The 72,089-nt window shown below is 35.7% G+C and overlaps 1 protein-coding gene across 1 annotated transcript; it reads right to left on the bottom strand.

The window, feature by feature from the left end:
- Nucleotides 1–19,277: 19,277 nt before the first annotated feature.
- Nucleotides 19,278–67,358, bottom strand: LOC141561385 (uncharacterized). The gene is made up of 26 exons (XM_074300865.1): nt 67,237–67,358; nt 65,060–65,110; nt 63,333–63,446; nt 61,258–61,339; nt 60,047–60,084; nt 58,715–58,787; nt 57,491–57,528; nt 56,158–56,230; nt 54,933–54,970; nt 53,599–53,671; nt 52,374–52,411; nt 51,040–51,112; nt 49,815–49,852; nt 48,483–48,555; nt 47,259–47,296; nt 45,925–45,997; nt 44,700–44,737; nt 33,117–33,189; nt 31,893–31,930; nt 30,516–30,588; nt 29,292–29,329; nt 27,897–27,969; nt 24,849–24,907; nt 20,588–20,702; nt 19,986–20,042; nt 19,278–19,452 (listed from the first exon to the last, which is right to left on the bottom strand). Exons 3-26 carry the CDS (start codon nt 63,442–63,444, stop codon nt 19,368–19,370), a joined length of 1,509 nt encoding a protein of 502 aa, XP_074156966.1. The 5' UTR covers nt 63,445–63,446; nt 65,060–65,110; nt 67,237–67,358; the 3' UTR covers nt 19,278–19,367.
- Nucleotides 67,359–72,089: the final 4,731 nt, after the last annotated feature.

Below are 72,089 nucleotides of genomic sequence, written 5' to 3'. Positions count from 1 at the left end.
TTGATAATTTCTTGAAATTAAAACATCTAGGTTTTTTTTTTTCTGATCATGAGTTTCAGATGGAGTAATAATTTTTAAATTGTTTCTCATAGATCTATTTTCCAGTTTTTTTTTAATGAGATATTTCACATTTTCCCCCATTTTTCATAGAGAAATTTCATAGAGAACTTGGTATTTTTTTATTTTATCTTGCTTTCTCTTAAGGTCATTAGCTTCTATTTACTCAATTCTGATTTTTAAGGAATTATTTTCCCCATTAAGCTTTTGTAGCTCCCTTTACCATTTGGCTAATTTTTTTTTTTTAAGGTATTCTTCTCAGTAGCTTTTTGTATTTCTTTTTGCGTCACTTTCATTTATCTTCTGACTTTTTTCTCTTATCTCTCTTCCTCGATTTTCAAAATCCCGTTTGAGCTCTTCATGGGTTGAACCCAATTCTTACTTTTATTGAAAGCTTTAGAAATAGTAGCCTTGACTTTACCTTTTTCTGAGTGTTTATTTTGATCTTCCTTGTCACCATAGTAACTTTTTATCATCAGAATCTTTTTCTGTTGTTTGCTTATTTTCACAGGTTATTATTCAGTTTTTAACTCTTTGTTAAAGTAAGTCTGTGTATTTAAGCATCTTTGGGCTAAATTTGCTCACCCTCATTTGTAGTATCCCATCTCTTTCTGGACCATGAGGTTTTCCATTCTTTCACTTCCAATGACATCTGTGAGAGATTTCAAGTGAGAGTCAACAGTCCTCCTTTAGAATCAGAAATGTTTTTAGTCTCTGATGTAGGATTTATTGTATAATTGTTTGACAATGACAGTTCTATACACTTGATGTCTTGCTGTGTCATTTTAGAAATCATCCTATTAACAATTATTCCCTTAATTGTTTTGAGCTTAGGGGGAAAGTCAATATTAGGCAATTCCCTATATACAGAATGGTGGATATCTTAAACTTTCTGTGGCACCAGTTGTAAATAGCCAACATGCATAAGATACTATTACAAGTACAAGGGGGTGTTCTTTAATTGTATCATTTTGAAAACTTTTTGAATAACAGCCTTATGTCGGCAAGTATATCATAATGTAAAAATATGGTTGCATCCTCACTATTGCTCCATAGAAAATTTGTTATGAAACGCATACATAACCAAAAAAATTATTGAATTCATTATGTAAAATAATTTCACGATTAGCTTTACTCTATTTGTCGTCCTCTCCTTGGTTTTCCATCTCTTTCCTGGAATAGAAAATCCATTTATATGTTAAATCCTTTTATAATGACAAATGAATATTAAAGTTATTTGTTATAAGTGTTTTTCCCATAATTATGCTTACTCTACTATGCTAAGCCTCTAGTGGAAAACAATACTGCTAGTTTGGGGATAGTGAGAATATATGATAGTTTAGCTTTTTTTTTCTTCCTCATGTGCTGTTTCAGCTCACTCATTTTGGCACTTTGCTTGACTTGCCAAGTCTTTGTTCAGAAGACTGCTTCATCAGAACGTATAACTAGTTTTCACAGATTTTTTTTCAGTTTTTTTATTAAAGCTTTTTATTCACAAAGCATATATTCATGGGTAATTTTTCCAACATTAACCACTGAATAACCTAGAGCTGCAAAATTCCCCCTTCATCAGTAAAAACATACCAAATATGCCAAAACACATGCCAACTATGCCAAAATGCATTCCAGGTCCAATATGCATACACAGCGATCCAGTTGCACAAGAAAAAATCAGATCAAGAAGGAAGAAAAAGAAAAACTGAAAAAAAAGAAACAAATGCAAGCAAATAACAGAGAGTGAGAATGCTATGTTGTTTTCCACACACTGTTCCCATTTCACTCTCTAGGTGTAAATGGTTCTTTTCATTACTGCACAAGTGGAACTGGTTTGAATCATCAATTTTGAAGACAGCCACGTCCATCAGAATTGATCATTGTAGAGTTTTGCTGTTGTGTATAATGATCTCCTGGTTCTGCTCATTTCACTTTGAATCAGTTCATGTCAGCCTTTCCCAGCCCCTCTGAAATCACCCTGCTGGTCATTTCTCACAAAAAATAAGATTCCATAACATTCATATAGCATAATTCAGCCATTTTTCCAATTGATGAGCATATAGTTTCCAGTTTCTTGCCACTATGAAAGGGGCTTCCACACACATTTTTGCACGTGTGAGTTCCTTTATCTCTTCTAAGATCTATGGGATATAATCCTAATAGAAACAATGCTGGATCACAGGATATGCACAGTTTGGTAATTTTTTGAGCATAGTTCCAAACAGCTCTCCAGAATAGTTGGATCTCTTTACGGTTCCACCAGCAATGTATCAGTCTCCCAGTTTTCCCACATCCCCTCCAACATTCGTTATCTTTTCCTGTCATCTTAGCCAATCTGGCAGGTATGTAGTGATATCTTAGATTTGTCTTGATTAGCATTTCTCTGATCAATAGTGATTTGGAGCACTTGTTCATGTGGCTACAAATATATCATCCACAGTATATATATATATATATATATATATCCTCTCTTGGAGGACTATTTTACAAATGTGAAAGTAAAATTGGAATTTGTGTGTATGGATTTAGTTAAGTGGAGAGATTTGGAAATGCAAAGAAGTTGACCAAGTTGTGAGATGATTGGTTTCTTCTCTAAAACTAGGGTCCTAGAGAGTTCAGAAATAGACTCAAATTGTTCATTGATTGTAAGCATACAGTGGGGAATGGGAAATAGTAGGATAATTTAGTTAGGCAGATATTACATCTTTAGTACTGACTATGCTTGGAGTCGATGAAAGCAACATCACCTTGAGTGACATAAAAATTTGGAAGAGATCATGATGGTGAAGATAATTCTGAACAGGTTATTGTACTCCATGCTCTGACAATAGAGAATCCCTGTCAAGGATTGATTTTTAAACATTTAATTTCTTAAACAAAGATATAGCCAAAATATAATTAGATACATATATTTCCATTGAATGTGGATCCCTTCATAACTGTTTTAAAGCTGCGATATTTTTCACTAGGTTGAAATTTTATTCAAAGCCCTTTGTAATGAGATATCCCATGATGATTTTTATGTCTGTCAGCATGTTGTGTGTAGAGATGGCATCTCTCTGCTTATTTCAATGACAAATACACAACATTATTTCTTAAAAAAACATTTCTCATAATTATCTTTTCTCTACACTGAAAAGCACCTAGCAGAACACAATACAATTATTTTGAGAAAAGATCATATGATATTATTCATTCATTCTTTTTCTTCTGGATGGGTTGTTTCAAGGTCACTCATTTTGGCCCTTTTCTGACTCAGCCAAGTCCTTTCCCTTTCTAGGATGGCTGCTTCATCAGAACCTGGCAGCTTTTCTCAGAAGTCATTTCCAATTGAGACCTTCCTGGCTGTGAGAGGATAGGAAATTCCCCAGACATGCTTGAAAAAAATGATTGCCCCACCCCCTCTCCTTTGTTACACCTCCTGCTTTCTCCTGTGCTTTTCACACAGTTTTCCTGAGCTAGCTTGATGAATGGAGAGACCAAAGGAGTGAAATGGATTTAATGGTACACTGATCAACATCCCCAGGGCCTTGGTAGAGATGGAACCTCACTGCTCACCACTCTTCTTCAAGAGCATGTTTTTCTTTGTGTTATGCAATCACTGTTTTATTTGACCATTTTGAATAAGTATCAGCATAAGCTGTTTTAAATGATCCCATTTAATATGAATATTGGACCTCAACACAAAGTTAATTCTAATCTAAGAGATTCCAATAGAAACTCACCAACAAAAACTTTTCCGGAATCTTTTTTTTTTCAAATGGATTTCACCATTGTCTGAAATAGTCAAACGTTTGAAAGTGACTTAAATTAGTATTTAGAGAAAAAAATGAACCATCAGTCATTTTCCTAATGTGAAATTAATGTTTGACTTTTCCATAGTAGAAATTCCCCCCATCCTTGTCCCCTACCCAATAGATGACAACTCCCAACAGGAAAGAAAATAGAATACTTGGATTGCCTGAAAGTTATGTTTCAGTAGTGTTCCAATAACTATGTAATCTGTAAATGTTAATGTCATTTCAAAAAACTCACCACATTCAAATAAATACGATGTTTTTGATGCAATTTTCAAATGAGGCATTCCTTAAAATGAAAATAGATGTAAATAGATGAATATGAAAATAGAAATATTATATATATATGTATATATATATGTATATATATATATGCACACATATAAATACACATCTGTGAAATCATTTTATATATTCACATATGAAGAGACAGATAAAGGCAGAGACAGACTGAACTATTATTATGAAATTAGATAAGAAAAGGACTCATTTTATAATGATCTTGCATTACCTATTGAAAGGGCCTTGAAAAGTAATCAAATTCATACATTTTTTCCTGCAGTTTGTCACTTTCTCTGCCTATTGATAAGGGTTGAGGTTCCCTTTAAAATTCTCAACCCCCATGGATGAATATCTGGGCCCTGCCCCCAAGGGATCTGAGCTGGCTTGGGTTTTCTCAGCCCCCCCAGTCAGTTTCTTCCTTATCTGAAAAGGTCACCAAGAGTTTGGCACTGCCCACAATCTCCTTTTAGGTATGAAAGAGCCCAGCTGGAGCTCTCTCTTTGCAAGAGCCCTTCCACTCAACACATGGTTATCCTTCTGGCCAGGTAAGGGTTCCTGCCCGCCCAGCGGCCACCTTTGGCCCTGGCATCTTTCTAACTGAACTTTACTTCCAAATTTCTACAAAAACCTTTTATTTATCTTTTCTCTCAGCATTTTCTCCTATTTCTCTTTGATAGTTAGATGGGCCATTAGCTAAAGGCCCCAGTCTCCTGAATGTTACCCTCTCCACCCTGCTTGACACCCTACTTTTAATCTGTTCCCGAGATCTGTTTTCTCTAGGTTTCATACTTTGGAATCTCAGCTGCCCTTTAGCCTGGAGAACACTGACTGGAGGACAACTGACTGGGGACAACTGACCGGGACACCCCCTCGATGCCCTGCTGCCATCCCCTACACCTCACGCCTCACCTCCTGCCATGAAACCCCAAATCTGTATAATCCTTGTCAGCTCGAAGCAGTTAAGTGGAGATCGACGCCCCTTTTCTCACATGCATCTGGAGATGATGGTTTGAGGGAGGAACAAGATGAGGGGACCCCTCTACTCTGAAGATCTTTGGTGAAAATCTTCAGCCTTGCCTTAAATGAAGGACACTGCTCCTAATTTTTTTCTTAAATGAATTTAAGTCTCAATTGTTTAAGGGGGGAAATGATAAGGGTTGAGGTCCCTTTAAGATTCCCTTCTGATTTCCAAACCCCCATGTCTGAATATCCGGGTCCAGCCCCTACCAGATCTGAGCTGGCTTGGGTTTTCTCAGCCCCCAGCAACAATTTCTTCCTTATCTGAAAAACCCGCCAAGAACTTGGCACTGCCCACAATCTCCTTTTAGGTATAAAAGAGCCCAGTTGGAGCTCTCTCTTTTCAGGAGCCTTTCCCCCCAACACATGGTATCCTTCTGGCCAGGTAAGGGTTCCTGTCTGCCCAGCAGCCACCTTTGGCCCTGGCATCTTTCTAACTCAACTTTACTTCCAAATTTCTACAATAAATCTTTTATTTATCAATCTAGGCTTTTGGGCCTGTAAATTCATTTACAGGGGACACTGCGCCTCCTGGGATCTTTGTGCAGGCCAACGGGGTTCCCCCTTTCCTTTCTCTCATCACTATATCCTATGATCCTCTCTATTCTCTTGTTCTAGGTGCCCTTTATATTTGAGAAGTTAACTTTCTGTTTTCATATAGACAAATGTGTGTGAACATACCTGAATAAGAAATTAAAATTTCATATTAGAATTGTAAGCTCACTCAAATCTAACAGGCCCGAGCTTCTAAATTATGGGAATTTGACCATTCCATGAACTCTATATGTCCTTGACAATAGATACCAGGAACTAGCCATTCCTGGGAATGTTTATGCTTAAGGCGGGTGGCTCCCTCCCCCCCCAACCCCCCCGAACATATACTATTACTAAGGAAATACCTCAAGATGTAGACATATGGAATGAGTCAAAATACTAGATATTTGATACATATGTCAAGATGATATATGAAGTGAGTCAAAATACTAAATGGTCACACATGTCAGACTTCTTGGCTGAAAGCCCTCTTTGTTTAAGAGAGGTATATAAGACTGAGAGTCCTACCTCTGGAAAAATCTTTGCACAATTCAAGTTGATTGAGGCTGAAACAGGACTCCCAGCCATTTGAGTTTTTGAGGTTCCCTTGAATTGGTGATGGATTCTCTTCCTCTATCTGCTATAATTGTCATGTTGTTAATTGTTCTTATTTCTATTTGTTTGTTTGTGTAAATCTAAATTGTTTGTACCTTGTCTTGTTTGATTAAAACTTTTTATTTTTATTTTTCAATTGAGTTTGAGAGCTTCATTTATATGAGCGAATCCGAACTTTTCTTTAAAATCACAATACATAAATTGGCGTAGTCGGCAGGATTCGCTGTATAAATGCCTCTCTTTAAGAAAAATCGAGCTCTGTGTCTGTCTGTGTATGTTTGTCTGCTTTGAATTTTTTTGTTGTTGTTCTGTGTTAAAAGTTAGCAAGCTCATAAGATAAGAACAGCTTCTGTGTTACAGGCTTAGAAAAATATCAGGCTGAATTGGGGAATTTGGAATTCATTCAGAATAGTAATTCTTTCAGAGTGGTCTTAAATCATGGAATATCTAGGCATTCTCTGTGAAGGCAGAGAAATGCATTAAAATGGGCTTTGAACTTTAGAGAAACTCTGTTTGGATTCTGGGAGGGAAGAATGTTCAACGTGAAACAAACTTCTCTCTGGCAGTGAGGGTCTTAGGAAAAGCCTCTACTTTGTTTTGGTGATTTAAGAGCTTTGTTAAGTTTTAAAAACAATGATTAAGAAATTTGGGAATTGATTATTTTAATGTTACTTAATATAAAAATTGTTTGTGATTTTAAACTTTTTAATCTGTTGTACCAATTTGTAAGTAAAAGAAAAAAAAACTTGACTATTTTAAACTGGTGGGGAAGTTTTCTCTGAAAAGCAGATTTTCAAAGTCTGCTGAAGAAGAGTAATGGCAATACAATCTTATCCGCTTAATACCACCTGGGAAGCTTCTTACTAGTGGCCTTGAAGCACGCAGTCAGAAGAAAGAAAGAAAAAGAAAAACTATTTGGTTTGCTTCTGAAACATTGGGTAATTTGTTATCATTATGAGTTATGAATCTTCAAGTTTAACATTTAAAAGAAAAGGTGATTTAAAGAAGGATTGATAAGTGGGAGCAAAAGATTTCAAGAAGAAATCAGTGGGGAAAAGAAGGAACTGGTTGGAAAGGGGAGTCACAGAAAGATGACTGTGAGACAGGATGTGTTTTTGCAGGGGAGAGCAGCAGTAGGAAGCTGCAGCTGTTTTTGGTTGAAGAAAACAAACTGATAAAGGGTCAAGCTGCTCTTACAAGATGTTAATTTATTGAACATTTGTTTCCTTAGATACATAATGGTTTTTGTGTTTAAAGAATATGATCAGAAATGTGATATATAGTTTGAAAGGGTTATTAAAAAAAGTTTAATTGATATTTTTAAGAACTGTTCAGATACTTTTATGTGAAAATAGAAGTTTTAATTAATTGTATTGATTCCAATTATTTAAAGGGACTCAAAGTATAATAGTCCTTTTGAAAATGTTTTTGTTATGGCAATATGTAATTTGGGATTTTTCTGTGTATTGGGTATTTTAAAAACAAAATAATTGGTATAATGTTCAACTTATGAAACATCTACTTGGGTATATAAGAATTGTGTGAACATTCTGGGATAAATTTCTTATTGTTAAAAGTCTTACAAAATGTAGATGATCTTTTTGTGGCAGGAAGAAAAAGAATGGCCTTGTCCAAATCACTTATCAGTTTGTTAAATTACTTAGGAGCCCAGGGATTGAGAATTTCTTAAGACAAATTGCAATTTGTGAAACATGAGGTAAAATATTTAGGCCATTTTATAAGCTTAGGAAAAAAAAAAAGAAAGTAGATCCTGTATAGGTAGAGGGGATTCTTCAAATTACTAAGCCTAGAACGAAAAAGAGTCTGCAGAGATCTCTAGGATGGATGGACTATTGTATAACCTGGATTGATGAATATGCATTATTAACTAAGCCTTTATTAACTCATTTGTTGGAAGAGAAGCCTGATATAGTTCAATATATAAATACAGTAAATAATGTGGCTTTAGGAGTGTTATCACAATTAAAGTGAGGCCAGCCACAGCACTTCTGGTAGAAGAAAAGTGAGAAATTAACCTTTGGGGTAGTTTAATAGTGTGTCCTGCACCAGGTTCAATCAATTCTGAATTAAAGAGGCCAGGAGGTGGCTAATTGATTCAAGGATTTTAAAATATGAAACAATATTATTGGAAAGAGATGATTTGGCACTCTCACCAGACCATAACTTTTAATCCAGCCATGTTCTTATCTGCTTCTCCTGGGGAACATGTGTCCCTTGAACATGATTGTCCAAATGTGATTGATTACCAAACTAAGATTAGGGAAGAGTTGTAGGAAGTCCCTTTGTTGAAAGGCACTGAATAGTTCATAGATGGTTCCTCACAAATAGTTAAGGGAAAAAGAAAAAATGGTTATACTATTGTTAATGGGGAAGATTTGACTCTGGTTCAAGCTGGATTCTTGCCAAAAGAGTGGTCAGCTCAAAATTTGTGAATTATATGCAGTAAATCAAGCCCTAAAATTGCTTGAAGGACTGAATCAAAATATGCTTGGGGAATTGTTCATATATTCGGGAAATATGGGAAGAAAGGGGAATGGTAAACAGTAAAGGAAAGGGATTGGCACAGAAGGCATTGGTCACTGAAATTTTGACTAATCTTATGTTACCTAAGAATGCAGCAGTGATTCCTGTGCAAGGGCACCAAAGAGGAGATTCATTTGAGATAAGGAGAAACTACTTTGCAGATGAGGAGGCAAAGCAGCCTGGAGAAGAGAAATCTGTAAGTAGGGAGGAGATGATGGTGCTAATTCTGGCATTTCTGCCTCCAGTGTCTCCACTTTCCCTTATCCCAGAAGAGAAGCAGGAAATATAAAGTCTTGGTGCTCAGGAGGATAAAGAGGGCACTGGCTCCTCCCTAATGGCAGAGAGGTACTGACCACAGCAGGTATGAGACATGTACCCCAACATTTACATCAGGGCAGTCATTGGGATGTCTGAGACCTGTGTGATGTGATGCTGACTAGGTCTGTGGCACTGGCTTATTATACACAATAGCAGGCAACTGGTCAGCGGGTGTCCTGTTTGTCAGAGGATGAATAGGGCGGCCCAATGACAAGTCTAAAAAGAAGAAGGCCTCCTGGTATCAGGCCTTTCCAAAGCATACAGGTGGACTTTACCAAGTCAGTGGGGTGTCTCAAATAGTTGTTGGTCGTAGTGGACCATCTGACCTTATGGGTGGAGGCCATTCCCCTTGCCTGGGCAGCAGCCTCAGTAATTGTAAAAGTACTTCTTGAACATATCATTCCAGGGTATGGGATGGTGGAGCAGGCAGATTTAGGCCAAGGCACCTGTTTCACAGCTAAGATCCTCCAATCTGTGATCCAAGCTCTAGAAATATGATGGGACTTACATGCCCCATAGCATCCTCCCTCATCATGTAAAGTGGAAAGGATGGATAAGGAAATTGAACAGCAACTGACTGAATTGGCATTAGAGACACAATTGCCCTGGACCAAGTGCCTTCCCCTTGCCTTATTAAGAGTTAAAACAAAACCCCTGAAGAGATGTGGAATTGTCACCTTATGAATTATTGTATGGTCACCCTTATCCAAAAGGGACTCAAAATTCTTCCTTGTATCCAATACTTGAAACCAAGGATTTGTTTTTAAGGAAATATGTTATGTCTTTACTGTAACATCTGAAAACTTTACAACTAAACAGGCTTATTGCTCAGACTCCTCCCTTAGGATTTCAACAGTGCATGAGTTCTAGCTTGGAGATGGGGTCCTGGTTCGGACATGGAAGGAGGACAAGCTGACCCTGAGCTGGAAAGGACTGATCCAGATCCAGATACAGAAGTGCTACACAGGAAAGAGAGTGGACTCAACATACCAGAATTAAAGGACTGGTGGACTCCGAGGGTGTGGACTTCCCAACTGAATGCAGAGAACAAGCTGAGACAGACATTGAAAAGCAACTGATGAACTGTGCATGTAAAATCTTGATAGCGGTATTGAAGGCTCACTATTAGATAAAATATCTATTACTGACACCTCCCCCTCCTACAAAACATCCTCCATCAATCATAAGAGTTCCTAAAAACTTGTACCAATAATGTAACTTTTCCTCCTCTGATGAATTGTGTTAGAAAGAAAAGAACCTGGTACGATACCCTACTTGGTGGTGCTGGAACTGGTTTGGGTATAGTTAATTCAATAGACCTTGAGACCTTGGCCAGCAGACTGCGCAGTGCTGGGCAAGATGTTTCTCAAGCTTTGACTGTAAATGCTCAAGAGTTGCCCACGATGATCCTACCCTACCAACCAAAGTACTTTAAATTATTAAAGCCAATTCTTACAAGTTTTTTAATGATAGTATTATTACTAGTTTGGGTTTAATGGAAATATTAGTAAATTATTTAATTGGACCAAATGCTCTTTACAAATTATGTATACCTTGATACAAAAAGAAAATGCTCAGAGATTGTTGCAATGTGGGATTATATGTTTAATTTACCAGAAGCATGGAAAAAAGAATGACCTGAAAATGCTATGTGTACTTCTTTTTGGTGTACTGGAACTATTGTGTATTGTCAAGTTAAGATATGGGCTGTTATGTGTCAATTTCATGTGTTACCTTTTGTCTTACCTAATTACTTTGCTTTACCTCATATATATGGAAACTATATGGAAACTGTATGGAAACTGCATAGATTTGAATAATGTAACCCACACTTTGTCTGACTGTACTGCAACTGATATGGGGATTGTTTGTGGGATGATGTTTCGGCATATGGAACCCTGCCTTCTCTCACATTCATCCAATTTGTGTGATTTAACATTGTACCCTGTGAATAACTTCTCCATGATATATGAGGTATCTTCGCAACATAGCTTCTAATAACCTGGGTACCCAAGCTTCTTCCTTTACGCCATGTCTCCTTGTCACTACAACCTCTTGTGGATATCCTGAACAAGTTTTTAGTTATGAAGAAACTGTTAGAGTCTAATCAGCACGCGTTAAATGAACATCGGATACAGACTCATATAGCTGCAGGATAACTTATTGAGGCCTCTCATTTAGTGACATCAGATACTAATCATCATGGGTATGGCTTCTTCTTTAGATCAGGTAGCACTACCACTTATTTTAATAGTTTAGCCATACCCATATTGTTGTTGTTATTCTTTTTGTAATACCCTATGTGTAATTGTTATATGTATTGGAAGATGAAAACAATTTATTCTAATTTTCCTCCATTAGCTCAGTCCTCTTATTATTTTCGTGATCTTAAGGCCAAATGAATAAGAAATTAAAATTTCATATTAGAATTGTAAGCTCACTCAAATCTAACAGGCCTGAGCTTCTAAATTATGGGACTTTGACCATTCCATGAACTCTATATGTCCTTGACAATAGATACCAGGAACTAGCCATTCCTGGGAATGTTTATGCTTAAGGTGGTTGGCTCTCTTCCCCCCCGCCCCCCCGAACATATTCAATTACTAAGGAAATATGTCAAGATGTAGACATATGGAATGAGTCAAAATACTAGATATTTGATATATACATATGTCAAGATGATATATGAAGTGAGTCAAAATACTAAATGGTCACACATGTCAGACTTCTTGGCTGAAAGCCCTCTTTGTTTAAGAGAGGTATATAAGACTGAGAGTCCTACCTCTGGAAAAATCTTTGCACAATTCAAGTTGATTGAGGCTGAAACCGGAATCCCAGCCATTTAAGTTTTTGAGGTTGCCTTGAGTTGGTGATGTATTCTCTTCCTCTATCTGCTATAATTGTCATGTTGTTAATTGTTCTTATTTCTATTTGTTTGTGTAAATCTAAATTGTCTGTACCTTGTCTTGTTTGATTAAAATGTTTTATTTTTATTTTTCAATTGAGCTTGAGAGCGTCATTTATATGAGCGAATCCGAACGTTTCTTTAAAATCACAATACAATACCACATATACTCACAATGCAGAGATAGCTTAAGTTCATTAAAAAAGGGAAAAAAAGAAAAAGTGAAGAAAAAGTACAGAAAACATTAAAGTGGGAAAACCTGGGGGCAGGTTGAAAAACCAACAGGCACTGTAGAATAAAATCCATGCTTTCCAAAGAGGCAGATCTTTTAGGTCTGGCCAGTGTGGGAAGAGAAGAGAGATTTTTCACACCAATTGAGTAAGCCTAAGTATTTCAGGCAAAGAATCTGCACTCCTACACCTACCCCCTCCTTCCACTTTCTAAATAAACACCTGAATGAATGAATCTGGAAGGGGAAAACTTCAAGGTTTCTGGCCAAAAAAGAAATGAAGCTATTTGCATTCAATCTGACTTCCGGCCAAGATGGCGGAGAGGAGGCAAAGAGCTGCTTGAGCTCTGCATTTTCTCTCAGAACTTACTTCATGAAAAGCCTCAGAATTAATGCCTGACAGGACCAAAAAAAACAAAAAAAACAAAAAACAAACAAACAAATAGTCACCAACAGAAGACATCCTTGAAATTCTCCAGAAAAGTTCTGTGCTTGCTTGTTGGAGGGGACAAACAGACTGGGTGCAGACTGAGGTCAAGCCCAGAGAGCAAAGATGGCAGCTAAAACTGCTCAGACCAGAGGGGGCGAAGGGTGCAATCTCTTCCATTTCTGTAAAATGACCTTTACCCGAGAGTGGATACTCCGCAGCAGAGAAGGGATAAACACCAGAGGTAAAGAATAACACCCCCGGAAAACTAGTGTCTCTCAGGACCTGGCCACCCCCACCCAGAGTGACTCAGTGCATTCTTAGAGCCTCAGAGCACAGATGCAGGACAGCCAATAGCTATCCTGCTAGTGCCTCGCTGCTGTCTCCCACAGTCTGTACAGGAAGCCCGGTTACACCATCCAGACCCAACCCCCACTCCCAGAAACAGATCATTTTTCTTGTCAATTTGTTTCTTTGAGTCACGCTCTGACAAAAGGAACAAAAAATTTAAAAGGACTCTTATCAATCACAGCTTCTGTATGGAAAGAGAGCAGACTTCAAACCCTGAGGAGATTAAAATCAGACTGTCTCTAGAGGAATCCCCTAAGGGGAATATGATCTGCTCCTCAATACACAAGACTTTCATAGAGAAAATCAAAAAGGCTATGAAAAGGAAAGGGAAGCTTGGCAAGAGAGTCCTGAGAAGTCCTCCCAGGCATTTAAAGATAGAGTGGACAAAGAAAACAAATCATTGAGAAATAAAATTAGTGAGTTGGTAAAAGAAAACAGCTTTGTAAAAAGTAAAAGGGATGAAATGGGAAAAAAATCCCATAGAAGGACAAAATAAAACTCACTTAAAAACTCAATTGGAAAAGTACAAAAAGATACAAAAAAGTGAGTATAGAAAATACATCATTGAAAATTAGACTCGAACAAGTAGAAATGAATGACTCAAGGACAAATCAAGAAGTAGTCAAGCAAAACCAGAAAAATGAAACAATTGAAAAGAATGTCAAGTACCTTGTAACATGCCCTCCTGGCAGTTACAATTACTAGTCTGCCCTAGGCCCAACAGAGTACCTTTGACCACTGACTTTTGCAGTGTCAACTCTTCCTGGCTTGCCTCCTCTGAGGCCTTCAAAGGTCTCTGGCCATGATTTCTTGAATCTATAGTTAAATAACGGGTAGCACGCTCAAACATTTATTACACCTCCTACTATAATGCCCTGACTTGTTGGTTCCCTAGTGAACACCTGGTGTGAAGACCCATGTGTTCTCTCCCAAAGTCCTTAGCTCTCGGCTATCCATCAGCTTGGCTTGGCTTGGCTAGCCCAGGTTAGGGAGCCAGGTTAAGAGAGTGACTGCTGTCTGCAGTGGCCTTCTAAAGGGCCTGTCAGGTCACACACACAGCCAACCAGCGAGAGAGTCGTCCCCCATTACCAAGCTATCTCAATATGGCCAAGATCCCACCTACAGGGCAGTCCTAATATCCACAGAGATTACTTCTGGGCCACTCAATCTCCTGTTGCGCTATGGTGCCACCCATTTAAAGGGCCCTTACAGTACCTTACAGTTAGGGGAGTGGAGATGGGGTGGGGGGGCGAATGCCCTGCTAAGAACCCTGCAGTGCAGATTAATGACTTCCTTGAGGCAAGTGTGTGAGCAGGAAAGTGTCACTACCCAATTCAAAGCCGCTGTAAGGCTGTGGGTTTTAGCAGATGACTAGCTGAATAGCCCTGCTCAAACAGGAAGTGTCTCTGCCCAAGAAGCACAGTCTTGCTGCTGAGGTTCTGTTGCCCCAGGCTGAGCCCCGCACTGTGTAGATTAGAGACTTCCCCAGGCTGCACCTCCCTGCTGTGTAGATTTGTAGCTGCCCCAGCCGAGCTTCAGCATGCCGCTGCACAGTTGCGCTGGTCTATGCTCAGTCACTTCTGGTTTCTGTATGGGGGGGGTACAGTTCTGGTGTTTTTAGAGTACCTTTACCTCTGGCTGTAATCTCTGTGGTGGACCGCTTTACAATCAAGGCAAAGCAACAAGCCTATGTCAGGGTCGTTTCCACTGCCATTCTAGCCACAGAGGCTACCCCTGTCCCTGGTCCACTCAGGATACCAGACTTTCCTATCTCCCTGCCTGCCTCTTGTCTTTTTCTGTCTCTCAGGACAAACTTGATCTGGCAATCTTCCAGGTTCTCTTCAGCTGGTAAGTCGTTGCACCTTGCATCTTCATGCATTTCCCCAGTCAAGCACTATTTTTAAGGCTAAATTCAAAGATTGGTATTGAGGGCAAGACAGAAGATTAAAGAGCGTGTGCCTTCTCTGCCATCTTGGCTCCACCTCCTCCTAGTCACAGTTTTTTTCCTCAGAAATAGAAGGAATTCACCAGTTTTTGATGGTTTTTAAAGCTGCTTTTACTATTGTTTCCTAGGTTTGATAGTTCCAGAATTTTACAACAATATTTCTTGGAGTTTTGATTTGGGGATCTCTTTCAGTAGGTGATCTGTGAATTCTTTCAATGTCTATTTTACCCTCGGTTTCTAACATCTGGGCAGTTCTCTTGGATGATTTACCAAAAAATAGTCTAGGCTCTTCTTTTTTTTTTCGTAATTTTGTTTTTTGTTTTTTCTTCATAATAATCCTCAGATTATCTGTCTTAGATCTACTTTCCAGATCTGTTGTTTTCCAAGTAGCTATTTAATATTATTTTTTCAAATTTTTCTTTTCTTTTTTTTTTTTTTTTTGCTTGATGGATTCTTGGTGTCGCCCTGAGTCATTCATTTCCATTTGTTCAATTCTAAATTTTGATGAATGGTTTTCTTTACTTCGTTTTTTCTTTTTATAATTATACAATTGAGTTTTTAAATGAGTTGTTTTGTTTTATGGACTTTTTTTCCATTTCACCAATTTTTATTTTTAGAGAGCTATTTTGTTTTTCCAATTCACTAATTCTGTTTTTTAGGGAATTAATTCCTTTATCCATTGTATCTTTTAATGAGTAGGATGATTTATCCAGACCCTCTTGGCAAGCTTACCTTTCCTTTTCCCATTTTTCTTCTAGGGGATGGGGATGGGATCATATCCCCCTTTGGGGTTTCATCTAGAGACAATCTGTTAGAGACAATCTGTTATTAGTCTCCTCAGAGTTTGAAGTCTATTCTTCATCAATATAGAAGCCATCTACAGTTAGAGCCCACTTTAACTTTTTATTCATTTTGACAAAAAAGAAACAAAGAAAACAAACAAACAAAAAATGACAACTGTAGTCGGCTTTTTGGGCAGTATGGTATTACCTAGCTTGCTCTTCAGACAACAGGAGGTAGCAGTGAAGCAGCAGTGGGACAGCCATGGCTGCGCTGTGACTGCTTAGTAATTGGGTTGCTCTCTGAGAGGGTGCTGAGTCACTCCAGGTGCTTGGTGGGTATGTCCAAGTCCTGAGATACTCTAGCGTTTTAGGGTCATGGTCTTTTCCCTTTGTGTTTGTAGCTTCTCTGCTGATCTACTGGCTTGCTGCCAGAGCAAAGTAGCTTGCCCTTTGGTAAAGTTCTCTCTGCAAATTTTCCACTTGCTGAGATCACACCCTGCCCCTGTCCAATCTGCTCAGCATTGAGCTGCCTTCTCTTCTGTCACTGCCAACTTTGTCCTGGCCCACAAGCAAAAACAGACCTCTTTTTGGTAAATTCCAAGGATACCTTCTATTGGTGATATGTTGTATTCCCAATATTCTTGTTTTTTTTTTTCAGTCAAGCATGAATTCTGTTTCATAAAAGAAGTGTCTGAGGGCAAGAAAAAGCTTAGATCATGTGTGTATCATCTCTATCATCTTGGCTCTGCCCTGGTTTGTTGGTTTGTTTGTTCGTAATTTTCAATTATGTTTAATGAAACATCAGAGTTGAATAGAACATCTGATCTTTAAATACAGAAGCAAAGATTAACAACATAAAAATGAAGGGAAAAGGGAAAAGGAAGGCTAATACATGGGAGGGGAGAAGTAGAAGGGGAAAAGATAAGTAAGGGGGGAGGGACTGAATAAATATAAATAAAATGGAGGAAAGATTGAGTGAGGTACTGTTTAGAAGGAAAAAAAAAACTGCTGAGGATGGAGAGGGAGGAAAAGAGAAAGAAAGGTGTAGCCTGGGGAACAAAAGGATTGGAGGAAATACAGAATCAGTCATTTGAACTCTGAATGTGAATGACATGAATTCTCCCATAAAACAAAACCCAGAAATACACTGGATTAAAAGCCAGACTTCTATCAATATGTAGGGGTGTTGTGGCATTTTTAATTTTTAATTTTTTTCATTTAAGGAAGGGTGTGGAGGGAAGGAACAGCATATTTTTGCAAGGGTCACTTGAAATTTTACCCATGCAGATGTTTTGTCAATTAAAAATATGATAAAAAAACAAGTCATAGTCTTTCCTGGAATTTCCACTCACTGGGTGTTCTGCCCACCTCCCTGTCTTTGTTTCCTTGATTGTTGGAGCTTTATAAAAGTCTCTGGAATTACTTAATCCTTGCTGGATGCTTAGAGACAAAAATCTTATCCAGCTGGCTGGCTACCCCTGTTCCAATTCTCCAGTCTTAAAATATTAAAAACCTCTAACATTTGTTTTACCTCAGTTTCTCTGGTATTACATTGCTGGAGGCCTGCACAAGAGATGAGATCTGAGAGCAAGATTAGAGATTATAGGACAGGTCTCTGCTGGAAGCCTTGAAGAGGCTGGGTCTGGGCTCTTTTAGGAAGGCCAGCCATCTGGTTTCATCCAGAATCCCACAGAAAAAGCAGTTTCAGTTTCAAGAAGAGCTCACCATGAACACCATTGTTTGGGCCACAGTGGAGCAATTGTTTTGAAATCCCTGCAGGGAAAGTTTTCTGTTGGGTCTGATTTCTAGCAAATCTGGGTCCCCGAAAAATGTTGGACTGATGAGCCATACAACTCTGGGAAGTGCCAAAGGGTTGCCTTGTGGCATAAATCTGGGTGTTCTCTGAACATGACTTAGTTCAGGGTGTCTTTGGACGTTAAATATGTGTGTTTCTAAGCACAGCTCTGAGTGTGTTATTGATTTATTTATTTTTTAAACACTACTGGTCTGGGTGCCTTTGGTCACATAATTGCTTTTGGGGTATTTTTTTTTTTTTCATCTGCGTAATCTCTTTGAAAGCAGAGAATGCACCAAACTGCAATTTGGAAGCCTATTTTAAAAGGTTCAATTTGAGTTTCTGAGAGGGAGAAATTGTTGACTTGAAAACTCCCCTCATGGCACTCCTGAGACTTTAGGAATTAGTCCCTAGTTTGCATGTCATAAATGTTGTGTGTGTCCTGTCTGTGTTTGTGATTTGACTGACTGTCTTTTTGTTTTAAGAAGTTCTGTTATGTTTTAAGAACAATGATCATACAATTTGGCAATTGATTGTTTCAATGTTGCAAAGGTCCTTAGCAGAAAAGAAAAATAAAAAGAAAAGTCGCATAAAAGAAAAGTTAATTTTACTTCTTGTTGGACTTACTTGTAACCTGTTTGTACTAATTTAAAAGATAAAGGAACAAAAAAAGCTTGGCTACTTTTAAAGTCTGACAAAGAAGCAGTCTTCCAAAAACCTGCTAGAAGGGAAAAAAAAAGACTGCAATAAAACCTTATAAGATTCAAGTTGCAGTTCTCCCTCTAGGGAAGGTAAGAGAGAGAATATTATAGTTGATTTAAAAAAATACAGGATGGGTTCATTTTAGCAATTCCTGAAAATAAATTGATCTAGCCTACAATCTGGTCCAGAGTTCCCAAAGAATTATTTCCAAAAGTGGGTGGGTGAGTCATCTCTAAACAGAAGGGAGTCTGAGAAATGAACTATCCTGGTTGCTTTTCTCCTTCATTAGCTGGTTTCCCTAGACTTCAGTTGAGGTGTTTAGGGCATGGACTTACTGCTTTAGGGCTGGAATTCACCTGGCTTACATTCTGTTTATACTGTGCAAGAGAGTTAACATCTCCTAGTTAGATGGGTCCTGCTCAAAGTGAAGGAGCAGGTACCTGGATAGTTGGCCAATTTGATCTGTCTCCCTTGTGTTGGGCTGAATGTTCCACAGAGACTGCGACTTAAATGAGGAAATAGGAAAGCACACAAACGAAAAGGACCACAATCCTAATTTAATAATTGTTTATTAACATAATGGAAAAATCACAATGGCTCCCTTCCAAACTCACCTGCTCCAGTCCAGGGGACCACCATCCTCCTGGTCTCCCTGGCTCACACTCTAGATGTCATCTTCAAATTCTCCTCCTCTCTCACTTGCACAACCCATCTGTTGCTTACACCTGGAGATTCCATCTTTGCAACATTTCTGACATATGCCCCCTTCTCTCCTCTGACCCCGCCCACCACCCTGGTGCCAGCTGTCAAGTCTTGCCTGAATTATTGCAGTATGGCTGAATGAAACATTGCTGCCATTTGCTTGGAACCTTTTTAATGTAGCTCTTTCTAGAGTTCTCTCCCTACTATCTCTGCCTCTCCTGGCTACTCTGGCTTCTTTCCACTTTCAGCAATGAGCATAGTGTATTAGCACATAGGTGGGCTTTAAGAAATGGTTACTGACTGGTTAGAATGTTTCAATTTTCACATTACATTTAAGATGACAACTATGGGTATAATTTCTGACATTTGCTTTAATTTCTCCAACATTTGAACATCCCTCTACAAAAACAGCTTTTCAGTGCTTTGTTTGTTTGAGCATTTTCTCTAGTTTCCTTCCTGTTTGAGAGAAGAAATTAAAGAGGAAAAGAAGAAAAGATTTTGTAATATGATGCTGAATGATACTTATATGAAACATCTTGTCAAAAATTTACAATTTGCAATAGAGGACAAAAACACAGCTTAGGATGACACAAGTCTTTCACATTGCATGTTTTTGAGGGGGGCGTAGTGGAAACAGGATAGCTTTTCCAGGATTGTGTGTGGGCAATGTGTGAGTATGTGGGGAGTTGGGGGAATTGGGGTGTATGCCAGGGGTTTTGGGTGTATCTGTGTCTTGTATATGTTCATTATGTGGAACTGGTATCATCCTGTTACTCTTATTTTTTGTCTGAAGATTGACATCAACTCCAAGAAACAAAGCACCTCTGGGAACATTATCTCCTCAGAGATCTGAGAAATAGCTGAATTCCATAAAGAGGAATGTCTTATTGTCTTATCCCACAAATCCATGGGAAGCTTCCTGGCCTAAAAACTACAGCATTCTAATAAATTCTAAATTTTTTACTAATGTGTCATAAATAAAATAATACCTTTTTACATCTGTGATTATATACTTCTTTTGATTCTTCTTATGGCACTGGAATAATCTGTAATTCAGAGTAAGTTTATAAGGTTTATTTACTGCATATTCTGAGTTCTATGTAAAATATAATCAAGCTATATATATATATATATATATATATATATATATATATATATATATATATATATATATAGACTTTATAGCTAAGACACTGACTAGATTTAGGAAAAACAAGCTAAGAGTAAACTAATAGGTTAAAATGTTTGTGTTGTATAAGAGTAGGAGATGGGGATTAGGAGTTGAGGGGTGGGAGAGAGACTGGGAGAGAGAGAAAAACAGAGGCAAAGAAAGGAAGGGAAGGAGATAGGGGGCCTATGGAAACAGGGTGAGGGAGGAAGGAAGGCAGAAAGAGGCATGGAAGGAGATAAAGAGAGACAGAAAGCATGAACACCTATCAATCACTTTAGGATTAAGAGGGACTGTAATAGTAAAAGGGAATGTAAGACAAAAAAGAAAAAAAAAAAAGTGGTTAAGGCTTACAAGGGCCAAGTAGGTAGAAATGGGTTTTATTCAATAAGAATTTTTGTTATAAATATAGAAAGAACTTACCTAGTAAATAATGCCAATATACTATTCTTTTTATCTTTGTCTTCTTGTCTCTCTTTCTTCTCTTGTTTTTTATCTTTTGTTCTTTTTTTATCTGTTTTTCTTTTGGTTTCTTTTACTGAGTCAAAGAATAAGAATAATTTCATGAGGGAAACACAAAAAGTGTCCGATTAGTATTTGCAAGAAACAGCAGCCACAGGGAGGAAAAACTGACGAGGGAAAGCCATATCCCTCCAGTGTGAGACAGGAGAACTGAAGTCCCAGATGGGTGACTAACTAGTTTGCTCTAAGGCTTTTTTTCACTGCACAAAGGGGAGCTAAACAATATGGCCTGCAACCATCTCACTAACACTATTTGTTTATGATCTGTGCTGTTTTCAGGAACTTTTTTCCCTGGCAAGGAGCAATTTCACACCAAGAAAGCAGGATTGGGATATTCAAAAGCATAATCCACTTAGCCAAATATTTAACAGTCTAATTTCACCTTGCTAATATCATTAAAATGAAGCAGAATGTGAAGTAGCCTCAAAAGGCTGGCCAAGGAGGTGCATCTATTTGCATTTGGACCCTTGCTTATCCAACCAGGCTTCTAAGGCCAGGCTCAGTTGGCCAGGTGATTAATCTCTCAGAGAAAACTGAGTGGTTCTCCAAAAATGTGCTGGAATTCACAATACCAAGCAAGAGGGCAGCTTAAGTTACAGAACTCAAGATAAAATCTCTTTCATAAAATGCCTTCTATCCAGGTTGTCTATCCAAATCATGCGGATCCAAATAATGTCCTTTTTTATATACCAATACATGTGTGTCCCAAGTGACAGTCATCTAAAAGAGGCATCTCTTTGGGGAGGAATCAAGCTTCACTGCAGCCAGATGGCCTCATGCATAAAGTGGCACTGATGTTGGACTGGACATTCTCTAAATTCAAATCCAGCTTCACTCACTTCACTGACTGCTACTCTGAGTGATTCTAGTTGCTTCTCTCTGGTTTTTTCCCTAAGACTATATTCCCTAAAAATAGTAGCAGATGGAGGATATTCTGGGAAGATGCAAGAGTAGGGTATAAAATTCCAAGCTCTCCAGAGGAGCAGGAAGACTGTTGGCTGCAGACATTTGCTGGGGGCGGGAGAGCGATGCTTTTGGTTTGGGGTTCTAGGTAAGAGCAACACCTATTTTTTCCATTAAAAAAAATGAACAGATGCCAAAAAAGAAAGAACCCAACCATAGAAATTTACTATGGGAATAGGGAAGAGTAGGGTTCATCTTTAGATGAGAACACTGAGGTTTTTTTTTTTAAAAAGCCTCTCAATGGCTACGTACCTGCAAAGAATGTATAGAAAAATGCAAAAAAGACTTCCAAAATCTGATAGATTTGAGAAAAAAAATTTAAAAAATAATTAATAACCATTCAATAACATAGTTAAACCCAATAGAAAATGAGATATATCCTTAAAAAAGAATAAAATAATAAACCCAATTCTATAAAAATAACAGTCGGGGAAGGAGAAGGCAGTGAATGTATAAGAGACCAAGAAATTACAAAACAGAGAGGATGAAAAGATAAAAGAGAATGTGAAACATAAGAAAAACAACAGATCTGGAGAGTATATTAAGAAAAGAAAATTTAAAAATAAGTGGATTGTACCTGAAAGCTGTCACCAAAAGAAGTACCTTGTCAAAATAGTGCAAGAAATTAAAGAAAATTGTCTTGGAGGACAATTGTCCTAGTGGGGAAAGTAGACCATTCCAAGAAGATTCTACATAAAACAACACACATAGGATGGGGCAGCTAAGTGGCGCGATGGATAGAGCACCGGTTCTGAAGTCAGGAGGACCTGAGTTCAGACCTAGTTCTCACAGTACACACTTCCCAGATGTGTGACCCTGGGCAAGTCTCAACTCCAGTTGCCTCAGCAAAAACTAACCACAAAACAAAAACAAAAACAATACACACATATTATTTATTGTGTGACTCAACCTTTTAAAACCCCCAAATCACAGAAAAAAATTTATAAGAAACAACAATCCAAAACGAAACAAAATAAAACCCCAAAAATGGAATTCAAATATGCTTGAAGTCCATTTAGAGTTGTACGGAAATTATCAGCTGCCTTAAAAACACTGTAGATCCTGGCATAATATTTGTTGACAGTTAAAAGAACTAGGCCTGGGCCCAAAAATATCCTATCTAGCAAAATTAACATGTGAATAAAAAAGGACATTCCATGAACTTGAAGATTTCCAGGACTTTGTCTCAACTAAAGGCAAACTTAAATAACAGAGAAGAACCGACATCAAAGATTAATTTCAAGTGACTCAAGGACAAGTTTTTATGGAAAATGTTTTTTATGGTACATGGAATTGTGTACCATATATTTCAGATTTCCATCAGTCATGAGGTAGGCTAAAAGACAGATTGGGATAGAGCTGAGTATTATCGAAGAGTAAAAAATAAAACTATCTAGTAAAAGATAAAAATTATAATGATTCTATATAAATGAGATCCAGATGAAGAATTGACAGAGAGATATAGAGCTAGGAGAAGAACTAGTAGTTCTGAAAACCTACTCGAAATAGGAATATGGGTTAAAAAGGGAACAATACATACATACATACATACATACATACATACATATATGTATATATTTTACACACCCACATATGTGTGTTTATATATATGCATACATATATGTATCTATATATACATGTATATGTGTGTATATAGATAGATAGACATAGATATAAATATGTCATATATGCCATGATAAAGTGAGATGTAGAAGGTTGTATAGATATATGGCAGTGACAAGGTATGTAGGTTAACAGCACAGGGATAAAGAGAAATGGAAAAGGTGGTTGGGGGAGAAAATAAGGCAAGGACTTATGGGTAGGGGGAGGTAAATTATATGAAATAACAAGGAAAGTTAAGGATTAGAAGTAGAAGAGTTAGCATGCAGAAGAAATAAACAGGTACAATAAGGATCAGGAATAGAATTTATTAAGAAAGAAAAGAAGATTAGTAATCGCTGATCTCAGACAAAACCAAATTTGAAGACTAAATCAAGAGAAATCTACATTATGTCACTACTATATGTGTGTGTGTGTGTGTGTGTGTGTGTGTGTGTGCACACTACACACAAATACGCACATCTCTCTATTCTTAGGGGGTTAATTTATAGCCTTATTTGGGAAATAGGGGGATTTAAAAATGGAAAAAAAGAGTAAAGTGAAAGTGTAGAGCACCGATCAAAAACATAACCCACAAGAAAGAAAAGAGGGATCTGTTCTATTATGATATATGGTTTCTTGAAATAGAAATTGTTACATATTTTGAATCCTCTCAGGTTTCACTGCACTTATAAACAATGTTTGGTTTTGTTTTCCTTTCTAGTCTTTCTCTAAATGTGTATTTTGTTTTGAATAAATAAAAAAGATTAATATCAATCATAGTAAGATTATTTAGAAAATATTTAGAAAATCTATGGAAAACAACTCATGAGAAAGTTTTAATTAACCTTACAGCTTTCTACATAAAACATTGGTATTATTATAATCTCTGAGATTTTTATTACAATTCTACCTCTCCAAAAGTAGTGATTATCAGCTCTGGTGAGTAATAAGTGAAATACAGTCAAATCCTGAAAAGGGGGCCAAAGTTAAACTTTTTATGTCAGGTTGTATTTCTTCCCGCTGAATTAAAACCAATTCAGTGTACATCTATAACAACTATTCTGCCAGGGGTGCTAGGGAAGGAAAGAAGAAATGAGGACATGAGTGTCTGAATGAGCTTACTTTGCCTTGTACAAGGCCATGAAAAACAATTTCCCTGAGTATTTACACAAATCTTTACTTAGAATTTATCCTGTAGCTGAACACAAATACTCAAGTATCCACACCAAGGTCCTCTTGCTGGCAATAGAAAAAGGAAAGTTAACGATGACAAGCGCGACATAAATAAATTTTGGGGAGAAGGGAAAGTAGTAGGGTTAGAAAGGGATAGGAAAAACAGTGTAGCACTAACTGGAGTATCAGCTTCAGGGAAGGACTCTCCTGTTATGGACTAGAGTGACCTTTGGAAGTTCCAGTACATGGATTGTACTTGCTGAATAATCCTGAGTCAAAGACAATGATTAATTATTTGTAAGGAGAGCTCCTCAAAAATAAAAAATTTAAAAATTAAAAAAAAATTCTCTAGATTTGGTTGTACTTGCTAAAAATCCGTTTCAAATTGGGTTAAATGATGTATTTCAAAAATGAAGAAACTTACCATTCTCATTAGGCATGCTTTCTTCAATAATTTTGGGTTCGTAGCTTAAAGAAACATGCCTAGAATAGCAAATGAAAACAACCACCATGAAATCCAGGCTTTAAAAGAAAATATCAACATGACATTTCAGAAAATTATTTCTTTCACATTCTTTTATATCTGGAAAGTCCTTGCAAGAGAATCCAGTTGATTATGGAAAAGCCAAATCATATACCTTTAAGAATAAATTTTCACATTCTAAGTATCTCTCATACATCTAATCTGCTAAAGATGATGTCTTTTCCATTAGAAATGTTCAAAGAATTTTGAGAGTATTCATATCCACAAGGGGATTTAAAGAAATTTCTAGGAGTTGACCATGTGGAACTAAACATATGAAGTTCTACAAACCTTGAAGTAAGACATGAAACAAGCTTCTGAATGTAAAAAGGAGCTTTGTTTTTTTCTGCTGTGTCAGACAGGACCCATCCAATCTATTAAAGCTCATGAAAATGCTCACAAAAAGGAAGCTCACTCAAATTAATCAGCTGTCCTAATGTCACCCAGACAGAAGGGCCCAGTCTCAGTTTCATACCTTCATGTCTTTTAACACATGGACTTGTGGGTGGACACTGAGATCACTTACACTCTCTGTGCTCTAGGCATCTGACATTTTTGGAAAGAAGGTGCATTAACTACTTTGAGAGGGTGTATTTTTCCTTATCTGGGATTTCTTATATCCTTGAAAGGAATCAAAAACATGAAAGGTAAATCTTCACTTACAATGGCAAATAGGCTCAATTTGAGCAAAGGGCATTGTAAAAAGTCATTGTTTACATTTGTAGGGACCTGGAAAAGGAATCCTTTTTATTGTGGGAGAGTCAGGGCATGTCTCCAAGAATAATGTTCACATCCATAGTACACATCACATCTAGCCTGCTCTTGAGGGGTTCTTTATATTGGTGAACTTAAAGCAGGGGTTTGTGTGTCTGGGCCAGATAACTGCAGTTTTAAAAGGTAAAGAAGTTCACAAAGTTATGATAAGTCGAGAACTTGCCAGCAACAAAACAAAAACCAATGACAAGAATTGTTTTCCTGCTGTCAAGTCCCAACTCAATCACAGAGTGTAGAGAGGATTGGGGAAGGGGAAGGAGGTGGTTCTGGAAACAATTAGAGACCAGTTTCTCTTATACAATCCTCCTCCTCCTGGGAAAACTGAGTTCAGAGAAGTTCAACGTGATTTAGAGAAGAATTGACAACTTAGTGAGGACGAGCAGAGTGCATTTCTGAGCCTGACATGTATATTTGCTGCTTGAATATGGACTAAGTCAGTGCAGCTCTGGGTGGACTCCATAGGTATGAAAAGATTTTGACATGGAGGTTCCCAACTGCTTTGGGGGAATGGAAGTAGTTTCCTTCTATAGGAGAATTCCTTCAATCAATGCTTTCAAACTTGACCCAATCCTATTCCTCCCTAACCTGTTAAAAAATTTCTGCGACCCGGCTGCCTCTGGTGTATCTTCAGGCCTTTTTCCTATCTGCCAAGCACTTCCCTTGTCAGAGGACAGATGGGTCACTTCCCCAGGAACCTAAGGTCTACTCAGTGATACTGATTTCTTCTTCCATACACTGGTATTTATGAGGAGGAATAACACTGGGGCTGGCAATAGATTATAAATGTGTGTGGAATAAAACATTATAGAACAACTCCCCCAAATAAAAAGTGTGTCTTGGTCTCAAGAAATCTTCAATATCTTCTGAACACCAGGTTCATGAAAGGAAGATAAAGCTAAGAGCCTGAGTGAAGAATGGAAAAGAGTAAGAGAAGAGAGAAGGGACAATCCAGGGACAGTTTTGCTATGACAACCAAGGGAATTTAGCTAAAGTCAGTTCAGTCTCAGACACAAAAAGAGAAAAAAAAAGAATCTCTCCTTTAAAATAAAAAGTTTAGCAATGTCAATTTGTTCCTTTTTATTTTAGCTTTGTAAACTAAAGAGCTAAAGGGCAGCATATTTGATTGTCTTTGAATAGACTCAGAAATATTTCTTGAAATAGAAAGACACTTAATTCAAAGAGAAGCATTTCTTTTGCGAGGTGCAGCTTCTCAGAGTAATCACAGTCTAAAGTACATAAAAGATGATCAATAGGTTGGAATTATGTGAGAACACAGATGTAGCTGGTGCTCCCAGAGGGCTTTGTTACACATGTGAAATTAAACTGGGGATTTGGGTGTGTGAACCTACAACCTGGAGATTTAGAAATGCAAAGTTGACCCAGTTGGGACATCATGGATTTCTCCTCTACAGCCAAGATGTTGAGAAGGAGAAATATCCTGAAATTGATCAGAGATTATAAGCATAAAGCAGGGGTTAATTGTGAATTTCATAGTATTTTTGTGGCAATTTAACAATCCTTAGGTATTTGAATGCTTGAATTACTGGGTCCGATTTTCCTGGACTCAAGAACTTTTTTTACTGTCCTCTCAGGTAGAGATCCTGCTTTAAGTGCTATGTGGCAAGAGCTACAATTAAGCCTCCACTTTCTTTCTTAATCCCTGCTTTAAGAGACATGTGTTCTCCCCAGTCAAGGAATAGTACCTCAGAAAATTTTGTTCTCTGGAATGACTGAAGCATCATATGGTTTCTAATCAGTCAATATGAAAATAGAGAATGTAGAAAAATACTTAAATAACAGATAATGGGACAGCAGCTAGAAGGCACATTGGAAAGGGCACCAGACATTGGAGTCAGGAGGCCTGTGTTCAATTTCAGTTCCAAACTCAAACCCTTAAAAATAAGTTTCTGATGCACCACAACTCATATCAACTCAGTGACTATGCAAATATTTTAAAAGAAGGAAATGATGTGGGTAATATAAGGGGCAAAGTTATTTTTGCAAGAGAGATAACTAAATTTTAAGCAAAAGTCACTTCTAGTCATGCATTTGGGGGCATGTAAATTCTTTCCAAGATATATTATTCCCTTTAAAAAGTGGATGTATTCAGAACCTTTGGAGGTCCTCTATTCAGAGCTAATTGGAATAAAGTTTGGGGGAAGAAGCGAAGCTCACTTTTGCTCATCCTCTATTATTAGTGGATCAAGGGTGTTCTTGTGATGAAATCCCAAGTGAAAATTCTTTACATCTGTAAGTATAAAAAATTCAAATGTCAATCCAAAGAAGCAGTAAAACGCATAATCAGAAAGATTGCTAGACAATTTTTGAAAGTGATAGTTTTCTCCTGTGGTTCATTGCAATGACACAGGTACAGATGTCTAGGACCTCTTCCTTCCCCCCAAATATGTATGATCAACTCGAAGGGCTAACGAGTTGCATGCTTCTTTACTGCAAAAGTTAAAATGTCACTGAAATCTAAAACACTCTATGACAGATATTTCGACCTGTGGGGCAATTTCTTGGAAATAAAATCATTTTGGGAAAAATAGTAAACCATCTACACTCCCTGGGATGCAAAGGAAGCAAAGATGAAGATGGACATCACCTTTGCCAACAAGCAGCTAAAATACTTTTTCTCCTAAGATGTGATTATCAGTGTGTGTCAATAATCTACAGAATCCACTCAATGCATAATATGACCAAACATGGAGTTTGTTAGTGTAATTTAGAGCAGAAAATACCAATGACAAATCACGGAGGGGGGTGGGGGGGAGGGAAGAGCTAAGGAAACTCAAATGCTGATCATATTGCTCCAGTCAGCCTTTATGAGACATTTTGGTGCAAAGAAAAAGACTGAAGCAGCAAAAAAATTGAGACTTTAGATATTTCATAGAATTGAATGTTTCTCTTAATTATTTCTAAATTGGAAACTGACGAATATACTTTAGAGTTCTCTACTAAGGGAAGACCCTCCAAAGCATGCTCATTTCACTCATTAAGGTTGCTGTTTGCTCAGTATTGCTATCATTGGAGGATTCGGGGAGGAATTCAAGCAATCTTAACTGTTGTAGGAAACGTGTGTATGTGTAAAGGAGAGTTATGTGTATGTGTATAATATGAAAATATATGAACTTAGCTTACTTATATTATCATACTTTATATTCATAAATATATCAATTTGTAATTCCAACATGATGTGGTGTTTAGAGAAAACAAAAAAAAGTAGGAAAAACTATAAACTAAAAAAATACACAGCTGAACAAAAGAGCTATTTGCTAGGGAGAAAGATGTACTTTCAGGAATATAATTTCATGTATAAATATATACATTTTGAGGAAATTGGCAATTTATCATAATGTACACTGAATCCTGGCCAGTTTATAGCTGGCCACATCTCAGTGTTCACTAGCAAAAAATAATACAAACCTATGCAACTGGATAACATAACTACATAGTGAACACTGAGATGTGGCCAGCTATAAACTAATTTTTCTAAAAACAATCAATAATCTTCTTATGATCTCACTATACTGAAATCAACAAATACACCAAATAAGTGGCGGGACTCACCCTCATCAGATGACCAATTGCTTTCTTCTCTTTCATTACTTTTTATTTATCAGCAAGGAATGAAGTGAAAAGAAAGAAGAAGGAAAAGAAACATTAATCCTCTTTCTAAAAGAGTCTAGAAAGGCCTAATTAGATTTAAGATCTTTTCTAAAACAAAACATCATTTACATTTGCATGAGTGCTCTTCAGTGTGACACAGAGAATTTGCAAATCTCCAAATATAAAATTCATATTCACAATATAGCTCACACCAAGGTAGCTGCCATTCCCGGAAGCATTTTTTTTTTTACACTGATGAAAGGAAAGTGAGAATTTGTGTCTATGAACCTAATACCTGGATATTTAGAATTGCAAAGTTAACCCAGTTCAGACATCATGGATTTCTCCTCTACAGCCAAGATGTTGAGAAGGAGAAATATCCTGAAATTTCTCAGAGATTATAAGCATAAAACAGGGGATAGGATATGGCAAGTTAATTATGAATTTCATAGTATTTTTGTGGCAATTTAAAAATCCTTAGGTATTTGAATGCTTGAATTGTTGTGTCCGATTTTCCTGGCATCAAGCACTTTTTACTGTGGTGTGAGTTAATGTCCTCTCAGGTAGAGATCCCTCTCTACTCAACTTATTTTTGCTTTAAGTGCTATGGGGTAAGAGCTACAATTAAGCTTCCACTTTCTTTCTTAATCCCATTTCACTCAATCACTGCTTTAAGAGACATATCTTCTCCCCAGTCAAGGAATATTACCTCCAAAAATTCTGTTCTCTGGAATGACTGAAGCATCATATGATTTCTAATCAGTCAATATGATAATAGAGAATGTAGAAAAATACTTCAAATAAAAGATAATTGGACAGCAGCTAGAAGGCACATTGGAAAGAGCACCAGACATTGGAGTCAGGAGGCCTGTGTTCAATTTCAGTTCGAAACTCAAACCCTTAAAAATAAGTGTCTGATATTCCACAACACATAGTCACATCCCAGTGACTATGCAAATATTTTAAAAGAAGGAAATGATGTGGCTAATATAAGGGGCAAAGTTATTTTTGCAACAGAGATATCTATATTTTAAGCAAAAGTCACTTCGTGTCATGCATTTGGGTGTATGTAAATTCTTTCCAAGATATATTATTCCCTTTAAAAAGTGGATGTATTCAGAACCTTTGGAGGTCTTCTATTCAGAGCTAATTGGAATAAAATTTGGGGGAAGAAGGGAAGCTCACTTTTGCTCATCCTCTATTATTAGTCGATCAAGGGTGTTCTTGTGATGAAATCCCAAGTGAAAATTCTTTACATCTGTAAGTATAAAAAATTCAAATGTCAATCCAAAGAAGCAGTAAAACGCATAATCAGAAAGATTGCTAGACAATTTTTGAAAGTGATAGTTTTCTCCTGTGGTTCATTGCAATGACACAGGTACAGATGGCTAGGACCTCTTCCTTCCCCCCAAATATGTATGATCAACTCGAAGGGCTAACGAGTTGCATGCTTCTTTACTGCAAAAGTTAAAATGTCACTGAAATCTAAAACACTCTATGACAGATATTTCGACCTGTGGGGCAATTTCTTGGAAATAAAATCATTTTGGGAAACATATTAACCTACATCCCCTGGGATGCAAAGGAAGCAAAGATGAAGATGGACATCACCTTTGCCAACAAGCAGCTAAAATACTTTTTCTCCTAAGATGTGATTATCAGTGTGTGTCAATAATCTACAGAATCCACTCAATGCATAATATGACCAAACATGGAGTTTGTTAGTGTAATTTAGAGCAGAAAATACCAATGACAAATCACGGCGGGGGGTGGGGGGGGAGGGAAGAGCTAAGGAAACTCAAATGCTGATCATATTGCTCCAGTCAGCCTTTATGAGACATTTTGGTGCAAAGAAAAAGACTGAAGCAGCAAAAAAATTGAGACTTTAGATATTTCATAGAATTGAATGTTTCTCTTAATTATTTCTAAATTGGAAACTGACGAATATACTTTAGAGTTCTCTACTAAGGGAAGACCCTCCAAAGCATGCACTTTTCACTCATTAAGGTTGCTGTTTGCTCAGTATTGCTACCATTGGAGGATTCGGGGAGGAATTCAAGCAATCTTAACTGTTGTAGGAAACGTGTGTATGTGTAAAGGAGAGTTATGTGTATGTGTATAATATGAAAATATATGAACTTAGCTTACTTATATTATCATACTTTATATTCATAAATATATCAATTTGTAATTCCACCATGATGTGGTGTTTAGAGAAAACAAAAAAAAGTAGGAAAAACTATAAACTAAAAAAATACACAGCTGAACAAAAGAGCTATTTGCTAGGGAGAAAGATGTACTTTCAGGAATATAATTTCATGTATATACATTTTGAGGAAATTGGCAATTTATCGTAATGTACACTGAATCCTGGCCAGTTTATAGCTGGCCACATCTCAGTGTTCACTAGCAAAAAATAATACAAACCTATGCAACTGGATAACATAACTACATAGTGAACACTGCAGCTATAAACTAATTTTTCTAAAAACAATCAATAATCTTCTTATGATCTCACTATACTGAAATCAACAAATACACAAAATAAGTGGCGGGACTCACCCTCATCAGATGACCAATTGCTTTCTTCTCTTTCATTACTTTTTATTTATCAGCAAGGAATGAAGTGAAAAGAAAGAAGAAGGAAAAGAAACATTAATCCTCTTTCTAAAAGAGTCTAGAAAGGCCTAATTAGATTTAAGATCTTTTCTAAAACAAAACATCATTTACATTTGCATGAGTGCTCTTCAGTGTGACACAGAGAATTTACAAATTTCCAAATATAAAATTCATATTCACAATATAGCTCACACCAAGGTAGCTGCCATTCCCGGAAGCATTTTTTTTTTTTTACACTGATGAAAGGAAAGTGAGAATTTGTGTCTATGAACCTAATACCTGGATATTTAGAATTGCAAAGTTAACCCAGTTCAGACATCATGGATTTCTCCTCTACAGCCAAGATGTTGAGAAGGAGAAATATCCTGAAATTTCTCAGAGATTATAAGCATAAAACAGGGGATAGGATATGGCAAGTTAATTATGAATTTCATAGTATTTTTGTGGCAATTTAACAATCCTTAGGTATTTGAATGCCTGAATTATTGGGTCCGATTTTCCTGGCATCAAGCACTTTTTTACTGTGGTGTGAGTTAATGTCCTCTCAGGTAGAGATCCCTCTCTACTCAACTTATTTTTGCTTTAAGTGCTATGGGGTAAGAGCTACAATTAAGCTTCCACTTTCTTTCTTAATCCCATTTCACTCAATCACTGCTTTAAGAGACATATCTTCTCCCCAGTCAAGGAATATTACCTCCAAAAATTCTGTTCTCCGGAATGACTGAAGCATCATATGATTTCTAATCAGTCAATATGATAATAGGAAATGTAGAAAAATACTTCAAATAAAAGATAATTGGACAGCAGCTAGAAGGCACATTGGAAAGAGCACCAGACATTGGAGTCAGGAGGCCTGTGTTCAATTTCAGTTCGAAACTCAAATCCTTAAAAATAAGTGTCTGATACTCCACAACACATATCAACCAAGGGACTATGCAAATATTTTAAAAGAAGGAAATGATGTGGCTAATATAAGGGGCAAAGTTATTTTTGCAACAGAGATATCTATGTTTTAAGCAAAAGTCACTTCTAGTCATGCATTTGGGTGTATGTAAATTCTTTACAAGATATATTATTCCCTTTAAAAAGTGGATGTATTCAGAACCTTTGGAGGTCCTCTATTCAGAGCTAATTGGAATAAAATTTGGGGGAAGAAGCGAAGCTCACTTTTGCTCATCCTCTATTATTAGTGGATCAAGGGTGTTCTTGTGATGAAATCCCAAGTGAAAATTCTTTACATCTGTAAGTATAAAAAATTCAAATATCAACCCAAAGAAGCAGTAAAACGCATAATCAGAAAGATTGCTAGACAATTTTTGAAAGTGATAGTTTTCTCCTGTGGTTCATTGCAATGACACAGGTACAGGTTTCTAGGACCTCTTCCTTCCCCCCAAATATGTATGATCAACTCGAAGGGCTAACGACTTGCATGCTTCTTTACTGCAAAAGTTAAAATGTCACTGAAATCTAAAACACTCTATGACAGATATTTCGACCTGTGGGGCAATTTCTTGGAAATAAAATCATTTTGGGAAACATAGTAAACCATCTACACTCCCTGGGATGCAAAGGAAGCTAAGATGAAGATGGACATCACCTTTGCCAACAAGCAGCTAAAATACTTTTTCTCCTAAGATGTGATTATCAGTGTGTGTCAATAATCTACAGAATCCACTCAATGCATAATATGACCAAACATGGAGTTTGTTAGTGTAATTTAGAGCACAACATACCCCTGACAAATAAAAAGGGGGAGAGCAAAGGACACTCAAATGCTGACCATATTGCTCAAGTCAGCCTGTATGAGACATTTTGGTGCGAAGAAAAAGACTGAAGCAGCAAAAACTTTGAGACTTTAGATATTTCATAGAATTGAATGTTTCTCTTAATTATTTCTAAATTGGAAACTGACAAATATACTTTAGTGTTCTCTACTAAGGGAAGACCCTCCTAAGCATGCTCATTTCACTCATTAAGGTTGCTGTTTGCTCAGAATTGCTATCATTGGAGGATTCGGGGAGGAATTCAAGCAATCTTAACTGTTGTAGGAAACGTGTGTGTATGTGTAAAGGAGAGTTATGTGTATGTGTATAATATGAAAATATATGAATTTATCTTACTTTATATTCATAAATATATCAAATTTTAATTCCAACTTGATATGGTGTTCAGAGGAAACAAAAAAAAAAGTAGCAAAAACTATAAACTAAAAAAATACACAGCTGAACAAAAGAGCTATTTGCAGGGGAGAAAGATGTACTTTCAGGAATATAATTTCATGTATAAATATATACATTTTGAAGAAATTGGCAATTTATCGTTATGTACACTGAATCCTGGCCAGTTTATAGCTGGCCACATCTCAGTGTTCACTCTGTAGTTTTCTTATCCAGTTGCATGGGTTTGTATTATTTTTTGCAATAAACTAGTTTTTCTAAAAACATTCAATAATCTTCTTATGATCTCACTATACTGAAATCAACAAATACACAAAATAAGTGGCAGGACTCACCCTCATCAGATGACCAATTGCTTTCTTCACTTTCATTACTTTTTATATTTCAGCAAGGAATGAAGTGAAAAGAAAGAAGAAGAAAATGAAACATTAATGTCTCTTTCTAAAAGAGTCTAGAAAGGCCTAACTAGATTTAAGATCTTTTCTAAAACAAAACATCATTTACATTTGCATGAGTGCTCTTCAGTGTGACACAGAGAATCTGTAAAGCTCCAAATATAAAATTCATATTCACAATATAGCTCACACCAAGGTAGCTGCCATTCCCGGAAGCATTTTTTTTTTTTACACTGATGAAAGGAAAGTGAGAATTTGTGTCTATGAACCTAATACCTGGGTATTTAGAATTGCAAAGTTGACCCAGTTGGGACATCATGGATTTCTCCTCTACAGCCAAGATGTTGAGAAGGAGAAATATCCCGAAATTTTTCAGAGATTATAAGCATAAAGCAGGGGATAGGATATGGCAAGTTAATTGTGAATTTCATAGTATTTTTGTGGCAATTTAACAATCCTTAGGTATTTGAATGCCTGAATTATTGGGTCCGATTTTCCTGTCATCAAGCACTTTTTTACTGTGGTGTGAGTTAATGTCCTCTCAGGTAGAGATCCCTCTCTACTCAACTTATTTTTGCTTTAAGTGCTATGGGGTAAGAGCTACAATTAAGCTTCCACTTTCTTTCTTAATCCCATTTCACTCAATCACTGCTTTAAGAGACATATCTTCTCCCCAATCAAGGAATATTACCTCCAAAAATTCTGTTCTCTGGAATGACTGAAGCATCATATGGTTTCTAATCAGTCAATATGATAATAGAGAATGTAGAAAAATACTTATACTTAAAGTAAAACATAATGTTACAGCAGCTAGAAGGGACATTGGAAAGTGCACCAGACATTGGAGTCAGGAGGCCTGAGTTCAGTTTCAGTTCGAATCTGAAACCCTTAAAAATAAGTGTCTGATACTCCACAACTCATAGTCACAACCCAGTGACTATGCAAATATTTTAAAAGAAGGAAATGTTGCTGGTGATATATGAGAAGTCTATTTTTGAATTCGAGACCTCTAAATTTCAAGGAAATGTCCCTTCCATTTGAAGGTATGTACATTCTTTATACAAGGTATCTTCTTCTCTAAAAAAATGAAGGTATTCTGAACCTTTTGAGGTCCTCCTTACAGAGCTAATTGGAATAAAGTGTTTGGGGAAGAAGGGAAGCTCACTTTTTCTCATCTTTTATCCTGTTTGACTCAGGTGTGTTGTTATGACGGTAATGAAAATACGATTCCAATATATCTGTAAGTATAAAAATATCCAATAACAAACCAAAGAAGCAGTCAAATGCATAAATCAGACAAGTTTTGAAAGTGATAGTTTTCTCATGTGGTTCCTTACAATGACACAGGTACAGGTTTCTAGGACCTCTTCCTTCCCCCCAAATATGTATGATCAACTCGAAGGGCTAACGACTTGCATGCTTCTTTACTGCAAAAGTTAAAATGTCACTGAAATCTAAAACACTCTATGACAGATATTTCGACCTGTGGGGCAATTTCTTGGAAATAAAATCATTTTGGGAAACATAGTAAACCATCTACACTCCCTGGGATGCAAAGGAAGCTAAGATGAAGATGGACATCACCTTTGCCAACAAGCAGCTAAAATACTTTTTCTCCTAAGATGTGATTATCAGTGTGTGTCAATAATCTACAGAATCCACTCAATGCATAATATGACCAAACATGGAGTTTGTTAGTGTAATTTAGAGCACAACATACCCCTGACAAATAAAAAGGGGGAGAGCAAAGGACACTCAAATGCTGACCATATTGCTCAAGTCAGCCTGTATGAGACATTTTGGTGCGAAGAAAAAGACTGAAGCAGCAAAAACTTTGAGACTTTAGATATTTCATAGAATTGAATGTTTCTCTTAATTATTTCTAAATTGGAAACTGACAAATATACTTTAGTGTTCTCTACTAAGGGAAGACCCTCCTAAGCATGCTCATTTCACTCATTAAGGTTGCTGTTTGCTCAGAATTGCTATCATTGGAGGATTCGGGGAGGAATTCAAGCAATCTTAACTGTTGTAGGAAATGTGTGTGTATGTGTAAAGGAGAGTTATGTGTATGTGTATAATATGAAAATATATGAATTTATCTTACTTTATATTCATAAATATATCAAATTTTAATTCCAACTTGATATGGTGTTCAGAGGAAACAAAAAAAAAAAGTAGCAAAAACTATAAACTAAAAAAATACACAGCTGAACAAAAGAGCTATTTGCAGGGGAGAAAGATGTACTTTCAGGAATATAATTTCATGTATAAATATATACATTTTGAAGAAATTGGCAATTTATCGTTATGTACACTGAATCCTGGCCAGTTTATAGCTGGCCACATCTCAGTGTTCACTCTGTAGTTTTCTTATCCAGTTGCATGGGTTTGTATTATTTTTTGCAATAAACTAGTTTTTCTAAAAACATTCAATAATCTTCTTATGATCTCACTATACTGAAATCAACAAATACACAAAATAAGTGGCAGGACTCACCCTCATCAGATGACCAATTGCTTTCTTCACTTTCATTACTTTTTATATTTCAGCAAGGAATGAAGTGAAAAGAAAGAAGAAGAAAATGAAACATTAATCCTCTTTCTAAAAGAGTCTAGAAAGGCCTAACTAGATTTAAGATCTTTTCTAAAACAAAACATCATTTACATTTGCATGAGTGCTCTTCAGTGTGACACAGAGAATCTGTAAAGCTCCAAATATAAAATTCATATTCACAATATAGCTCACACCAAGGTAGCTGCCATTCCCGGAAGCATTTTTTTTTTTTTATACTGATGAAAGGAAAGTGAGAATTTGTGTCTATGAACCTAATACCTGGATATTTAGAATTGCAAAGTTGACCCAGTTGGGACATCATGGATTTCTCCTCTACAGCCAAGATGTTGAGAAGGAGAAATATCCCGAAATTTTTCAGAGATTATAAGCATAAAGCAGGGGATAGGATATGGCAAGTTAATTGTGAATTTCATAGTATTTTTGTGGCAATTTAACAATCCTTAGGTATTTGAATGCCTGAATTATTGGGTCCGATTTTCCTGTCATCAAGCACTTTTTTACTGTGGTGTGAGTTAATGTCCTCTCAGGTAGAGATCCCTCTCTACTCAACTTATTTTTGCTTTAAGTGCTATGGGGTAAGAGCTACAATTAAGCTTCCACTTTCTTTCTTAATCCCATTTCACTCAATCACTGCTTTAAGAGACATATCTTCTCCCCAATCAAGGAATATTACCTCCAAAAATTCTGTTCTCTGGAATGACTGAAGCATCATATGGTTTCTAATCAGTCAATATGATAATAGAGAATGTAGAAAAATACTTATACTTAAAGTAAAACATAATGTTACAGCAGCTAGAAGGGACATTGGAAAGTGCACCAGACATTGGAGTCAGGAGGCCTGAGTTCAGTTTCAGTTCGAATCTGAAACCCTTAAAAATAAGTGTCTGATACTCCACAACTCATAGTCACAACCCAGTGACTATGCAAATATTTTAAAAGAAGGAAATGTTGCTGGTGATATATGAGAAGTCTATTTTTGAATTCGAGACCTCTAAATTTCAAGGAAATGTCCCTTCCATTTGAAGGTATGTACATTCTTTATACAAGGTATCTTCTTCTCTAAAAAAATGAAGGTATTCTGAACCTTTTGAGGTCCTCCTTACAGAGCTAATTGGAATAAAGTGTTTGGGGAAGAAGGGAAGCTCACTTTTTCTCATCTTTTATCCTGTTTGACTCAGGTGTGTTGTTATGACGGTAATGAAAATACGATTCCAATATATCTGTAAGTATAAAAATATCCAATAACAAACCAAAGAAGCAGTCAAATGCATAAATCAGACAAGTTTTGAAAGTGATAGTTTTCTCATGTGGTTCCTTACAATGACACAGGTACAGGTTTCTAGGACCTCTTCCTTCCCCCCAAATATTTATGATCAACTCGAAGGGCTAACGACTTGCATGCTTCTTTACTGCAAAAGTTAAAATGTCACTGAAATCTAAAACACTCTATAACAGATATTTCGACCTGTGGGGCAATTTCTTGGAAATAAAATCATTTTGGGAAACATAGTAAACCATCTACACTCCCTGGGATGCAAAGGAAGCTAAGATGAAGATGGACATCACCTTTGCCAACAAGCAGCTAAAATACTTTTTCTCCTAAGATGTGATTATCAGTGTGTGTCAATAATCTACAGAATCCACTCAATGCATAATATGACCAAACATGGAGTTTGTTAGTGTAATTTAGAGCACAACATACCCCTGACAAATAAAAAGGGGGAGAGCAAAGGACACTCAAATGCTGACCATATTGCTCAAGTCAGCCTGTATGAGACATTTTGGTGCGAAGAAAAAGACTGAAGCAGCAAAAACTTTGAGACTTTAGATATTTCATAGAATTGAATGTTTCTCTTAATTATTTCTAAATTGGAAACTGACAAATATACTTTAGTGTTCTCTACTAAGGGAAGACCCTCCTAAGCATGCTCATTTCACTCATTAAGGTTGCTGTTTGCTCAGAATTGCTATCATTGGAGGATTCGGGGAGGAATTCAAGCAATCTTAACTGTTGTAGGAAACGTGTGTGTATGTGTAAAGGAGAGTTATGTGTATGTGTATAATATGAAAATATATGAATTTATCTTACTTTATATTCATAAATATATCAAATTTTAATTCCAACTTGATATGGTGTTCAGAGGAAACAAAAAAAAAAGTAGCAAAAACTATAAACTAAAAAAATACACAGCTGAACAAAAGAGCTATTTGCAGGGGAGAAAGATGTACTTTCAGGAATATAATTTCATGTATAAATATATACATTTTGAAGAAATTGGCAATTTATCGTTATGTACACTGAATCCTGGCCAGTTTATAGCTGGCCACATCTCAGTGTTCACTCTGTAGTTTTCTTATCCAGTTGCATGGGTTTGTATTATTTTTTGCAATAAACTAGTTTTTCTAAAAACATTCAATAATCTTCTTATGATCTCACTATACTGAAATCAACAAATACACAAAATAAGTGGCAGGACTCACCCTCATCAGATGACCAATTGCTTTCTTCACTTTCATTACTTTTTATATTTCAGCAAGGAATGAAGTGAAAAGAAAGAAGAAGAAAATGAAACATTAATCCTCTTTCTAAAAGAGTCTAGAAAGGCCTAACTAGATTTAAGATCTTTTCTAAAACAAAACATCATTTACATTTGCATGAGTGCTCTTCAGTGTGACACAGAGAATCTGTAAAGCTCCAAATATAAAATTCATATTCACAATATAGCTCACACCAAGGTAGCTGCCATTCCCGGAAGCATTTTTTTTTTTTTATACTGATGAAAGGAAAGTGAGAATTTGTGTCTATGAACCTAATACCTGGATATTTAGAATTGCAAAGTTGACCCAGTTGGGACATCATGGATTTCTCCTCTACAGCCAAGATGTTGAGAAGGAGAAATATCCCGAAATTTTTCAGAGATTATAAGCATAAAGCAGGGGATAGGATATGGCAAGTTAATTGTGAATTTCATAGTATTTTTGTGGCAATTTAACAATCCTTAGGTATTTGAATGCCTGAATTATTGGGTCCGATTTTCCTGTCATCAAGCACTTTTTTACTGTGGTGTGAGTTAATGTCCTCTCAGGTAGAGATCCCTCTCTACTCAACTTATTTTTGCTTTAAGTGCTATGGGGTAAGAGCTACAATTAAGCTTCCACTTTCTTTCTTAATCCCATTTCACTCAATCACTGCTTTAAGAGACATATCTTCTCCCCAATCAAGGAATATTACCTCCAAAAATTCTGTTCTCTGGAATGACTGAAGCATCATATGGTTTCTAATCAGTCAATATGATAATAGAGAATGTAGAAAAATACTTATACTTAAAGTAAAACATAATGTTACAGCAGCTAGAAGGGACATTGGAAAGTGCACCAGACATTGGAGTCAGGAGGCCTGAGTTCAGTTTCAGTTCGAATCTGAAACCCTTAAAAATAAGTGTCTGATACTCCACAACTCATAGTCACAACCCAGTGACTATGCAAATATTTTAAAAGAAGGAAATGTTGCTGGTGATATATGAGAAGTCTATTTTTGAATTCGAGACCTCTAAATTTCAAGGAAATGTCCCTTCCATTTGAAGGTATGTACATTCTTTATACAAGGTATCTTCTTCTCTAAAAAAATGAAGGTATTCTGAACCTTTTGAGGTCCTCCTTACAGAGCTAATTGGAATAAAGTGTTTGGGGAAGAAGGGAAGCTCACTTTTTCTCATCTTTTATCCTGTTTGACTCAGGTGTGTTGTTATGACGGTAATGAAAATACGATTCCAATATATCTGTAAGTATAAAAATATCCAATAACAAACCAAAGAAGCAGTCAAATGCATAAATCAGACAAGTTTTGAAAGTGATAGTTTTCTCATGTGGTTCCTTACAATGACACAGGTACAGGTTTCTAGGACCTCTTCCTTCCCCCCAAATATTTATGATCAACTCGAAGGGCTAACGACTTGCATGCTTCTTTACTGCAAAAGTTAAAATGTCACTGAAATCTAAAACACTCTATAACAGATATTTCGACCTGTGGGGCAATTTCTTGGAAATAAAATCATTTTGGGAAACATAGTAAACCATCTACACTCCCTGGGATGCAAAGGAAGCTAAGATGAAGATGGACATCACCTTTGCCAACAAGCAGCTAAAATACTTTTTCTCCTAAGATGTGATTATCAGTGTGTGTCAATAATCTACAGAATCCACTCAATGCATAATATGACCAAACATGGAGTTTGTTAGTGTAATTTAGAGCACAACATACCCCTGACAAATAAAAAGGGGGAGAGCAAAGGACACTCAAATGCTGACCATATTGCTCAAGTCAGCCTGTATGAGACATTTTGGTGCGAAGAAAAAGACTGAAGCAGCAAAAACTTTGAGACTTTAGATATTTCATAGAATTGAATGTTTCTCTTAATTATTTCTAAATTGGAAACTGACAAATATACTTTAGTGTTCTCTACTAAGGGAAGACCCTCCTAAGCATGCTCATTTCACTCATTAAGGTTGCTGTTTGCTCAGAATTGCTATCATTGGAGGATTCGGGGAGGAATTCAAGCAATCTTAACTGTTGTAGGAAACGTGTGTGTATGTGTAAAGGAGAGTTATGTGTATGTGTATAATATGAAAATATATGAATTTATCTTACTTTATATTCATAAATATATCAAATTTTAATTCCAACTTGATATGGTGTTCAGAGGAAACAAAAAAAAAAGTAGCAAAAACTATAAACTAAAAAAATACACAGCTGAACAAAAGAGCTATTTGCAGGGGAGAAAGATGTACTTTCAGGAATATAATTTCATGTATAAATATATACATTTTGAAGAAATTGGCAATTTATCGTTATGTACACTGAATCCTGGCCAGTTTATAGCTGGCCACATCTCAGTGTTCACTCTGTAGTTTTCTTATCCAGTTGCATGGGTTTGTATTATTTTTTGCAATAAACTAGTTTTTCTAAAAACATTCAATAATCTTCTTATGATCTCACTATACTGAAATCAACAAATACACAAAATAAGTGGCAGGACTCACCCTCATCAGATGACCAATTGCTTTCTTCACTTTCATTACTTTTTATATTTCAGCAAGGAATGAAGTGAAAAGAAAGAAGAAGAAAATGAAACATTAATGTCTCTTTCTAAAAGAGTCTAGAAAGGCCTAACTAGATTTAAGATCTTTTCTAAAACAAAACATCATTTACATTTGCATGAGTGCTCTTCAGTGTGACACAGAGAATCTGTAAAGCTCCAAATATAAAATTCATATTCACAATATAGCTCACACCAAGGTAGCTGCCATTCCCGGAAGCATTTTTTTTTTTTACACTGATGAAAGGAAAGTGAGAATTTGTGTCTATGAACCTAATACCTGGGTATTTAGAATTGCAAAGTTGACCCAGTTGGGACATCATGGATTTCTCCTCTACAGCCAAGATGTTGAGAAGGAGAAATATCCCGAAATTTTTCAGAGATTATAAGCATAAAGCAGGGGATAGGATATGGCAAGTTAATTGTGAATTTCATAGTATTTTTGTGGCAATTTAACAATCCTTAGGTATTTGAATGCCTGAATTATTGGGTCCGATTTTCCTGTCATCAAGCACTTTTTTACTGTGGTGTGAGTTAATGTCCTCTCAGGTAGAGATCCCTCTCTACTCAACTTATTTTTGCTTTAAGTGCTATGGGGTAAGAGCTACAATTAAGCTTCCACTTTCTTTCTTAATCCCATTTCACTCAATCACTGCTTTAAGAGACATATCTTCTCCCCAATCAAGGAATATTACCTCCAAAAATTCTGTTCTCTGGAATGACTGAAGCATCATATGGTTTCTAATCAGTCAATATGATAATAGAGAATGTAGAAAAATACTTATACTTAAAGTAAAACATAATGTTACAGCAGCTAGAAGGGACATTGGAAAGTGCACCAGACATTGGAGTCAGGAGGCCTGAGTTCAGTTTCAGTTCGAATCTGAAACCCTTAAAAATAAGTGTCTGATACTCCACAACTCATAGTCACAACCCAGTGACTATGCAAATATTTTAAAAGAAGGAAATGTTGCTGGTGATATATGAGAAGTCTATTTTTGAATTCGAGACCTCTAAATTTCAAGGAAATGTCCCTTCCATTTGAAGGTATGTACATTCTTTATACAAGGTATCTTCTTCTCTAAAAAAATGAAGGTATTCTGAACCTTTTGAGGTCCTCCTTACAGAGCTAATTGGAATAAAGTGTTTGGGGAAGAAGGGAAGCTCACTTTTTCTCATCTTTTATCCTGTTTGACTCAGGTGTGTTGTTATGACGGTAATGAAAATACGATTCCAATATATCTGTAAGTATAAAAATATCCAATAACAAACCAAAGAAGCAGTCAAATGCATAAATCAGACAAGTTTTGAAAGTGATAGTTTTCTCATGTGGTTCCTTACAATGACACAGGTACAGGTTTCTAGGACCTCTTCCTTCCCCCCAAATATGTATGATCAACTCGAAGGGCTAACGACTTGCATGCTTCTTTACTGCAAAAGTTAAAATGTCACTGAAATCTAAAACACTCTATGACAGATATTTCGACCTGTGGGGCAATTTCTTGGAAATAAAATCATTTTGGGAAACATAGTAAACCATCTACACTCCCTGGGATGCAAAGGAAGCTAAGATGAAGATGGACATCACCTTTGCCAACAAGCAGCTAAAATACTTTTTCTCCTAAGATGTGATTATCAGTGTGTGTCAATAATCTACAGAATCCACTCAATGCATAATATGACCAAACATGGAGTTTGTTAGTGTAATTTAGAGCACAACATACCCCTGACAAATAAAAAGGGGGAGAGCAAAGGACACTCAAATGCTGACCATATTGCTCAAGTCAGCCTGTATGAGACATTTTGGTGCGAAGAAAAAGACTGAAGCAGCAAAAACTTTGAGACTTTAGATATTTCATAGAATTGAATGTTTCTCTTAATTATTTCTAAATTGGAAACTGACAAATATACTTTAGTGTTCTCTACTAAGGGAAGACCCTCCTAAGCATGCTCATTTCACTCATTAAGGTTGCTGTTTGCTCAGAATTGCTATCATTGGAGGATTCGGGGAGGAATTCAAGCAATCTTAACTGTTGTAGGAAATGTGTGTGTATGTGTAAAGGAGAGTTATGTGTATGTGTATAATATGAAAATATATGAATTTATCTTACTTTATATTCATAAATATATCAAATTTTAATTCCAACTTGATATGGTGTTCAGAGGAAACAAAAAAAAAAAGTAGCAAAAACTATAAACTAAAAAAATACACAGCTGAACAAAAGAGCTATTTGCAGGGGAGAAAGATGTACTTTCAGGAATATAATTTCATGTATAAATATATACATTTTGAAGAAATTGGCAATTTATCGTTATGTACACTGAATCCTGGCCAGTTTATAGCTGGCCACATCTCAGTGTTCACTCTGTAGTTTTCTTATCCAGTTGCATGGGTTTGTATTATTTTTTGCAATAAACTAGTTTTTCTAAAAACATTCAATAATCTTCTTATGATCTCACTATACTGAAATCAACAAATACACAAAATAAGTGGCAGGACTCACCCTCATCAGATGACCAATTGCTTTCTTCACTTTCATTACTTTTTATATTTCAGCAAGGAATGAAGTGAAAAGAAAGAAGAAGAAAATGAAACATTAATCCTCTTTCTAAAAGAGTCTAGAAAGGCCTAACTAGATTTAAGATCTTTTCTAAAACAAAACATCATTTACATTTGCATGAGTGCTCTTCAGTGTGACACAGAGAATCTGTAAAGCTCCAAATATAAAATTCATATTCACAATATAGCTCACACCAAGGTAGCTGCCATTCCCGGAAGCATTTTTTTTTTTTTATACTGATGAAAGGAAAGTGAGAATTTGTGTCTATGAACCTAATACCTGGATATTTAGAATTGCAAAGTTGACCCAGTTGGGACATCATGGATTTCTCCTCTACAGCCAAGATGTTGAGAAGGAGAAATATCCCGAAATTTTTCAGAGATTATAAGCATAAAGCAGGGGATAGGATATGGCAAGTTAATTGTGAATTTCATAGTATTTTTGTGGCAATTTAACAATCCTTAGGTATTTGAATGCCTGAATTATTGGGTCCGATTTTCCTGTCATCAAGCACTTTTTTACTGTGGTGTGAGTTAATGTCCTCTCAGGTAGAGATCCCTCTCTACTCAACTTATTTTTGCTTTAAGTGCTATGGGGTAAGAGCTACAATTAAGCTTCCACTTTCTTTCTTAATCCCATTTCACTCAATCACTGCTTTAAGAGACATATCTTCTCCCCAATCAAGGAATATTACCTCCAAAAATTCTGTTCTCTGGAATGACTGAAGCATCATATGGTTTCTAATCAGTCAATATGATAATAGAGAATGTAGAAAAATACTTATACTTAAAGTAAAACATAATGTTACAGCAGCTAGAAGGGACATTGGAAAGTGCACCAGACATTGGAGTCAGGAGGCCTGAGTTCAGTTTCAGTTCGAATCTGAAACCCTTAAAAATAAGTGTCTGATACTCCACAACTCATAGTCACAACCCAGTGACTATGCAAATATTTTAAAAGAAGGAAATGTTGCTGGTGATATATGAGAAGTCTATTTTTGAATTCGAGACCTCTAAATTTCAAGGAAATGTCCCTTCCATTTGAAGGTATGTACATTCTTTATACAAGGTATCTTCTTCTCTAAAAAAATGAAGGTATTCTGAACCTTTTGAGGTCCTCCTTACAGAGCTAATTGGAATAAAGTGTTTGGGGAAGAAGGGAAGCTCACTTTTTCTCATCTTTTATCCTGTTTGACTCAGGTGTGTTGTTATGACGGTAATGAAAATACGATTCCAATATATCTGTAAGTATAAAAATATCCAATAACAAACCAAAGAAGCAGTCAAATGCATAAATCAGACAAGTTTTGAAAGTGATAGTTTTCTCATGTGGTTCCTTACAATGACACAGGTACAGGTTTCTAGGACCTCTTCCTTCCCCCCAAATATTTATGATCAACTCGAAGGGCTAACGACTTGCATGCTTCTTTACTGCAAAAGTTAAAATGTCACTGAAATCTAAAACACTCTATAACAGATATTTCGACCTGTGGGGCAATTTCTTGGAAATAAAATCATTTTGGGAAACATAGTAAACCATCTACACTCCCTGGGATGCAAAGGAAGCTAAGATGAAGATGGACATCACCTTTGCCAACAAGCAGCTAAAATACTTTTTCTCCTAAGATGTGATTATCAGTGTGTGTCAATAATCTACAGAATCCACTCAATGCATAATATGACCAAACATGGAGTTTGTTAGTGTAATTTAGAGCACAACATACCCCTGACAAATAAAAAGGGGGAGAGCAAAGGACACTCAAATGCTGACCATATTGCTCAAGTCAGCCTGTATGAGACATTTTGGTGCGAAGAAAAAGACTGAAGCAGCAAAAACTTTGAGACTTTAGATATTTCATAGAATTGAATGTTTCTCTTAATTATTTCTAAATTGGAAACTGACAAATATACTTTAGTGTTCTCTACTAAGGGAAGACCCTCCTAAGCATGCTCATTTCACTCATTAAGGTTGCTGTTTGCTCAGAATTGCTATCATTGGAGGATTCGGGGAGGAATTCAAGCAATCTTAACTGTTGTAGGAAACGTGTGTGTATGTGTAAAGGAGAGTTATGTGTATGTGTATAATATGAAAATATATGAATTTATCTTACTTTATATTCATAAATATATCAATTTTTAATTCCAACTTGATATGGTGTTCAGAGGAAACAAAAAAAAAAGTAGCAAAAACTATAAACTAAAAAAATACACAGCTGAACAAAAGAGCTATTTGCAGGGGAGAAAGATGTACTTTCAGGAATATAATTTCATGTATAAATATATACATTTTGAAGAAATTGGCAATTTATCGTTATGTACACTGAATCCTGGCCAGTTTATAGCTGGCCACATCTCAGTGTTCACTCTGTAGTTTTCTTATCCAGTTGCATGGGTTTGTATTATTTTTTGCAATAAACTAGTTTTTCTAAAAACATTCAATAATCTTCTTATGATCTCACTATACTGAAATCAACAAATACACAAAATAAGTGGCAGGACTCACCCTCATCAGATGACCAATTGCTTTCTTCACTTTCATTACTTTTTATATTTCAGCAAGGAATGAAGTGAAAAGAAAGAAGAAGAAAATGAAACATTAATCCTCTTTCTAAAAGAGTCTAGAAAGGCCTAACTAGATTTAAGATCTTTTCTAAAACAAAACATCATTTACATTTGCATGAGTGCTCTTCAGTGTGACACAGAGAATCTGTAAAGCTCCAAATATAAAATTCATATTCACAATATAGCTCACACCAAGGTAGCTGCCATTCCCGGAAGCATTTTTTTTTTTTACACTGATGAAAGGAAAGTGAGAATTTGTGTCTATGAACCTAATACCTGGATATTTAGAATTGCAAAGTTGACCCAGTTGGGACATCATGGATTTCTCCTCTACAGCCAAGATGTTGAGAAGGAGAAATATCCCGAAATTTTTCAGAGATTATAAGCATAAAGCAGGGGATAGGATATGGCAAGTTAATTGTGAATTTCATAGTATTTTTGTGGCAATTTAACAATCCTTAGGTATTTGAATGCCTGAATTATTGGGTCCGATTTTCCTGTCATCAAGCACTTTTTTACTGTGGTGTGAGTTAATGTCCTCTCAGGTAGAGATCCCTCTCTACTCAACTTATTTTTGCTTTAAGTGCTATGGGGTAAGAGCTACAATTAAGCTTCCACTTTCTTTCTTAATCCCATTTCACTCAATCACTGCTTTAAGAGACATATCTTCTCCCCAATCAAGGAATATTACCTCCAAAAATTCTGTTCTCTGGAATGACTGAAGCATCATATGGTTTCTAATCAGTCAATATGATAATAGAGAATGTAGAAAAATACTTATACTTAAAGTAAAACATAATGTTACAGCAGCTAGAAGGGACATTGGAAAGTGCACCAGACATTGGAGTCAGGAGGCCTGAGTTCAGTTTCAGTTCGAATCTGAAACCCTTAAAAATAAGTGTCTGATACTCCACAACTCATAGTCACAACCCAGTGACTATGCAAATATTTTAAAAGAAGGAAATGTTGCTGGTGATATATGAGAAGTCTATTTTTGAATTCGAGACCTCTAAATTTCAAGGAAATGTCCCTTCCATTTGAAGGTATGTACATTCTTTATACAAGGTATCTTCTTCTCTAAAAAAATGAAGGTATTCTGAACCTTTTGAGGTCCTCCTTACAGAGCTAATTGGAATAAAGTGTTTGGGGAAGAAGGGAAGCTCACTTTTTCTCATCTTTTATCCTGTTTGACTCAGGTGTGTTGTTATGACGGTAATGAAAATACGATTCCAATATATCTGTAAGTATAAAAATATCCAATAACAAACCAAAGAAGCAGTCAAATGCATAAATCAGACAAGTTTTGAAAGTGATAGTTTTCTCATGTGGTTCCTTACAATGACACAGGTACAGGTTTCTAGGACCTCTTCCTTCCCCCCAAATATGTATGATCAACTCGAAGGGCTAACGACTTGCATGCTTCTTTACTGCAAAAGTTAAAATGTCACTGAAATCTAAAACACTCTATGACAGATATTTCGACCTGTGGGGCAATTTCTTGGAAATAAAATCATTTTGGGAAACATAGTAAACCATCTACACTCCCTGGGATGCAAAGGAAGCTAAGATGAAGATGGACATCACCTTTGCCAACAAGCAGCTAAAATACTTTTTCTCCTAAGATGTGATTATCAGTGTGTGTCAATAATCTACAGAATCCACTCAATGCATAATATGACCAAACATGGAGTTTGTTAGTGTAATTTAGAGCACAACATACCCCTGACAAATAAAAAGGGGGAGAGCAAAGGACACTCAAATGCTGACCATATTGCTCAAGTCAGCCTGTATGAGACATTTTGGTGCGAAGAAAAAGACTGAAGCAGCAAAAACTTTGAGACTTTAGATATTTCATAGAATTGAATGTTTCTCTTAATTATTTCTAAATTGGAAACTGACAAATATACTTTAGTGTTCTCTACTAAGGGAAGACCCTCCTAAGCATGCTCATTTCACTCATTAAGGTTGCTGTTTGCTCAGAATTGCTATCATTGGAGGATTCGGGGAGGAATTCAAGCAATCTTAACTGTTGTAGGAAACGTGTGTGTATGTGTAAAGGAGAGTTATGTGTATGTGTATAATATGAAAATATATGAATTTATCTTACTTTATATTCATAAATATATCAATTTTAATTCCAACTTGATATGGTGTTCAGAGGAAACAAAAAAAAAGTAGCAAAAACTATAAACTAAAAAAATACACAGCTGAACAAAAGAGCTATTTGCAGGGGAGAAAGATGTACTTTCAGGAATATAATTTCATGTATAAATATATACATTTTGAAGAAATTGGCAATTTATCGTTATGTACACTGAATCCTGGCCAGTTTATAGCTGGCCACATCTCAGTGTTCACTCTGTAGTTTTCTTATCCAGTTGCATGGGTTTGTATTATTTTTTGCAATAAACTAGTTTTTCTAAAAACATTCAATAATCTTCTTATGATCTCACTATACTGAAATCAACAAATACACAAAATAAGTGGCAGGACTCACCCTCATCAGATGACCAATTGCTTTCTTCACTTTCATTACTTTTTATATTTCAGCAAGGAATGAAGTGAAAAGAAAGAAGAAGAAAATGAAACATTAATCCTCTTTCTAAAAGAGTCTAGAAAGGCCTAACTAGATTTAAGATCTTTTCTAAAACAAAACATCATTTACATTTGCATGAGTGCTCTTCAGTGTGACACAGAGAATCTGTAAAGCTCCAAATATAAAATTCATATTCACAATATAGCTCACACCAAGGTAGCTGCCATTCCCGGAAGCATTTTTTTTTTTTTATACTGATGAAAGGAAAGTGAGAATTTGTGTCTATGAACCTAATACCTGGATATTTAGAATTGCAAAGTTGACCCAGTTGGGACATCATGGATTTCTCCTCTACAGCCAAGATGTTGAGAAGGAGAAATATCCCGAAATTTTTCAGAGATTATAAGCATAAAGCAGGGGATAGGATATGGCAAGTTAATTGTGAATTTCATAGTATTTTTGTGGCAATTTAACAATCCTTAGGTATTTGAATGCCTGAATTATTGGGTCCGATTTTCCTGTCATCAAGCACTTTTTTACTGTGGTGTGAGTTAATGTCCTCTCAGGTAGAGATCCCTCTCTACTCAACTTATTTTTGCTTTAAGTGCTATGGGGTAAGAGCTACAATTAAGCTTCCACTTTCTTTCTTAATCCCATTTCACTCAATCACTGCTTTAAGAGACATATCTTCTCCCCAATCAAGGAATATTACCTCCAAAAATTCTGTTCTCTGGAATGACTGAAGCATCATATGGTTTCTAATCAGTCAATATGATAATAGAGAATGTAGAAAAATACTTATACTTAAAGTAAAACATAATGTTACAGCAGCTAGAAGGGACATTGGAAAGTGCACCAGACATTGGAGTCAGGAGGCCTGAGTTCAGTTTCAGTTCGAATCTGAAACCCTTAAAAATAAGTGTCTGATACTCCACAACTCATAGTCACAACCCAGTGACTATGCAAATATTTTAAAAGAAGGAAATGTTGCTGGTGATATATGAGAAGTCTATTTTTGAATTCGAGACCTCTAAATTTCAAGGAAATGTCCCTTCCATTTGAAGGTATGTACATTCTTTATACAAGGTATCTTCTTCTCTAAAAAAATGAAGGTATTCTGAACCTTTTGAGGTCCTCCTTACAGAGCTAATTGGAATAAAGTGTTTGGGGAAGAAGGGAAGCTCACTTTTTCTCATCTTTTATCCTGTTTGACTCAGGTGTGTTGTTATGACGGTAATGAAAATACGATTCCAATATATCTGTAAGTATAAAAATATCCAATAACAAACCAAAGAAGCAGTCAAATGCATAAATCAGACAAGTTTTGAAAGTGATAGTTTTCTCATGTGGTTCCTTACAATGACACAGGTACAGGTTTCTAGGACCTCTTCCTTCCCCCCAAATATGTATGATCAACTCGAAGGGCTAACGACTTGCATGCTTCTTTACTGCAAAAGTTAAAATGTCACTGAAATCTAAAACACTCTATGACAGATATTTCGACCTGTGGGGCAATTTCTTGGAAATAAAATCATTTTGGGAAACATAGTAAACCATCTACACTCCCTGGGATGCAAAGGAAGCTAAGATGAAGATGGACATCACCTTTGCCAACAAGCAGCTAAAATACTTTTTCTCCTAAGATGTGATTATCAGTGTGTGTCAATAATCTACAGAATCCACTCAATGCATAATATGACCAAACATGGAGTTTGTTAGTGTAATTTAGAGCACAACATACCCCTGACAAATAAAAAGGGGGAGAGCAAAGGACACTCAAATGCTGACCATATTGCTCAAGTCAGCCTGTATGAGACATTTTGGTGCGAAGAAAAAGACTGAAGCAGCAAAAACTTTGAGACTTTAGATATTTCATAGAATTGAATGTTTCTCTTAATTATTTCTAAATTGGAAACTGACAAATATACTTTAGTGTTCTCTACTAAGGGAAGACCCTCCTAAGCATGCTCATTTCACTCATTAAGGTTGCTGTTTGCTCAGAATTGCTATCATTGGAGGATTCGGGGAGGAATTCAAGCAATCTTAACTGTTGTAGGAAATGTGTGTGTATGTGTAAAGGAGAGTTATGTGTATGTGTATAATATGAAAATATATGAATTTATCTTACTTTATATTCATAAATATATCAAATTTTAATTCCAACTTGATATGGTGTTCAGAGGAAACAAAAAAAAAAGTAGCAAAAACTATAAACTAAAAAAATACACAGCTGAACAAAAGAGCTATTTGCAGGGGAGAAAGATGTACTTTCAGGAATATAATTTCATGTATAAATATATACATTTTGAAGAAATTGGCAATTTATCGTTATGTACACTGAATCCTGGCCAGTTTATAGCTGGCCACATCTCAGTGTTCACTCTGTAGTTTTCTTATCCAGTTGCATGGGTTTGTATTATTTTTTGCAATAAACTAGTTTTTCTAAAAACATTCAATAATCTTCTTATGATCTCACTATACTGAAATCAACAAATACACAAAATAAGTGGCAGGACTCACCCTCATCAGATGACCAATTGCTTTCTTCACTTTCATTACTTTTTATATTTCAGCAAGGAATGAAGTGAAAAGAAAGAAGAAGAAAATGAAACATTAATGTCTCTTTCTAAAAGAGTCTAGAAAGGCCTAACTAGATTTAAGATCTTTTCTAAAACAAAACATCATTTACATTTGCATGAGTGCTCTTCAGTGTGACACAGAGAATCTGTAAAGCTCCAAATATAAAATTCATATTCACAATATAGCTCACACCAAGGTAGCTGCCATTCCCGGAAGCATTTTTTTTTTTTACACTGATGAAAGGAAAGTGAGAATTTGTGTCTATGAACCTAATACCTGGATATTTAGAATTGCAAAGTTGACCCAGTTGGGACATCATGGATTTCTCCTCTACAGCCAAGATGTTGAGAAGGAGAAATATCCCGAAATTTTTCAGAGATTATAAGCATAAAGCAGGGGATAGGATATGGCAAGTTAATTGTGAATTTCATAGTATTTTTGTGGCAATTTAACAATCCTTAGGTATTTGAATGCCTGAATTATTGGGTCCGATTTTCCTGTCATCAAGCACTTTTTTACTGTGGTGTGAGTTAATGTCCTCTCAGGTAGAGATCCCTCTCTACTCAACTTATTTTTGCTTTAAGTGCTATGGGGTAAGAGCTACAATTAAGCTTCCACTTTCTTTCTTAATCCCATTTCACTCAATCACTGCTTTAAGAGACATATCTTCTCCCCAATCAAGGAATATTACCTCCAAAAATTCTGTTCTCTGGAATGACTGAAGCATCATATGGTTTCTAATCAGTCAATATGATAATAGAGAATGTAGAAAAATACTTATACTTAAAGTAAAACATAATGTTACAGCAGCTAGAAGGGACATTGGAAAGTGCACCAGACATTGGAGTCAGGAGGCCTGAGTTCAGTTTCAGTTCGAATCTGAAACCCTTAAAAATAAGTGTCTGATACTCCACAACTCATAGTCACAACCCAGTGACTATGCAAATATTTTAAAAGAAGGAAATGTTGCTGGTGATATATGAGAAGTCTATTTTTGAATTCGAGACCTCTAAATTTCAAGGAAATGTCCCTTCCATTTGAAGGTATGTACATTCTTTATACAAGGTATCTTCTTCTCTAAAAAAATGAAGGTATTCTGAACCTTTTGAGGTCCTCCTTACAGAGCTAATTGGAATAAAGTGTTTGGGGAAGAAGGGAAGCTCACTTTTTCTCATCTTTTATCCTGTTTGACTCAGGTGTGTTGTTATGACGGTAATGAAAATACGATTCCAATATATCTGTAAGTATAAAAATATCCAATAACAAACCAAAGAAGCAGTCAAATGCATAAATCAGACAAGTTTTGAAAGTGATAGTTTTCTCATGTGGTTCCTTACAATGACACAGGTACAGGTTTCTAGGACCTCTTCCTTCCCCCCAAATATGTATGATCAACTCGAAGGGCTAACGACTTGCATGCTTCTTTACTGCAAAAGTTAAAATGTCACTGAAATCTAAAACACTCTATGACAGATATTTCGACCTGTGGGGCAATTTCTTGGAAATAAAATCATTTTGGGAAACATAGTAAACCATCTACACTCCCTGGGATGCAAAGGAAGCTAAGATGAAGATGGACATCACCTTTGCCAACAAGCAGCTAAAATACTTTTTCTCCTAAGATGTGATTATCAGTGTGTGTCAATAATCTACAGAATCCACTCAATGCATAATATGACCAAACATGGAGTTTGTTAGTGTAATTTAGAGCACAACATACCCCTGACAAATAAAAAGGGGGAGAGCAAAGGACACTCAAATGCTGACCATATTGCTCAAGTCAGCCTGTATGAGACATTTTGGTGCGAAGAAAAAGACTGAAGCAGCAAAAACTTTGAGACTTTAGATATTTCATAGAATTGAATGTTTCTCTTAATTATTTCTAAATTGGAAACTGACAAATATACTTTAGTGTTCTCTACTAAGGGAAGACCCTCCTAAGCATGCTCATTTCACTCATTAAGGTTGCTGTTTGCTCAGAATTGCTATCATTGGAGGATTCGGGGAGGAATTCAAGCAATCTTAACTGTTGTAGGAAACGTGTGTGTATGTGTAAAGGAGAGTTATGTGTATGTGTATAATATGAAAATATATGAATTTATCTTACTTTATATTCATAAATATATCAATTTTTAATTCCAACTTGATATGGTGTTCAGAGGAAACAAAAAAAAAAGTAGCAAAAACTATAAACTAAAAAAATACACAGCTGAACAAAAGAGCTATTTGCAGGGGAGAAAGATGTACTTTCAGGAATATAATTTCATGTATAAATATATACATTTTGAAGAAATTGGCAATTTATCGTTATGTACACTGAATCCTGGCCAGTTTATAGCTGGCCACATCTCAGTGTTCACTCTGTAGTTTTCTTATCCAGTTGCATGGGTTTGTATTATTTTTTGCAATAAACTAGTTTTTCTAAAAACATTCAATAATCTTCTTATGATCTCACTATACTGAAATCAACAAATACACAAAATAAGTGGCAGGACTCACCCTCATCAGATGACCAATTGCTTTCTTCACTTTCATTACTTTTTATATTTCAGCAAGGAATGAAGTGAAAAGAAAGAAGAAGAAAATGAAACATTAATGTCTCTTTCTAAAAGAGTCTAGAAAGGCCTAACTAGATTTAAGATCTTTTCTAAAACAAAACATCATTTACATTTGCATGAGTGCTCTTCAGTGTGACACAGAGAATCTGTAAAGCTCCAAATATAAAATTCATATTCACAATATAGCTCACACCAAGGTAGCTGCCATTCCCGGAAGCATTTTTTTTTTTTACACTGATGAAAGGAAAGTGAGAATTTGTGTCTATGAACCTAATACCTGGGTATTTAGAATTGCAAAGTTGACCCAGTTGGGACATCATGGATTTCTCCTCTACAGCCAAGATGTTGAGAAGGAGAAATATCCCGAAATTTTTCAGAGATTATAAGCATAAAGCAGGGGATAGGATATGGCAAGTTAATTGTGAATTTCATAGTATTTTTGTGGCAATTTAACAATCCTTAGGTATTTGAATGCCTGAATTATTGGGTCCGATTTTCCTGTCATCAAGCACTTTTTTACTGTGGTGTGAGTTAATGTCCTCTCAGGTAGAGATCCCTCTCTACTCAACTTATTTTTGCTTTAAGTGCTATGGGGTAAGAGCTACAATTAAGCTTCCACTTTCTTTCTTAATCCCATTTCACTCAATCACTGCTTTAAGAGACATATCTTCTCCCCAATCAAGGAATATTACCTCCAAAAATTCTGTTCTCTGGAATGACTGAAGCATCATATGGTTTCTAATCAGTCAATATGATAATAGAGAATGTAGAAAAATACTTATACTTAAAGTAAAACATAATGTTACAGCAGCTAGAAGGGACATTGGAAAGTGCACCAGACATTGGAGTCAGGAGGCCTGAGTTCAGTTTCAGTTCGAATCTGAAACCCTTAAAAATAAGTGTCTGATACTCCACAACTCATAGTCACAACCCAGTGACTATGCAAATATTTTAAAAGAAGGAAATGTTGCTGGTGATATATGAGAAGTCTATTTTTGAATTCGAGACCTCTAAATTTCAAGGAAATGTCCCTTCCATTTGAAGGTATGTACATTCTTTATACAAGGTATCTTCTTCTCTAAAAAAATGAAGGTATTCTGAACCTTTTGAGGTCCTCCTTACAGAGCTAATTGGAATAAAGTGTTTGGGGAAGAAGGGAAGCTCACTTTTTCTCATCTTTTATCCTGTTTGACTCAGGTGTGTTGTTATGACGGTAATGAAAATACGATTCCAATATATCTGTAAGTATAAAAATATCCAATAACAAACCAAAGAAGCAGTCAAATGCATAAATCAGACGAGTTTTGAAAGTGATAGTTTTCTCATGTGGTTCCTTACAATGACACAGGTACAGGTTTCTAGGACCTCTTCCTTCCCCCCAAATATGTATGATCAACTCGAAGGGCTAACGACTTGCATGCTTCTTTACTGCAAAAGTTAAAATGTCACTGAAATCTAAAACACTCTATGACAGATATTTCGACCTGTGGGGCAATTTCTTGGAAATAAAATCATTTTGGGAAACATAGTAAACCATCTACACTCCCTGGGATGCAAAGGAAGCAAAGATGAAGATGGACATCACCTTTGCCAACAAGCAGCTAAAATACTTTTTCTCCTAAGATGTGATTATCAGTGTGTGTCAATAATCTACAGAATCCACTCAATGCATAATATGACCAAACATGGAGTTTGTTAGTGTAATTTAGAGCACAACATACCCCTGACAAATAAAAAGGGGGAGAGCAAAGGACACTCAAATGCTGACCATATTGCTCAAGTCAGCCTGTATGAGACATTTTGGTGCGAAGAAAAAGACTGAAGCAGCAAAAACTTTGAGACTTTAGATATTTCATAGAATTGAATGTTTCTCTTAATTATTTCTAAATTGGAAACTGACAAATATACTTTAGTGTTCTCTACTAAGGGAAGACCCTCCTAAGCATGCTCATTTCACTCATTAAGGTTGCTGTTTGCTCAGAATTGCTATCATTGGAGGATTCGGGGAGGAATTCAAGCAATCTTAACTGTTGTAGGAAACGTGTGTGTATGTGTAAAGGAGAGTTATGTGTATGTGTATAATATGAAAATATATGAATTTATCTTACTTTATATTCATAAATATATCAATTTTTAATTCCAACTTGATATGGTGTTCAGAGGAAACAAAAAAAAAGTAGCAAAAACTATAAACTAAAAAAATACACAGCTGAACAAAAGAGCTATTTGCAGGGGAGAAAGATGTACTTTCAGGAATATAATTTCATGTATAAATATATACATTTTGAAGAAATTGGCAATTTATCGTTATGTACACTGAATCCTGGCCAGTTTATAGCTGGCCACATCTCAGTGTTCACTCTGTAGTTTTCTTATCCAGTTGCATGGGTTTGTATTATTTTTTGCAATAAACTAGTTTTTCTAAAAACATTCAATAATCTTCTTATGATCTCACTATACTGAAATCAACAAATACACAAAATAAGTGGCAGGACTCACCCTCATCAGATGACCAATTGCTTTCTTCACTTTCATTACTTTTTATATTTCAGCAAGGAATGAAGTGAAAAGAAAGAAGAAGAAAATGAAACATTAATGTCTCTTTCTAAAAGAGTCTAGAAAGGCCTAACTAGATTTAAGATCTTTTCTAAAACAAAACATCATTTACATTTGCATGAGTGCTCTTCAGTGTGACACAGAGAATCTGTAAAGCTCCAAATATAAAATTCATATTCACAATATAGCTCACACCAAGGTAGCTGCCATTCCCGGAAGCATTTTTTTTTTTACACTGATGAAAGGAAAGTGAGAATTTGTGTCTATGAACCTAATACCTGGATATTTAGAATTGCAAAGTTGACCCAGTTGGGACATCATGGATTTCTCCTCTACAGCCAAGATGTTGAGAAGGAGAAATATCCCGAAATTTTTCAGAGATTATAAGCATAAAGCAGGGGATAGGATATGGCAAGTTAATTGTGAATTTCATAGTATTTTTGTGGCAATTTAACAATCCTTAGGTATTTGAATGCCTGAATTATTGGGTCCGATTTTCCTGTCATCAAGCACTTTTTTACTGTGGTGTGAGTTAATGTCCTCTCAGGTAGAGATCCCTCTCTACTCAACTTATTTTTGCTTTAAGTGCTATGGGGTAAGAGCTACAATTAAGCTTCCACTTTCTTTCTTAATCCCATTTCACTCAATCACTGCTTTAAGAGACATATCTTCTCCCCAATCAAGGAATATTACCTCCAAAAATTCTGTTCTCTGGAATGACTGAAGCATCATATGGTTTCTAATCAGTCAATATGATAATAGAGAATGTAGAAAAATACTTATACTTAAAGTAAAACATAATGTTACAGCAGCTAGAAGGGACATTGGAAAGTGCACCAGACATTGGAGTCAGGAGGCCTGAGTTCAGTTTCAGTTCGAATCTGAAACCCTTAAAAATAAGTGTCTGATACTCCACAACTCATAGTCACAACCCAGTGACTATGCAAATATTTTAAAAGAAGGAAATGTTGCTGGTGATATATGAGAAGTCTATTTTTGAATTCGAGACCTCTAAATTTCAAGGAAATGTCCCTTCCATTTGAAGGTATGTACATTCTTTATACAAGGTATCTTCTTCTCTAAAAAAATAAAGGTATTCTGAACCTTTTGAGGTCCTCCTTACAGAGCTAATTGGAATAAAGTGTTTGGGGAAGAAGGGAAGCTCACTTTTTCTCATCTTTTATCCTGTTTGACTCAGGTGTGTTGTTATGACGGTAATGAAAATACGATTCCAATATATCTGTAAGTATAAAAATATCCAATAACAAACCAAAGAAGCAGTCAAATGCATAAATCAGACAAGTTTTGAAAGTGATAGTTTTCTCATGTGGTTCCTTACAATGACACAGGTACAGGTTTCTAGGACCTCTTCCTTCCCCCCAAATATGTATGATCAATTCGAAGGGCTAACGACTTGCATGCTTCTTTACTGCAAAAGTTAAAATGTCACTGAAATCTAAAACACTCTATGACAGATATTTCGACCTGTGGGGCAATTTCTTGGAAATAAAATCATTTTGGGAAACATAGTAAACCATCTACACTCCCTGGGATGCAAAGGAAGCAAAGATGAAGATGGACATCACCTTTGCCAACAAGCAGCTAAAATATTTTTGTCCTAAGATATGAGTATCAGTGTGTGTCAATAATCCACAGAAGTCAACTCAGTGTATAATATGACCAAACATGGATTTTGTTAGTGTAATTAAGAGCACAACATACCCATGACAAATAAAAAGGGGGAGAGCAAAGGAAACTCAAATGCTGACCATATTGCTCAAGTCAGCCTGTATGAGACATTTTGGTGCGAAGAAAAAGACTGAAGCAGCAAAAACTTTGAGACTTTAGATATTTCATAGAATTGAAGGTTTCTCTTAATTATTTCTAAATTGGAAACTCATAAATATACTTTAGTGTTCTCTACTAAGGGAAGACCCATTAAACCATGCTCTTTTCACTCATTAAGGTTGCTGTTTGCTCAGAATTGCTATCATTGGAGGATTCGGGGAGGAATTCAAGCAATCTTAACTGTTGTAGGAAACGTGTGTGTATGTGTAAAGGAGAGTTATGTGTATGTGTATAATATGAAAATATATGAATTTATCTTACTTTATATTCATAAATATATCAATTTTTAATTCCAACTTGATATGGTGTTCAGAGGAAACAAAAAAAAAGTAGCAAAAACTATAAACTAAAAAAATACACAGCTGAACAAAAGAGCTATTTGCAGGGGAGAAAGATGTACTTTCAGGAATATAATTTCATGTATAAATATATATACATTTTGAAGAAATTGGCAATTTATCGTTATGTACACTGAATCCCGGCCAGTTTATAGCTGGCCACATCTCAATGTTCACTCTGTAGTTGTGTTATCCAGTTGCATGGGTTTGTATTATTTTTTGCAATAAACTAGTTTTTCTAAAAACATTCAATAATCTTATGATCTCACTATACTGAAATCAACAAATACACAAAATAAGTGGCGGGACTCACCCTCATCAGATGACCAATTGCTTTCTTCACTTTCATCACTTTTTATATTTCAGAAAGGAATGAAGTGAAAGGAAAGAAGAAGAAAATGAAACATTAATCCTCCTTCTAAAAAAGTCTAGAAAGGCCTAATTAGCTTTAAGATCTTTTCTAAAGCAAAACATTTACATTTGCATGAGTGCTCTTCAGTGTGACACAGAGAATCTGTAAAGCTCCAAATATAAAATTCATATTCACAATATAGCTCACTAAGGTAGCTGCCATTCTTGGAAGCATTTTTTTTTTACACTGATGAAAGGAAAGTGAGAATTTGTGTCTATGAACCTAATACCTGGGTATTTAGAATTGCAAAATTGACCCAGTTGGGACATCATGGATTTCTCCTCTACTGCCAAGATGTTGAGAAGCATAAATATCCTGAAATTGCTCAGAGATTATAAGCATAAAGCGAGGGATATCAAATGGCAAGGTAATTGTGAATTTCATAGTATTTTTGTGTCAATTTACCTCTCCTTATGTATTTCAATGCTTGAATTATTGTTTCCGATTTTCCTGAAATCCAGCAATTTTTTAATGTATTTTGAGATAATGTCTTCTCATATAGAGATCCCTCTTTGCTCAATTTATTTTTGCTTTATCTCCTGGGGTCTAAGAGCTACAATCAAGTCTCCATTTTCTTTCTAAATCCAATTTCACTTGGTCATTGCTTGAAGAGACATGTTCCCAATCAAGTAGAATCACCAGTCCGAAATTTTTTCCTCCAATAATTCTGTTCCCTGGCATGACTGAAAGTATCATTTGGTTTCTAATCATTTTATATAAAAATATAGAATGTAGAAAAAAATTTAAATAAATAATGTGTCAGCAGCTAATTTACACATTGGATAGAGCACTGGATTTTGGAGTTTGAAGGGCCTTAATTCTATTCAACTCCCAAATCCTCAAAATTTAGTTTATAACATTTGATAAAAGTCACAATAAATCAGTGGCTACATGATTTTTTAAAATTATGCTGGTAATGTATGGCAATGCTATTTTTGTAGCAAACATCTCTATATTTTAAGCAGAAATCACTTGGAGTGATGCATTTGAAGACATGTAGATTCTTTACAAAGTATATTTTTCTGTTTTAAAATGGATATATTGAGAAACTTTTTTATGTTCTCATTATATATCTGATTTCTTTACAGTTTTGGGAAAGAAGGGAAGCTCACTTTTCATCGTAGTAACTTTTGTCGCTTTTGGCTTGTCCAGGTGGGTCAGGTGTTTCAAAACAATGTTCCCATTCCTCTATAACTATAAAAATCCCAATGTCAAAACAAAGAAGCAATAAAGTGGATAATCAAAAAGAATGTCAGACCACTTTTGAAGGCAATACTTTTGTCATATGGTTCTTTATATATATATATATATATATATGTTTATGCATATATATATGTATATATATATGTATCTCCCTTTATATTTATAAATACATCATTTTCTAAATACACCTTGATGTCATGAGAGAAGGGAGGAAAGGAAGAAAAAAATAAAGTAAAAAAATATACAGCAACCTTTCATGAATATAATTTCTTATATTAATATATACAACTTTCTTGAACTGGTAACTTGTTATGTATATTGACTCCTCCCCCCGGCATTTAGCTAGACACATTGTAAGGTTCCCTATAGTTCTGTGTTATTATGTTGTATTTTTTTATTCTTTTTTAATGAAATTAATGTTTTTTTTAAATATATGTTACTGAATAAATAATCTCTGTATAATGAAATTAGAAAATATAAAGTATGAATTAACCTCACCATTATAAAACTTGTCTTTTTCTCTCCTTGTTTTATGTTCCAGGGAGTATTCATTTGAAAAGAGAAAAAAATAAAAAAATACATGAAATGTTAATTCCTCATTTTAAAAAGGTAGATAGACTCAATTTGCCTAAAGGATCTTTAAAAAGAAAACCATCATTTACATTTTAGACGGCCCTGGAAGAGGAATCCTCTTTAGTGTGAGGCACTTTATGTCTCCAAGAAAAAAAAAATATATACATATATATATATATATACTGTGAATGTCTAGAGTAACAAAAATTTGGAAGAGATCATGATGGTGAAAATAATTCTGAACAGGTTATTGTACTCCATGCTCTGACAATAGAGAATCCCTGTCAAGGTTTATTTTTAAAGCTTTAATTTCTTAAACAAAGATAGAGCCAAAATATAATTAGATACATATATTTCCATTGAATGTGGATCCCTTCATAATTGTTTAAGCTGAGATATTTCTCACTAGGTTGAAATTTTATTCAAAGCCCTTTGTAATGAGATATCCCATGATGATTTTTATGTCTGTCAGCATGCTGTGTAGAGATGGCATCTCTCTGCTTATTTCAATGACAAATACACAACATTATTTCTTAAAAAAACATTTCTCATAATTATCTTTTCTCTACACTGAAAAGCGCCTAGCAGAACACAATACAATTATTTTGAGAAAAGATCATATGATATTATTCATTCATTCTTTTTCTTCTGGATGGGTTGTTTCAAGGTCACTCATTTTGGCCCTTTTCTGACTCAGCCAAGTCCTTTCCCTTTCTAGGATGGCTGCTTCATCAGAACCTGGCAGCTTTTCTCAGAAGTCATTTCCAATTGAGACCTTCCTGGCTGTGAGAGGATAGGAAATTCCCCAGACATGCTTGAAAAAAATGATTGCCCCACCCCCTCTCCTTTGTTACACCTCCTGCTTTCTCCTGTGCTTTTCACACAGTTTTCCTGAGCTAGCTTGATGAATGGAGAGACCAAAGGAGTGAAATGGATTTAATGGTACACTGATCAACATCCCCAGGGCCTTGGTAGAGATGGAACCTCACTGCTCACCACTCTTCTTCAAGAGCATGTTTTTCTTTGTGTTATGCAATCACTGTTTTATTTGACCATTTTGAATAAGTATCAGCATAAGCTGTTTTAAATGATCCCATTTAATATGAATATTGGACCTCAACACAAAGTTAATTCTAATCTAAGAGATTCCAATAGAAACTCACCAACAAAAACTTTTCCGGAATCTTTTTTTTTTCAAATGGATTTCACCATTGTCTGAAATAGTCAAACGTTTGAAAGTGACTTAAATTAGTATTTAGAGAAAAAAATGAACCATCAGTCATTTTCCTAATGTGAAATTAATGTTTGACTTTTCCATAGTAGAAATTCCCCCCATCCTTGTCCCCTACCCAATAGATGACAACTCTCAACAGGAAAGAAAAATAGAATACTTGGATTGCCTGAAAGTTACGTTTCAGTAGTGTTCCAATAACTATGTAATCTGTAAATGTTAATGTCATTTCAAAAAACTCACCACATTCAAATAAATAAGATGTTTTTGATGTAACTTTCACATGATGCATTCCTTAAAATGAAAATAGATGTAAATAGATGAAAATGAAAATAGAAATATTATATATATCCACACATATAAATACACATCTGTGAAATCATTTTATATATTCACATATGAAGAGACAGATAAAGGCAGAGACAGACTGAACTATTATTATGAAATTAGATAAGAAAAGGACTCATTTTATAATGATCTTGCATTACCTATTGAAAGGGCCTTGAAAAGTAATCAAATTCATACATTTTTTCCTGCAGTTTGTCACTTTCTCTGCCTATTGATAAGGGTTGAGGTTCCCTTTAAAATTCTCAACCCCCATGGATGAATATCTGGGCCCTGCCCCCACGGGATCTGAGCTGGCTTGGGTTTTCTCAGCCCCCCCAGTCAGTTTCATCCTTATCTGAAAAGGTCACCAAGAGTTTGGCACTGCCCACAATCTCCTTTTAGGTATGAAAGAGCCCAGCTGGAGCTCTCACTTTGCAAGAGCCCTTCCACTCAACACATGGTTATCCTTCTGGCCAGGTAAGGGTTCCTGCCCGCCCAGCGGCCACCTTTGGCCCTGGCATCTTTCTAACTGAACTTTACTTCCAAATTTCTACAATAAACCTTTTATTTATCAATCTAGTTTTTCGGGCCTGTAAATTCATTTACAGAGGACACTGTGCCTCCTGGGATCTTTGTGCAGGCCAGCGGGATTGCCCCTTTCCTTTCTCTCATCACTATATCCTATGATCCAATCTATTCTCGTGTTCTAGGTGCCCTTTATATTTGAGAAGTTAACTTTCTGTTTTCATATAGACAAATGTGTGTGAACATACCACATATACTCACAATGCAGAGATAGCTTAAGTCCATTAAAAAAGGGGAAAAAAGAAAAAAAATACAGAAAACATTAAAGTGGGAAAATCCAGGGGCAGGTTGAAAAACCAACAGGCACTGTAGAATAAAATCCATGCTTTCCAAAGAGGCAGATCTTTTAGGTCTGGCCAGTATGGGAAGAGAAGAGAGATTTTTCACACCATTCAATGAGTAAGCCTAAGTAGTATTTCAGGCAAAGAATCTGCACTCCTACACGTACTCCCTCCCTCTACTTTCTAAATAAACACCTGAATGAATGAATCTGGAAGGGGAAAACTTCAAGGTTTCTGGCCAAAAAAGAACTGAAGCTATTTGCATTCAATCTGAGTCAATGGACACCCAAACAATGACCACATGGGGCTTGATCCAGGACCTTTTGGTGGTCAAGTAGAATCAGATTGGTTTTGGAAATTCAAGTATTAAATTAAAACAAATGTCAAATTAATGAATAAAATATAATAAAATAATTTTAAAATTAAAATTTTAAAATAACTACAAATTAAAATTGAATTGAATTTTTAAAAATTTAAGAATTAAAAATTAAACCAGGATTAATCCTGGTCTTTAAGAAAGGATAGGCATTGCTACTTATTGGAAGGAGGGGAAAAGAAGTAGTAACTATTTAAGGAAGACAATTATTTTGCTGGGCAGATATTTAAACAGTAAAACAAAACAAAGGAGGGTGGGTTTAAGGGATTTCATTTTTAGAATACTGCATGGTAATATCTGAAGGATAATGAATGGTAAAGTAGAAAAGTAGCACCTACCCAATATTTCTGAAGCGTGGCTTCAAGTAAAATTCGGTATATTTTGACTGTCTGTGGAAAAAAAAAAAGTCTTTCTATATCAATAGTAAACCAGCTTTTTTCACTGTCCTATGGTCAGGACTGACACCATTTAGTTGCTCTGTCCACTTTTAAAACAGATGCTTTATGATGCAACAACACCTCATATTAGCTGATTGATTATGATACCTGTCAGAGTTGTCCAGATTCAAAACTTTGTTGTAAGTTTTTTGCTATGTATGCTTTCTTAACCACACAGATAAAAGGTTTTTTGGTGTGTTTGTTTTGATTGGTTTTACCTTTTTAGAAGCTTACATTTTTATAATTCCCATTGATTAAAAGCACTGATTCCCTTTCCAATGAAATTAAGTAGAACTTTCTCTTTGGTGGGCATATGTCATGATTTAAGTCATCCAAGTGTTCCTAAACATTAAGTCCCCTCAGACTGATTCTGAGGAACTGAGGTTTTCTTTGAGAAATATGCTCTAAAGAAAAATATCTGATAACATCACTGGTGGAAAAAAATTAATCTATAGGAAAAATGTGGTTTAATATAAAAGGTAATAATGTCAAATAAGAACCTGAGGATTTCAAAAAGATAAATTCCTGTAATTTGGATATAGAATAGGAAAAATGTTCCAAAATCCCTGCAGATGTATTAGGAAGCAGATCCTATTTGTCAGAAATGTATTCTATCTGAAATCTAAGCTAAGTAACGCATTAGCCAAAAGAGAAAAAGGGAAAAAAATACTTGTAGGATTTTCTAACATAATCTAGTATCAAAACATCATCATTGAATCAGGCAAGATAAAAGTCCAAATGTCTTCCACAAATGACGTCTCTTAGACTTCAACCTTGTACATGGATTACCATTTCAATTCTGTTAAGTGTAATGGAATCCCAACATGTGTAAGTAAATTCATAATGAATTTGAAAATCTATAAAAATAATAGGTGGTTCAGTGAGTTAATACTGATCAAATATCTTCTCTGGCCAAGGCACAGTGCTAGGGGCTGAGGAGAAGAAGGGTGGTCATCTAAGGCAATTTTGTCTCTCAAGGAACTTCCAGTCTACTAGGGATGACTACATACTAACAATGCTGTATGTACAATCTACATACAGAACATAGTTTGAGGCAAAATGAAGAAAGAAAATTGCTCATAATAAGGATTCTACAAGTAGTTCTTGTAGGAAAAAAAAAGTTGATTTCTAACTTGTACTTGAAAGAACCTAAGGACACTCGAAGACACAGAAATCAGGAGAGAATACCATGAATGAGGAGAAAACCAGGGAGGAGGACTGACTCTGGTTGAAAGTTGGAATTTTGATGAAAATTTAAAAAGCCCAAAGAGACTGGATCCCAGAAGATACAGACAGTAAGGTCTTTGGAGTAATGGGGGACCAAAAAGCTTGGAGGAATCCTAGAAAGTAAGAGAGTGAGTGAGAGAGAGAGAGAGAGAGAGAGGGAGAGAGTGTGTGTGTTTGTGTGTGTGTGTGTGTGTGTGTGTGTGTGTAAGGGGGGAATAGGAATATGTTCAAAAATTACTGAGAATTAATCTTGGAGTTGGATAGGGAATCAGTATTTAGTAAATTGAAGGAACAAGTTGAGGGGATACCCTTCTGGAGGATCTCTTTTCCAGCTGAGTAGAGAACACATTAAAGTGGGAAAAACCACTTTCTAAATAAACACCTGAATGAATGAATCTGGAAGGGGAAAACTTCAAGGTTTCTGGCCAAAAAAGAACTGAAGCTATTTGCATTCAATCTGAGTCAATGGACACCCAAACAATGAACACATGGGGCTTGATCCAGGACCTTTTGGTGGTCAAGTAGAATCAGATTGGTTTTGGAAATTCAAGTATTAAATTAAAACAAATGTCAAATTAATGAATAAAATATAATAAAATAATTTAATTTTAAAATTGAAATTTTAAAATAACTACAAATTTAAATTGAATTGAATTTTAAAAAATTTAAGAATTAAAAATTAAACCAGATAGGCATTGCTACTTATTGGAAGGAGGGGAAAAGAAGTAGTAACTATTTAAGGAAGACAATTATTTTACAAAGGAGGGTGGGTTTAAGGGATTTCACTTTTAGAATACTGCATGGTAATATCTGAAGGATAATGAATGGTAAAGTAGAAAAGTAGCACCTACCCAATATTTCTGAAGCGTGGCTTCAAGTAAAATTCGGTATATTTTGACTGTCTGTGGAAAAAAAAAAGTCTTTCTATATCAATAGTAAACCAGCTTTTTTCACTGTCCTATGGTCAGGACTGACACCATTTAGTTGCTCTGTCCACTTTTAAAACAGATGCTTTATGATGCAACAACACCTCATATTAGCTGATTGATTATGATACCTGTCAGAGTTGTCCAGATTCAAAACTTTGTTGTAAGTTTTTTGCTATGTATGCTTTCTTAACCACACAGATAAAAGGTTTTTTGGTGTGTTTGTTTTGATTGGTTTTACCTTTTTAGAAGCTTACATTTTTATAATTCCCATTGATTAAAAGCACTGATTCCCTTTCCAATGAAATTAAGTAGAACTTTCTCTTTGGTGGGCATATGTCATGATTTAAGTCATCCAAGTGTTCCTAAACATTAAGTCCCCTCAGACTGATTCTGAGGAACTGAGGTTTTCTTTGAGAAATATGCTCTAAAGAAAAATATCTGATAACATCACTGGTGGAAAAAAATTAATCTATAGGAAAAATGTGGTTTAATATAAAAGGTAATAATGTCAAATAAGAACCTGAGGATTTCAAAAAGATAAATTCCTGTAATTTGGATATAGAATAGGAAAAATGTTCCAAAATCCCTGCAGATGTATTAGGAAGCAGATCCTATTTGTCAGAAATGTATTCTATCTGAAATCTAAGCTAAGTAACGCATTAGCCAAAAGAGAAAAAGGGAAAAAAATACTTGTAGGATTTTCTAACATAATCTAGTATCAAAACATCATCATTGAATCAGGCAAGATAAAAGTCCAAATGTCTTCCACAAATGACGTCTCTTAGACTTCAACCTTGTACATGGATTACCATTTCAATTCTGTTAAGTGTAATGGAATCCCAACATGTGTAAGTAAATTCATAATGAATTTGAAAATCTATAAAAATAATAGGTGGTTCAGTGAGTTAATACTGATCAAATATCTTCTCTGGCCAAGGCACAGTGCTAGGGGCTGAGGAGAAGAAGGGTGGTCATCTAAGGCAATTTTGTCTCTCAAGGAACTTCCAGTCTACTAGGGATGACTACATACTAACAATGCTGTATGTACAATCTACATACAGAACATAGTTTGAGGCAAAATGAAGAAAGAAAATTGCTCATAATAAGGATTCTACAAGTAGTTCTTGTAGGAAAAAAAAAGTTGATTTCTAACTTGTACTTGAAAGAACCTAAGGACACTCGAAGACACAGAAATCAGGAGAGAATACCATGAATGAGGAGAAAACCAGGGAGGAGGACTGACTCTGGTTGAAAGTTGGAATTTTGATGAAAATTTAAAAAGCCCAAAGAGACTAGATCCCAGAAGATACAGACAGTAAGGTCTTTGGAGTAATGGGGGACCAAAAAGCTTGGAGGAATCCTAGAAAGTAAGAGAGTGAGTGAGAGAGAGAGAGAGAGAGAGAGGGAGAGAGTGTGTGTGTTTGTGTGTGTGTGTGTGTGTGTGTGTGTGTGTGTAAGGGGGGAATAGGAATATGTTCAAAAATTACTGAGAATTAATCTTGGAGTTGGATAGGGAATCAGTATTTAGTAAATTGAAGGAACAAGTTGAGGGGATACCCTTCTGGAGGATCTCTTTTCCAGCTGAGTAGAGAACACATTAAAGTGGGAAAAACCACTTTCTAAATTAACACCTGAATGAATGAATCTGGAAGGGGAAAACTTCAAGGTTTCTGGCCAAAAAAGAACTGAAGCTATTTGCATTCAATCTGAGTCAATGGACACCCAAACAATGACCACATGGGGCTTGATCCAGGACCTTTTGGTGGTCAAGTAGAATCAGATTGGTTTTGGAAATTCAAGTATTAAATTAAAACAAATGTCAAATTAATGAATAAAATATAATAAAATAATTTAATTTTAAAATTGAAATTTTAAAATAACTACAAATTTAAATTGAATTGAATTTTAAAAAATTTAAGAATTAAAAATTAAACCAGATAGGCATTGCTACTTATTGGAAGGAGGGGAAAAGAAGTAGTAACTATTTAAGGAAGACAATTATTTTACAAAGGAGGGTGGGTTTAAGGGATTTCACTTTTAGAATACTGCATGGTAATATCTGAAGGATAATGAATGGTAAAGTAGAAAAGTAGCACCTACCCAATATTTCTGAAGCGTGGCTTCAAGTAAAATTCGGTATATTTTGACTGTCTGTGGAAAAAAAAAAGTCTTTCTATATCAATAGTAAACCAGCTTTTTTCACTGTCCTATGGTCAGGACTGACACCATTTAGTTGCTCTGTCCACTTTTAAAACAGATGCTTTATGATGCAACAACACCTCATATTAGCTGATTGATTATGATACTTGTCAGAGTTGTCCAGATTCAAAACTTTGTTGTAAGTTTTTTGCTATGTATGCTTTCTTAACCACACAGATAAAAGGTTTTTTGGTGTGTTTGTTTTGATTGGTTTTACCTTTTTAGAAGCTTACATTTTTATAATTCCCATTGATTAAAAGCACTGATTCCCTTTCCAATGAAATTAAGTAGAACTTTCTCTTTGGTGGGCATATGTCATGATTTAAGTCATCCAAGTGTTCCTAAACATTAAGTCCCCTCAGACTGATTCTGAGGAACTGAGGTTTTCTTTGAGAAATATGCTCTAAAGAAAAATATCTGATAACATCACTGGTGGAAAAAAATTAATCTATAGGAAAAATGTGGTTTAATATAAAAGGTAATAATGTCAAATAAGAACCTGAGGATTTCAAAAAGATAAATTCCTGTAATTTGGATATAGAATAGGAAAAATGTTCCAAAATCCCTGCAGATGTATTAGGAAGCAGATCCTATTTGTCAGAAATGTATTCTATGTGAAATCTAAGCTAAGTAACGCATTAGCCAAAAGAGAAAAAGGGAAAAAAATACTTGTAGGATTTTCTAACATAATCTAGTATCAAAACATCATCATTGAATCAGGCAAGATAAAAGTCCAAATGTCTTCCACAAATGACGTCTCTTAGACTTCAACCTTGTACATGGATTACCATTTCAATTCTGTTAAGTGTAATGGAATCCCAACATGTGTAAGTAAATTCATAATGAATTTGAAAATCTATAAAAATAATAGGTGGTTCAGTGAGTTAATACTGATCAAATATCTTCTCTGGCCAAGGCACAGTGCTAGGGGCTGAGGAGAAGAAGGGTGGTCATCTAAGGCAATTTTGTCTCTCAAGGAACTTCCAGTCTACTAGGGATGACTACATACTAACAATGCTGTATGTACAATCTACATACAGAACATAGTTTGAGGCAAAATGAAGAAAGAAAATTGCTCATAATAAGGATTCTACAAGTAGTTCTTGTAGGAAAAAAAAAGTTGATTTCTAACTTGTACTTGAAAGAACCTAAGGACACTCGAAGACACAGAAATCAGGAGAGAATACCATGAATGAGGAGAAAACCAGGGAGGAGGACTGACTCTGGTTGAAAGTTGGAATTTTGATGAAAATTTAAAAAGCCCAAAGAGACTGGATCCCAGAAGATACAGACAGTAAGGTCTTTGGAGTAATGGGGGACCAAAAAGCTTGGAGGAATCCTAGAAAGTAAGAGAGTGAGTGAGAGAGAGAGAGAGAGAGAGAGGGAGAGAGTGTGTGTGTTTGTGTGTGTGTGTGTGTGTGTGTGTGTGTGTGTGTGTAAGGGGGGAATAGGAATATGTTCAAAAATTATTGAGAATTAATCTTGGAGTTGGATAGGGAATCAGTATTTAGTAAATTGAAGGAACAAGTTGAGGGGATACCCTTCTGGAGGATCTCTTTTCCAGCTGAGTAGAGAACACATTAAAGTGGGAAAAACCACTTTCTAAATTAACACCTGAATGAATGAATCTGGAAGGGGAAAACTTCAAGGTTTCTGGCCAAAAAAGAACTGAAGCTATTTGCATTCAATCTGAATCAATGGACACCCAAACAATGACCACATGGGGCTTGATCCAGGACCTTTTGGTGGTCAAGTAGAATCAGATTGGTTTTGGAAATTCAAGTATTAAATTAAAACAAATGTCAAATTAATGAATAAAATATAATAAAATAATTTAATTTTAAAATTGAAATTTTAAAATAACTACAAATTTAAATTGAATTGAATTTTAAAAAATTTAAGAATTAAAAATTAAACCAGATAGGCATTGCTACTTATTGGAAGGAGGGGAAAAGAAGTAGTAACTATTTAAGGAAGACAATTATTTTACAAAGGAGGGTGGGTTTAAGGGATTTCACTTTTAGAATACTGCATGGTAATATCTGAAGGATAATGAATGGTAAAGTAGAAAAGTAGCACCTACCCAATATTTCTGAAGCGTGGCTTCAAGTAAAATTCGGTATATTTTGACTGTCTGTGGAAAAAAAAAAAGTCTTTCTATATCAATAGTAAACCAGCTTTTTTCACTGTCCTATTGTCAGGACTGACACCATTTAGTTGCTCTGTCCACTTTTAAAACAGATGCTTTATGATGCAACAACACCTCATATTAGCTGATTGATTATGATACCTGTCAGAGTTGTCCAGATTCAAAACTTTGTTGTAAGTTTTTTGCTATGTATGCTTTCTTAACCACACAGATAAAAGGTTTTTTGGTGTGTTTGTTTTGATTGGTTTTACCTTTTTAGAAGCTTACATTTTTATAATTCCCATTGATTAAAAGCACTGATTCCCTTTCCAATGAAATTAAGTAGAACTTTCTCTTTGGTGGGCATATGTCATGATTTAAGTCATCCAAGTGTTCCTAAACATTAAGTCCCCTCAGACTGATTCTGAGGAACTGAGGTTTTCTTTGA

The sequence above is a fragment of the Sminthopsis crassicaudata genome, chromosome 3, assembly GCF_048593235.1.
Source record: "Sminthopsis crassicaudata isolate SCR6 chromosome 3, ASM4859323v1, whole genome shotgun sequence".
Classification (NCBI taxonomy): domain Eukaryota; kingdom Metazoa; phylum Chordata; class Mammalia; order Dasyuromorphia; family Dasyuridae; genus Sminthopsis; species Sminthopsis crassicaudata.
Note: the sequence above shows the minus strand (reverse complement) of the source record. Positions and strands in the feature narration are given on the sequence as shown.

Bases quoted from the DNA above. Each gene is read 5' to 3' on its own strand.
- LOC141561385 (XM_074300865.1), bottom strand. From the start codon at position 63,444: ATGCATCATGTGAAAGTTACATCAAAAACATCTTATTTATTTGAATGT. The intron at 51,113-52,373 runs GTGAGTCCTGCC...TTATACTTACAG, and splicing joins CAATTGGTCATCTGATGAGG to ATATATTGGAATCGTATTTT. The intron at 48,556-49,814 runs GTGAGTCCTGCC...TTATACTTACAG, and splicing joins CAATTGGTCATCTGATGAGG to ATATATTGGAATCGTATTTT.